The sequence below is a fragment of the Saccoglossus kowalevskii genome, chromosome 11, assembly GCF_978046115.1.
Source record: "Saccoglossus kowalevskii chromosome 11, keSacKowa6.1, whole genome shotgun sequence".
In the NCBI taxonomy this organism is placed as follows: Eukaryota; Metazoa; Hemichordata; class Enteropneusta; family Harrimaniidae; genus Saccoglossus; species Saccoglossus kowalevskii.
Genome location: NC_140651.1, coordinates 11,783,740 through 11,853,056, shown reverse-complemented (window position 1 = coordinate 11,853,056; position 69,317 = coordinate 11,783,740). Strand labels below are relative to the sequence as shown.

Genomic DNA, 69,317 nt, shown 5'->3' with positions numbered 1-69,317 from the left:
TGTACCCATGTGTCATTAATACGGATGTTCTTTATTATAAAAGAATATTTTAACTTACAAAAGTGATTAAAAAGTAGATTATTTCACCACAAGCAAATTCATCACTTACCTGATATACACGTTAGTGTTGTGGCATTATAGCTCCATGCAGTATTGTTACAGTTACATATTCCAGAAATGCATTGACCATTCACACACGAAGAATCAGTTGTGCATTCTATGGGAATGATAATGTTTTTATGTAATTGAAACAGATTTTACAGTGTTAGTAAACGTAAAAGGAAAGTCGAAATATCTTATTTCTTGTTGACACACGTTTATTGCGTCAATTGCACCATAGAACATATACACACCTGTACATTTGTTGGCTGCGTCTTTACTCCAACCAGAGTGGCATATACATTGTAGCTCTAAAGCATCACATATTCCATAAGCACATTCAGCATCTCTATCGCATTCTGAATTCAAATAAGAAAATCCATAGCCAGTGATAAAATGCATGCATGCTCAACATTAACTCCTAGCGATATGATGCAAGCCAAAATGACGTCATGACAAAATCGCCAATTGAAGGCTCAATACGAGGCGAAACGAGCACGTGACCATTAATGTCGATCATCAACTAAAACAGATTGAATATGACAGCCTCATTAATTTGATTTCAAACTCAACTAGTATGCATCGCTGTAATTTCTATGCGGACATTATTCTAACTGATGCCAAACATTCTTTCTATATTTGTTTAGATTCACCCTTAATTTACTTTGCAAACAATGTAGCAATAAGATACACACATGTAACTTTGAACTGGCAAAGTTAGTCGTTGCTGAATTGTCGAGCAAAACGAAAACTGGGTCAAAATTATTCTCATAAATTGTCACATTTATAATGTTATTCTTGATGTTCCATCTCCAATATTTGTGGCTATACTTAAAGCGGGGGGGGGTCTACTGCGCACGCACGGGAATTGAGTCCCAAGCGACGATAACAACACACGATACAAACGCAAAGGCTCATAGGTAGACGCTTGTTTGTAAACAATGACACGCTATGGCCATATGACGCATGCGCAGGGCAGGTGACGACTCCTTAGCTTTAATGATCCAATCAATTGTTTTAGCCTAAGTTGAAATTCCCTAACATGTTTTTAGAAGTGACATTTAAATGACAGTTGTCATTCTTACCGCAATATGGTTTTGCGGCTATAGCAATTTGGTACTGGACAACCAAGTTGCTCGACGTCCATGAGAAAACATCGCCATCACCATTAACACCACATATCGCCACTTGCTCAATGTCTTCCATTGTCAAAACACTGTCCCATATGTTGAATGATGAAATGTATCCTTGAAATGGATTTGCACTGAAAGTGCCACCAAAAGATAATTGCATTTGTCCGATGACGAGTCTTCCCCCTCCTGGTATGCTATCGGCGGAAATGATGCCAGAATCTTGGAAAACGCCATCTTTATAAACATGCCAGACACCAGTTGCGGATTCCCAGGACATACATACATGATACCATTTGCCTATTATGATTGACGTTGAAATTGACGTTGAAATCGTGGATTTTAGCATAATATATATATTTTGATATGGATACACGTGAAAAAGAATAACGTTCATTTCGTCTGGTAATGCATACGAGAAGAGACTGTATTCATGCCAACTGTAGTACGTCGCCCATACACAAATGGTAAACGCAGACAAGGACGGCATAGACACACTGGCTGTTACGTCACCGTACGTGATTCCATTGAAACCAATATGTTTGTCTACAACGCTATACGCCGTGTCTGAAAGAAATAATACGGTAATGCTCTCAGCTAAGTTAATAAGGTTCACTTGAAATGTGATAACATGTAAATAAAAATGACGGGTATATTATAATAATAACTGTATATCCCGACAGCTGAACAAATAAATGAAGCAATATCTATCTATAAAGCAATGAACTATCGATTTTTATCTCCGATTTTTATTTTTAATAAAATATTTCCCGCCGAAATATAGACACTGAAAGCGTAATAAATACGTCATAGCTGGTAGCGTTGTGCAATAAATCGCTTGAAAATGGAAAAACAATGGCAGCAAGGTTCGACCGGTCTATGGGGGCGCCATCTATTGAAATCCAGTTTTGTATGTTTGTATAGACATTTATAATTGAATATAAATGTAACAAGATATTTCGGAAATGATATATAATTTTATATGTAATTTGTTGCAGAAAGAATGGTTACATGCACACGGTGCACAATTCTTCTCAATTACCCAATACTCACCACACTCGTCCATCATCTCCAAACCAATCTCGTTATAGACATCCGCCACGTCGTCAATCCAAGAGAAAATGTTACCAGTACCAAAACGAGAACACATTGCCATCTTCTCAACAATAGATGCACCGATAACGTGATCATATATATATACACCAGTCAGAGTACCCGCAAATGCTTGATTTACATCAAAACCTCCACCTAAAGTATCTTGTTCCTGACCGGCAATCAGAACCCCGCCTCCACTTATTGTAGCTCCACTTTTAAGACTGTTACCTGAATTTCGGAGCACACCATCCTCGTATACTTGCCATTCGCCGTCATTTGACTTCCATGTGACACATACATGATGCCAGTTCGCGTCTAGGCTTAAATCTACGTTATGAGACATAGACTCTGCCATTCGAATTCGTCCTTGTTTATTCACCGGCGTTATCCAGACGAAGAACTCGTTGGTATTAACTGGTGATGCATAGGAGATTATTGCGTGTTCATTGATACATGTTGTGATGGTCCAGTAGCACATAGACACCTCGTTGATGTCAGGAAATGTGGCGGGGCCTGTAATGTCGACGTACGTATTATAATTGGCGGAAACCTTCTTGTCTTTTAAGCTTGTTTGATACCCACCCACTGCAATCAAATCAATGAAATCAAACAGTTGAAAAGAAAGCCAATAATGGAAGTTCAATTACGGAAAGCAAAAGTGAAAAAAAGAACTTACTCACCCGACTGTAGGAAATAGAAAAACAATACTAATCCACAAAAGCAGCCGTTCATGATGAAATACTAGCAATGCTTGGTACAGTGGTTATCGCTTCTCTTTGTACTGCTCTGTACAAGGACCAAAATATATCAATCGGAATCAAGCTCAGATTTATGGCAATCAGTTACGACGCGTTCTCCTTATCAACACGTACACTCTGTTCTGATCAAACAAACATTGAATTGATATTAGCATTTTTAGTCTTATATTACGTAAGTGGTAATATCAAAAATTGATATATTATATAACTACTCTATGTTCGAGTGTTTTATATTGTCTGCAATCGTGTATGGCCACAGCTTTTTTTTATTTTGTATGGACGTGTGGGATTACATGTAACACACAACATAAGAGATCCGTACATATGTAGCGATTTGTTCCATGATTATTCATTAATGATGGGGGATTATGAGAAAATTTAGTTCAGCCATATCATTGTGTTGGGTTAACTATAGTTTTTCATCCCTAATCGTAATTTGATTGAGTAGTGTCGCATATCGTTCCCGATGAAAATAGACAATGACACATAATAATACTAATCATATGCTAATTATTTGCAGTTTTTAAAAACGGTACTATAGCAAGATAAATGTTACAGTTACCGTAATGGGTTGACAGAGATAGTGGACACTAATTAGTACAAGTGTGAATGATATGCACCATGTTCGTGTAATTAAAAAAACGTATATGTATATGTCATGGGTAATCCCTGTGATTCACTTCATTTGTCACATGACCCTGTGAAAATTGTTGCCATAATGATAGGTGAGTTTTTCAGGGAGTCTAATGTAATAAATGTTACATTAGCTCTAGGGAAAGTTGCTTGAGGAAGCTCCGAACGAGAACGAATTTTTACCGGTGCATAAAGAAGAAGGGAGTCATACTTTCTTGCACTCAATATATCATGTAGTCATATTATTTAATATGTGTGACAATTGAAAACAGAAACGTGATATTGTATTAATTATATGCATTCTTGTCGAAGAATTTCAACCTGTGTAAGCTGATACAGTGTTGATGTTTTCAACAGATGCGGCCTGATGCAGTTTAAAAATAATGATATTTTTTTTAACAACTATGCATTTACGTCGAAACAGAACAATTTTAGACATCATTATGATAAAAAAGCATATCTAATCTAACGAAATAAAATCAACAGGATTTAAAACCAAGAGAGAATCATCCAATTTAATTTTCTTGTACGGTTAAGGTCACACGAACTTGTAAAAGTCGAGAAACGAAAATATATAAGACGTTAAATATGAAAAAAAAATCATTTACAGGTAGCGATGTAAAAAAGGTTAAAGTATCGCTCAACTGTAATGTAGTGGTAAAATCCTACTTGATGTTGAAAACCAAAAAATTGCAATCGACCCCTACCATCAGTTAGTATGCCTCCACACAATGGCGAGTCCATCTTCACGTATAAATTTAGTAACAAATGCACATTTAGAGCACCATTTGTAATGTCTGAAGATGTTTGTGTTCGATCACAATGCTATTTTCATATGACGATGACGATCATTATATAAATATTTGGCAATATTATATGTGACTGAAATTATTGTTTTCATTTACTTCATCTCATTTGATTTCTCTAGACATTTCAGAAAATTCAGTTAGATTTTAGAAAAAAAGATTACTTACTTGATATCTGCTAAAACGACATAAGCATGACTCAACTCACTCATACACTATCCACAGGCTTTACTGTTACGTGTAGTGTATTGGACGTCTACTAGCTGTAAATAAATATAGCTATTATTGTTATATTTAGATTAACAACCCCATTTGCGATTGAATGGTGATGTGTGGACCAAATTTTCATGCTTGATTGAGGTCACTCTCCCTGGAATGGAGGAAGGAAGCAATTTGAATTGCTTGAGGCAAGTCAGCACATTTGCATATGAATAGTTATAATAAAGTATTTTGCGTAATCAACAGACTGGAATCACTAAAATAATTTCTTTTCCCATTTCTAATTCCTCTTTTATTTGCAATTTGGTATTTCAAAAAGATATTTTCTGTCTACAGAAATGTGAACAGTCAATGAGCAGTGTGAGTGTGTTGTTTGGTGATGTGTGAGTGTGTCAGTGAGTGAGGTGAAACCATTGCATTGAAAACACCGTACGACTTAGTCTCTACCTTGCAACTGAAGTCGATTTAATGACTCTGCTCATGTTAATTTACGTGTTTATGTATGATGTTTAGGGTTTATGTTGATAAAAAGAATACTGAGTCAGACCCGAAATGCAAATAAGATATAAATGGAAATTTAAGACACCAATAACGTTCAGGTCATTTAATCAAATGATATAGTTTTGGAAATTACATAAGTTCACATTAAGATAACCATCATGCCATATTTGTAGCAGGTTTGAGCAGCGATGACAAGAAATATGAATAGACCTAATACGAGGGTTTACAAATATAAGAGACTGGAACACTAGGATCAATTCATGTATCACCTCTGTCACTTTACATTACATCCATACACTCAAATCAGATTCGCAACGATCTTAGAATGGCGTCATATTTCAATTTATACGTGTTGAAAGAAAGTGTTACTGTGATATTAAATTTAATATGATTTGACTAACAGTCTCTTTCAATCAACTCGTTGAGTACTAAGCAACACAAAACACTTTTTTAAAACTGTAGGCCTTTATATTCAAAACAAATGCTTGTCGTTTGCGTTTCGTTTTCAATAGGAAACGGTGTCTGCGTTTGCTTTTGCATGGTTAAACATCACGTATACAATCTATGACATTGGAATGTTTGGAAGTCGTACTTACAGTGGTATTCATGGGTGTGTATCTGTTACCATTATCCAATGTCGTCCTGCAACTTAACTATTCGATTCTGGCAACTAAAATAATTATGCGTGGACGGCGACTGAAACGCGTGCACGGTAAGGTTTTCTGTGGTTTACATTCTTTATTACCAACTGTTCGCTGGTAACTTTAAGTAATACACTAATAATTACTATCGATGTTTCCCATCATATGTAGTAAAGTGCAAATACGGTGATTTTCTTTAACAGCACTGACGAGTTGGTCCGCCTGCATTTTATTTAACATGTCTATCTCATTATTTGTGGGAATTTATTACACTGCTACTTCAGTTTCTGTTTTCCATGGCAACAAGATCTACATCTAATCATTGTATCGATCTCTTCTGAAGAATAAAAATAATAATAATAATAATAAACCCAAATTTGTTGTTCCCATGGTGCAAACTATCGTAAAAATGCACCGAATACCACGTTATATTCATTTATAGGAACAGGCGACAAAAAAACACTGCCGTCTGAAATAGATCGATCGTAAACCCAGAAATTTTGTCGACCTTCAAAATGCTAATTGGTATTTGTATTTCTTAGTAATTCTGTAAGTTGAGACGATTTTACATATATCAACCTTGCCGCTAACAACAAACTATTCAAACAAACCTCACAGGGCTAAAATGCGTTTGTGAATTTGCTCTATCGCTGATGTATCCATCTATAATCATGTATCACATTTGTGTTCCAACGGTATTTCCATGTCTCAGAATTACACTTAAATGAAGTTGCACACTCCACTCTATATACAGTACACATATGTCGTGAATTGTACAATGTCTCGTGCTAAATGAAATAGATCGATCGTAAACCCAGAAATGTTGTCGACCTTCAAAATGCTAATTGGTATTTGTATTTCTTAGTTATTCTGTAAGTTGAGACGATTTTACATATATCAACGTTGCCGCCAACAACAAACTATTCAAACAAACCTCACAGGGCTAAAATGCGTTTGTGAATTTGCTCTATCGCTGATGTATCCATCTATAATCATGTATCACATTTGTGTTCCAACGGTATTTCCATGTCTCGGAATTACACTTAAATGAAGTTGCACACTCCACTCTATATACAGTACACATATGTCGTGAATTGTACAATGTCTCGTGCTAAATCCGCTTGCAGTACTTCAATATTTAAGCTGATGATCGCATGATGTGTGGCAACATGGTTAGCGTGTCCACCCATCATGATTGAAATCGACAGGAGAACCAGTATTAAACCTGATGGTTTTTCAACATGTTGAAAATTGTGTGTAAGGCATCATATCTGTTTAAACTTATCGTTCACTTGTATGAGTTACAACCTGGAACCAATTTAATTATACTATGAAATAAATAATACTTAAAAGATGTAACTCACATTTAATCATGAAATATGCACATGCTACACAGTTTCGTTATCGAATATTAATAGATTGCTAATAATTAAACCGTGTGTAATTGTAGGCACACACAGGGATGCTGTCAAAACAAAAATATAACTTGAAAATATTTATTTTGCTTCATAATTTCGATTATTTCACATTTTTGAGCGTTCATGAATACATAATTCATACAGGAAGAGGGAATGGAAATTGCTTTAGCTAAGTCTAGACATATGTATTCAATATGATTTGTCATGAGAGCGAAGTTAGCAATTTGCATATTTAACATTAATATGGGTCTAGTGTTCTGAAAACATTTATTTTTAGTTAGGTATTCCTCAAAGGTCTTGAAATTACGGTTTGCTCTGTGGGAAAACGATACGCAGTTAGTGTGAAAACACTTATTGCCTTATAATCGAATTGACACAGCAGGGGAAACTTTATACGAGTAAATACGTGATCTTCCATTATGGAAATATATTTCGGACTCGTATTACGTGTAGGTGTAAATATTTCATTGGTGAAGAAAAGTGAAATTGAGTGAAAAGTGAAAGTGAAATAATTGAAGTACAACAAATAATTGCCGTTGCAACTTAACTATTTGTATTCCGAAGTTTCGAATTGTTTGAACATATGGTGTCTCATTGTGCATAAACTACAAGTTGCGATAAACAAACAATACCACGGAGAAAAGACAGTAAAACGAAATTCAAGTGTCAGATCATTTGGTTGGGAAGTTTGTGAAATTAAAGTAGATTGGAAGTATGAGCTGAATGTATGCGATTGATTGTTATATGCAGTAGATCCCGTATTTCCAGCGCATGTGGGAAATTAAGCATTTTAAACAAAATGCTTGAACGGTTGCCTATTCGTGTACACAATCTAAAATGATGGATGAATCGTGTTCAAAACAATTCAAAATGTCAGTCAAACCAGGTTATTACTCAAAATCATTTTTGAATATATCAGTTGGGCCCTTAACGTTACACATATGAACATGTTTTTGGCCATTTTGTTTGAAAATTCAAAAGTTCAGTCTAACCACATAAGTATTCAACTTCATTGTTTTCATAAGGACCACATTGACAAATTCTACAAGCCAAACATCTGGATAAACAACTCAAGATGGTTGCAAAATTGCGTGACTGATCGAAAATGTGTTTTTAATTAATTATTTATTTGGAATATCTAACATTGCGGGGAAGCTCGTGAAATAGAAAGTCCATATACGAATAAAGGATTTTAATGACCCCTTCCGGTTTAACTAAAAAAGAACCATATGACCAATCAATAATTTGAAAGATATTTTGCATTAGCATAATTCCTTGTAAAGTTTGAGAAAATTTTAATCAGCAAATTTCTCACACAAATTCACTAACAAATCAAACAAAGGCTTGGCCTCCCTAATAGTTTTTGTTTTCAAACTAAATCTGTCTTTACTAATTTTTCTTATTTTTATTTCTTTAAATGTATTTTCATAATCAACGCTCCTGAAACTAATTTTAAAAGTGGAAAAGACAGAAATGTCCTAGTGCGGTAGTACCTCCGTCACAGCACATGACTTCGGGTTTCGATGTTTTGTTTAATTCGTCGACAGTTTGAAGTGGGAACTCATATTGTGGAGGTGATGCTGATTTAATGAACTGTTGCTGGCGAAATGGTTCCGGGTCTAGCCGCAGTTAAATAGAATCCATTATGGCGAGTAACCTGCAGTGATGACGCCATTAATTTAATAGTATTGACAATGCTTTAATATTATAATATAATACCATGCGTGCTAGTGTCTGCTGGTTATGGCTGGTCATCACAATTGCAGATTCCATAAATACGTTGTTCATGTAGGCAAAATAAATAATTTATACATTCCATAAGACAAAACATTGTACGCATATATTATTGACATAGTTAGATGTTCACCTTGTATTGTAGAGGCCCTCGATACCAGTGACGTCATAGGATATTCATGACTCTAAATTGACTTACGAATATCAACCAACTCTGCCAATAAGTGATATCAGGTATAGAATTTTTTTTTCGGTATATTTTTTTTTTCAAATTTATGATGATTGTGCATGACTCTCAAAATAATACTTCAGTTAGCGTTATTATGATTTATTATCAATGAACCATGTGAGTAAATATTATTATCGAGTCTGAAATCCTTATTTTGCCAGATACATGCAGTATTTTTCGAACACTCACGAAATGTTGACGTTTAACGTTAATATCGTGACGTATAAAGAAATTAAGACACTTAATGTCCGGAACTGTCGCCTGGCACAAAAAAAATATTAAAAAAAAAAAAAAAAAAAAAAAAAAAAAAGTGAAAAACTGTAAATAATTGCAGATACAATCATTCAGTCAATATATATTGCCCAAGGTGTAAATCACCAAAATGTGTCCCTGAACTTTTCCAGTATGTGTCACCGCTATCGTTACACTAATTAGTTTTCTATATAATTGTCATTCCGTCCACAAACAAATCTAAATGTGTACGACTTCTGTTCAGAGATCCACAGCAAATCACACACTCCCAGCAAACGCGAGTTAAAACAACTAGTTAACCGAATTTGGATCTTGGCTGGTTTACGTTACTTGTTCTTGTGGTACACATGTTCAGGTGTTTCTGTTTCGTATGAAGAGAATGCTCTTATTTGACTTTTCACGAACATGAGAATATTCCGAATACTGATACAATGCTCTAGTTTTGACACGTGTCATGATTTCATTGGTTAAAAAGACATGACGTCAATGACATCTCAGCTTCGAAAACAATGCGCTGACCTCTTTACTCCATTCAGGATCGCATATAAATTTTCCTGTACGTCACACGTTCCATGAAAACAGTCAGCACCTATTTTGCATTCCTTATTAAAATATTAAAAATTGAAAATGAAGTTTGATTTTCCGGGAATGGCAAACATTAGAACGATACAATGGATAGGCTCTTCCAGGAACTGGAATTTAGAAATATAGTATTACTGTAATGGTCTAATTATATAGTCATTTTAAATCTGTAATTGTGTATGTTGATGTTTTGCATTGTATATTTGTACAGCTGTGTAATGTAGGGGATTTACATTTCTTAGAGACGCCCGGTCCCCAAGTTACGCAATTTAGTGCATTCGTTAATTGTAAAATCAATATTCAGTGTGCAACGGATGTATAGTTGTTATAAATTATGGTTGTTGACATTGTATGTACTCTGTACTAAGTTTTCTCATCATTCCGTACGTGAAAATCATATTGCTTGTATTAGCTAGATACAATGAATTGTTAAGTAATGATAAAATCAACCATCAATCAGCCTGGTGTTGTGCTGTTTTACCGCTATGGGATATCTTTGCTAATGTCATCGCATCCATGAGATTATATCGCCATCGCCATTGAAGCCGCCAACAACTACCTGTGAACGGTTATCAGACAATCCTCCATTTTTAAAAGACAATATCTCCGTATCTGTGCGTTTAAACGGTATTCAAATCAAATATTGGCTTTTTCTGATTTTCGCTACGAACTGAAGGCGCAATGCTTATCATGATACAGCAGGGGCTTATATGTCATGATTCTAACAACAAAAATGAAAACAATTCGACTTTCTAGCATCTTATACTTGAAACAATCGTACATTTAACTCAATTCAACGTCCGGCCTCATAAAATGGAATGCGAATTACCATTCATTTCTCACCTGGAACAAAGTACACAAGCCTTGCTAAATTTCATGGGTGGAAACTACGACGAACGTTGCTGTGTTTTTTGCAACACAATAGAGCTTTATATAATACATACATACATATATGGAAAGATAATATTCACAGGCAAAAGAAAACTCGCACAACAACACGCAAAACAAGATTCGAAATCGCTCATACGGCGTTGTTCCTCGCCATTGCAGGCAAATTCGTTAACCACTTAAACTTGCCAACAAATAGCTCGAAACGGCCTCGGACAATCGTGAATTGCTAGTGGTAACGAAGTATCCAGTTGTTACCATGTTACTTTCAAAGAAATGGTGATCTATTTCATTCCTGAAATGTTATACAATATCAGAGATACAATATATTAGCAAATATATATAAGAAAAATGTGCGACAATTTCAGACAACTAACTGCAATGCTGACTTACATCACTTATAATTTTCTTAAATATTGGCGGTAGAAAATGCTAATTTACATAACCAAACTGTTTATGCCACTCCTCACATCATTGTGTGACAATTCAAAATAATAGAAAATAAAATAAAAGAATAATATAATAATATATTTTACAGATTAATGTTTTTTAAAAGAGTAAATGCACAAATGCAACCAAACCCGAGTCCAAATCATGGGTGGCATTGACAGGTGGTTTATTAGAGCAGGTAGAAACAAAACTGAGAAAACATGAAGTCGTATTCTAAAAATAAAATTACGTACCGATAACCTAATCAAGTACACAAGTACAGAACACAAGTACTTAACTATGAGATCTACCTAACTAACCGCACGGCGTCTTTGCATCCAGTTTCTTGGTCATATGCACGATTTGGTGTTGGAATCTTACTGACAAGCTAGATGTCTAAATTATTAGACACTTGCAGCCTTATTAAAATCGATACGAATAAATCGAAACAAAATCGTGAAATGAAAAGACCTATTAAATCGCTATCGAACGACGTAGACGGAAATACGTTCTATTATTGCTCGTTAGAGACCGCACTCATTACGTGAAACCACATAGTATTGTATACAACACGAGTGAATGAGTGGCTGCATTTAAAAAGAATGAAAACAAAATCAGTCTGTACAAATATATGATTTGTATGCATACTGTAAGCGTAGCTGGGGTTCTTTTCCGCTCGAATTCTATTCTGTGCTAACACTTGTTTTGTGGTCAGTTATTTTTAAAAGGGAAATTGAGAATATAATTCATGATTTGGAGAAAGTTTCTGCAAAAACACTGCAATTTGCTTTATATGGTAGTTTACATCATGGGCATAAAAACGTGTAAAAGAACTGTGGCTAAGATTCTTGACTGCGAGGAATTATTCATTCAATATTAAAGACGTCAGTAACAAATTCAAAGCACTCTGTCGAATTTTCGCCATTATGCAGTCCAAACTAGATAAGACGTCACGGTGGCGTAGCACATTGGCAAGTCACGCGTGGATGACGTCATATGTTCATTTCACCTAATTGTAGAGGTTATCTCGCAATATTTTAAATCTAGTTAGAAAGGCACATATGTAATTATCAAAGAATAAACGGCAAGGTAAAGACTATGTCTAATTATAGTAAATACGTACTGCGTGCGTGACTCGAACCGGCGCTCGCGTACGGCACCTAATCGCCTAGCTTCACGCCACTACACGTCTTCCCCTCGGCCACCGGGCATCCCCAAAAAAGGATGCTTAATAACCGAGCTTATTACGTGCAGAGAACATGAAACCCGTCCACGCGATACGCGCCACACAGCATGGCCAGAATGCGGCAAAGGCCTTCAGATCTGGCTGTAGTAGGATGGTGAAAGTAATGGTACAGTATTGTAACAGTGAATAAGTACTGAGAAATAATTTTAAACTCATAGTTGCTGTCGACATAGGAAGTAAAGTAAGCAAATAACACCGAATAAACGGCAAGGTAAAGACTATGTCTAATTATAGTAAATACGTACTGCGTGCGTGACTCGAACCGGCGCTCGCGTACGGCACCTAATCGCCTAGCTTCACGCCACTACACGTCTTCCCCTCGGCCACCGGGCATCCCCAAAAAAGGATGCTTAATAACCGAGCTTATTACGTGTAGTGGCGTGAAGCTAGGCGATTAGGTGCCGTACGCGAGCGCCGGTTCGAGTCACGCACGCAGTACGTATTTACTATAATTAGACATAGTCTTTACCTTGCCGTTTATTCGGTGTTATTTGCTTACTTTACTTCCTATGTCAACAGCAACTATGTGTATGTAATTATCAGATTGATTCCCAAATATTCTTTGTCTATCCGTACCTGTAAAAAATATCATTTAAGATTCAACACCCCAACAAATATATATATATATCTACTCCTTTTTAAATGCATCTTTCGGGTTGTTTGATATATATGTATTTATTTAAGCGTCTATCATGAATGGCGATGTTTCAAATTACTGTAGTTCCGTTGTGTTTTGATATGATCAGGCATAACAAATTGTGGGCGAGGCAAGAGGAATGTGGCCTCTAAACACCCTCTTCCAACTCGGCCGAATGAGGGCGTTTGTGTCGTATCAAAGTCTGAAAAAATGGTTGTGAATGAGGTTCAAACAATTCACAAACTAGGAATTGGGCAATGTGAACGCTCACAAATAAAAACTGACTGATAGTAATTGTATTATTAAATGCAGACATGTATAGTATCCGAGCACTAAATGAAAAAAACACGGGTTTATCAGGTACTCAGAATGTGACAGCCAACATGTTCAAATGTAAAGTTTTATGCATATGCATATTTTGAACCATTTCTAGCGTTGCCCTACATAGGGTAACAAAACAGGGCCGTGTGATGGTTTCAAAACGAATTGGCATACGTGCGACTAAAACACGAGCAAGACCACTGTAGCGCGAATGGTCAAGTGCATTGGCGTTATCGACCTTATTCTAGACTGCTAACATCAATGACCGACAACTTGTCCGCAGCCGAGGATTCAATAAAGCATCGCAAATTAACAAGAACGAGGTCAAAGCCTAAATCAACCGACCAGAAAACCGCATCGTGTTGTCATCGCATGTGGTTCTCTCAATATTCATTGACATGCACATTATAAAATCACTTAACATTATACTAGCTGCAAGCCGACCATTGCTGCTTGCTGCTCTGTTTATTTATTATTTTCTGTCCAGTTACATAATTACATACACAACATATGATGTGATAAAATTCTATATCAATGTTAAAAATTGGTTTCATGGTAAAACATGTTCACTCTTCTTTATTTTTTTCAAACTTCTATGACATCATAGATGACATAATGCAAAACCCGCATTTTCTAAATATACTGATCCTAATTAGTAATACACTTGATGTCACCCTTTGAACCTGAAAAGAAAAAAAAACACACATTAAGATCACGGTAAATGTATGGTTGAGCCGTCGATAACACTGGAGTACCAATAGCGTGTCATAGCATGTATCATGCAAACAAATCAACACAGTCCTTGTATTTTGATATTTACCCACGTCCCATAATTAGAGGTAGCGTTTTCTGACCCCCCACGTACGTCGTTTATTTGTGATATCGTGCCACTGTTGATACAGACACAAATCAATTTCATTTGGCGCGCGTACACGGTAAGCGTACCAACAGTAAGCATCTTCGATTGTTTCCGATAATAGCATAACCTTTTTTCAGAGATTCTATTTCAAACGGATAGTAATTAGACTTGTCCAAGATATCTCGTGCGATGAACATTATATATAGGCATAATATCATAAATGTAAATATAGAATTTTGTGAATTATTCTCACCGTAGGCACTCCTAGCTTTGTTGCATAGGCCATAATACTTCCCACTTGCAATAACACGATCAAGACTGTCATTCCACCATTCCAATACATCGCTATCCTTACGTGTCATCATGTGAACGGTGCCTTCGTTGCAAACGACCGCATCGCCTACAGCTTCGTATAAACTAGTGTCAGCTAAATAGGCATATAGAAAGAAAGCATCTACCTGTATAAACAAAAATAACATTTCGTGTCATTGAATTGAGTGTCATTGAATGAATATTGGGATAGATATTATATCAACAGTTCAAACGCCAATACTACAGCTTATCGTAGTCATTACAGAGCCCAAGACAATACATTACTCGGGACATAAATATGCGTATTATACGGTTCTAAACGGACCTGGAATAAGTAACGTTTTGTTCATTGCAAGGCTTGTGTCATCAACATATTCGCAGAGAATGAGATAATATAACAATGCATGTATCATTTCAGTATAAACACAGAAACTAATATTGAGTGACTGACTGACTGACTGAATGAATAAATGGATGAATGGATGAATAAATGAATGAATAAATGAATAAATGGATGAATAAATGAATGAATGAATGAACGAAAGAACGGATGATTATAGTTACTTACCTCGCCATCTTCCAATCCCTTAACTAGATCTGAAACATCGTTATAGTATTTGGTGGCACTTGGGGCAGCTAGGTCTGAGCCAGAAAGTATGCAATGCTCGTCGCACATCCAACCGTCTACGAAACCTGAGGTTTAGGAAAATGTATAACTCGATTATCTGAAAACATACCTCCATGCAAGAAAGGTAGTGATGCAATATCTTAAGCTCCGAGTTAGATTACAGCATAATTCGAACGTACCGACAGTGGATGCACTCATGTCTTTGGGATCAAACCCTCCTGGGTTTCCAGACTTGACGAAGAATTTTGAAGTGAGATCGTCCTTCCAATGAGGTTTAGTAAAAGCAAGAGCCCTCTCTCTTTCATTTGACTTTACCCAGTTGACACATACATCGAACTGTCTTCCAAGTATTCCTTCAAAAGAAGTATGAATTTAAATTGGCGATAACAACGATTTGACGCAAATGCATGTATGTGATAAAGATTCTACACTAAGATACACTGTGCGCTGTAGTCCAAGCCTTTTCAACGTTCACACACACCCGTTAAGACTAGTGCCTGGAAGTGTGTGTGTGTTTGTGTGTGACACATTCGTCAAACTCTCCATAACTTGAGCTCTCATAGCAACTCACCTTCGCCAGCTCGTGGTTGCTCTCCCTGGGAAGTATAACATGTTTTACTCACGTCGTACTGAGACACACAGGTCCTATTGGCTTCTTCGCAAACTGTGAATAAAAACAGATTTACAAAATCGTAAATCAAGTAGGCTACCTGATTCACTGATAGGCGAAGTTTGTTTCGGCTGAAAACGGAGAACCCGTTATACCACAGTTCGGATTGGGTACGACGAAAAGAGTGAACATATGTTCTCAATATGTAACAGGAAAAGTGTTGTGTAGTCAAATAATTGTTGTTATATGATTTTATCAAGTTGATGATGTCGTGAACTGAAAACGATGTTGTGACCCCCACAAATAGTTTATGTTTGACGGACTAAATACACTAGAGCGGTTATGTATTAAAGTCAGGTGCTTATCTACCGTTACTCGGGCACTTAAACTCCACATATTTCAGTCAAAAAATAAAAAAAAAATTTGTTATTAAAAAGTTATGGTAAGTAAATAGAGAGTGGATCATGTCGAACGGATCCGGTATTTTACGTTATGATGTTTTTTATGAACCTGTGAATATGAAAAGAAAAACAATGATGTATAGCTATGTAAGAATAATTGAGCTATATTTGAGTTTACATCCAAATGTTAAAGGGGTACAAAATGTTGACAGTCATGCGCAGTCGATACTTGACCTTTAAAGCATTTCTGGTTATACGTTGCTGTTAACTTAGTGTGTCTGTAACAGATTCAAGAGCTAACACCAGCAAATGGAAATAAATCGCCGCTTTGTAAGAGCCATTACAATAACTGAATGATGCAAATTTATTACAAAATGTTGACATTAATTTATATCTAATAACCAAAACAAATAAATAATTTTATTTTTATTAAATACTCAAGTTTTTAAAATGTATGGTTATGGCGTGTTGTTGTTTACAAACAAACGTCAACCCATGAACTTTGCGTTTTTAAGGTACGGTGTCATCGTCGCTTGGGACTCAATTCTTGTGTCTGCGCAGGTGACGACCCTTTCACTTTAAGTGAATGATAAGTACTCACCTGCGTCGATGAGACCGAGTGTAAAACCACTAAGTTCACCATTTTCATCGCTGAAAATGACAACAATTGTAACAGATAATTGATATGAATTGAATGTTTGTTTTCTCAATTCGCCAGTGAAAAGAAGGAGAAATAATACAATCATATGGCGTGAAATATTAAATGAATGTTTTTCACAAATTTGTCTCTATAAACGTCAGATTGTTTACTGGATCAATAGTTTAAATAGTTTGGATATAAAAAAAAAAACGCCAAGTGTGTTAGAAACAGTGACTCAACTATAGTGTACAGCTTTTAAACACTGACCACGTGATTAACAGCTCGAGTAGCCAATCAGGAACAGCGTTGCAATTGGTTATTTCTTGAAGCGATGAGAGACAAGTCATGGTGTTGCAAACTGTAAGTCAGCTGGCCTGAAAATTGTATTTTTTTTCGTTTTTTTAGAAGGGTATTTTATTCAGTGAAGTGGTACGACAGGTGTAATCAACAGGTGGTGGTAATTAGAGAATGATTTGTTGATGGGAAATAATGTTAACCTTATCTAGTACTTTAAGTTAAATAAAAACAGCCAGTGTTTAAGTAGCTGACACCAAAATACATCGAGAAGTTGTTTCGGGCCATGCTCTCACAATACCTCACCCCTCTGCCCCGTGGTGTTTCATACACTGAGCACACCCCGACGTTCGTCAGTACAGAGCGCACGCCCTCATATTCACATTGCCAAGAGCTGCACAATTTACGTGCTCGGAGTAATATATGTGACATGATCTATAGTGTGACTCGTGATGATAATGCTACGTGACTTACATGTACTCCAGTGCTGTGTTCCAGGAGAACGTATGGTGGAATGTGTACACTCTTCTCGACTGTACTTGATTTTTGAACTCTTCTATGATTTTCTTTCCAATTTGTTCAGACACCAACCGGAAGAGTACTATGCTGCGCAGTAGTTGATTTTCGTCTGGCTGTTCTTGTTGTAGCTATAAAGAATACATGCCAATAAATCCGATATGTTTAAATAATTATAGACTAGGCCGTATGTATGGTGTGTCACGGTGTATATTAAAGTTGCACACTGCGATCATTCGTAATGTCGCCTTGGGCCTAGGAAGTACCTGGTGAAATATCGGACGGTATTACTATCCGTGCTAGTAATTTCTTCTAAATTTCATCGATTTTCAGTGAGTCCACCCATTGTAATTGTTTCAGCTTCCCACGTGATCTTGCGTTTGAGCATTAGGAATCATGTTAGATGTTAACATTTGGAGCAATAATTCAGTATTCTACACTACAGTTTATCTTATTTGGCTGGGAAAAGCCGGTGGAAATGAAATGAACTGAAAATAACTATTGCGCAAGTACAGTTGTTTTCTGTCCAATCAAAATCTAAATACACAGGACTTTCATTGGCTGGGTTTATATGATGAAATCTTCCGATTGGTAGTTTTCACTGCGCAAAAATATCAATGTTACAAAGTCTTGCACGTTCACTAACCTTGGAAGCAAAACGATTGAGCAATACACGTAATACTGGGGGTGCAACATTTTCGGCCATTAATCCTCGGCTTAAGGGAGCTGGAATATCTTTAGTGCCGCCTAACTCTTTCACCAATCTTGAGAGCATGATAGCACGGAGCAAAGGTCGTTCTTGTCCCAACTCCCCACCAAACAATGGACTATCCAATCCCTGGACTGTCAGTGAACCTAAAAAATGTACATACATTGATTGTAACGGAAACAGTATAGATAAGGGTAAACTGATTTGGTCCGAGGCCAGGCCACCGTGTAGGTACGTGTCTGATAACAGAATAGTTCGAGGAGATTCCTTCAACGAAGTATACATATATCCGAACTGAAATATTTCCCCATGGCGCTCTACAGATGCCTCCATAAGCGATGATATTAATAATAATGCATTAGTGCAACTTTGAAGCGAATGACATTGTTGCGACCGTTGTATATTTTGCAATGAGAAGCGGTATACTGAGTTTCGTAGTCACAGATGAATGATCTAAATGGACATAAACGTCAGATGAAGAACGTCGCGGGGAGAATTACCAATATGGGAATATTTTGTTTCCAAATTCCATTAGATTCTATATATGCAACGTGTCGCGTCTTGCACCATCAGCATTTTTTATTTCTGAAATATATATACTATAGAAATATACACTTATAGCAGTATTAAATAATAATAATTTGGTTTGTAGTACAGATGACTAATACTCACCGCAGCATAATGCAACGAAGCAGATTAAAAAGGCAATTGATAGACGCGCCATGTTTAATGGATGCTCCCGGTAACCGCTTAGACGATGGAGTGATCGAATGACACGGTAACAATGGGATTTAAAGGGTCACAGGTCACATGATGATATTGCATCCTCGTTCCAAATTTTATGATGTGTTCAAAGTTATTTAGAATTCTGAAATCAAATTGTATTAATAACCCGCGATTGAAATAACAGAGAAGTACCAAATCAATACACATCTATTTCACAGCACAAAATTTATATACAGTCATTGTCGATATAATATGTTTGATGGTCTGCCAGTTTATTTCTTGTTCGTTAATAACATTCTCATGTTATCATACAATAAAATGTAACTACATGACATGACACAAAGCTATAACTGTCGTAGTAGTGTTCTTATTGTAACATTGCCAGTAATTCGGTCGACGTGTACACGATAAACTGGCTTCAATGATGATAAGCATCACACTCACGTACTAATTAGTTTCCGTTCGGACAAGGTCCGAATACGGGAACTAACATACTGACCTCCGTGCGTGTGTGCGTACATGTCTATGCATGTATTCGGTCCGTATGTAACGTCCGTCCCTGTCTGTATCTCATTCATGCATAATCACATTCAAACTTCACACATGCATCGCACGATTTGGGAAACGTGTGGACGTCAATTTGTTTTTCGATTCGATTGGTGATAGTCGAATACTAGGGACAATATTTATGCTTATTTATAAAATTCATCCAAAATCAAGCACTTCTGCCTTTCCGGAACCAAGTCTCAGTCGTGTGCAGAGGATTTTTTCAAAACTTGGTACAAACTATTAATTGAATGATAGATGTTGCGTGTGGCTAATCTGTGAGACATATATGTGTGTGGCGTAATGATCAGCACAGAAAAGTGATTACAATATCTTAAATAGGTTCGTCATTCGCTGTTGCACATCATGGCATAGCGTTATGTATAACACTGTAAAGAGAACATTCGTCAACTCATGGGTTCATTACAGCGTTTTGAGAAAACATGCCGTATATTGTATTGTTATACAATAGTCAAAGTATAGTCCCTCAACTCAGAAGAACGTATATGTTTCGAAATGTCGATTATACACTGATTTCTGTGCCATTATTAACACCTCATTACAAGTTTACCATTATGTATTATTTATTTGGGTTCCATTTGGGCACCTATGCATCCCATGGATTCTCCTGACACTAAAATTAACTCAAAAAAGGAAGTAAAATAAACAAAAAAATTCACGTCAACACGGCATATTGAACCGTTTTGTTCTTGAGGAATATATGTCAGACAAACTTGACAGAGTTAAAAAAATCAAATCACATTCACAATCCGCTTACGCAGCGCTTTGCAAATATTATTGCTTTTCTGTGTGTCAATAGCCACCGAATACGTCGACTTGGCATTGATTGGCCGAAGTAGTGGGCGTTGTAAGCCCCCTTAACTTACTGTCGTGTGTGAAAACCGTACGACTACACCGCGTAACATATTCCAGTGATTAATTAATACCATTATTATTGTCACGTGTAAATTATTATTTTTGCATTTTAATGGAAGTTGAATCCAACCATCGAATCAACGTGCGCATTTACGTCATGTCTTCGGCGGATGGATATTTTACGTGGGAACCAATGACAGATTTTAAAATGTTCCATTTGTATTCAGTCGTTCAATAAAAATATCTTATTTCAGTTTGAATTATTAATAAAACATGGGAACAGGTTTGTAGTCGTTGCAATAATACAGCTAAATGCTATTAGTATTGTTTAATATATTCATAATACAGCTTGAGGATGCTCTACAGTTCGATTGTGTGCGGTAATACAAAACTCGGTAGTGTGTAGAAACACACACATAACTACCGAATTCTGGTCAGATTTTGTTTTATCGCACACGATCGACTGGAAGCTATTCAGCGGGCGTTTTTATTTTATCTTCACCCAACTTCTAACTGTACATATAGATACAGAGACGTGATGATCGGCATACGAGCCAGCGGAGCCACCCGCGTGAGTTACAATTTACTTAACACCAACAACACTTTTACCAGTTTGTATCTCGCAGCATTCAGCAACAGATATTTGGGTTCGGCTGCTAAAATCTCGATAGATGTTTCAGGACGCACAATTTTGGGTTAATGTATTTTACACGGTGTAACAATTCTGACATTGTATGAGGTAGTTTTAATTTATGCACGTCGGTCTACAATACCTGATATACCCAAACGAACGTAAACAAACAGTAAGGTTAAATCCTTCTGTTAAATGAAATTGACAAAAAATATTGTTTTGTAGTAAGGACATGGAACGTAATAAAGAACATTGCGGGCATCGGGTGTATTTTTGGGGTGTACGAATAAACCTCGCAACGCCGGAATATAGGTGCGAATTTGCGTCACCGCTCGATATATCTATACCCTCATGTATGCTGCTTCCGCGGCTCATTTCATTCAAGCACGGTTGCAAATAGAATGTTTCAGATGCTGTATTGTATTTGAACATGATTTGGGGGAGGGGACTCTAAACCTTAAGGTTTACGACCTTCGTTGATGAAATTATATTGTACTTTCCTTGCAAAATAAATAAATAAAAAAATAAAATTGCTGATTACGTTTTAAGCGTTGTCCATGCAACTAAAATTGCGTCATTTATTTAATGAAAATAACAGAATTACGATTATCGAACAAGTAGAAACAATGCTGAGTGAATATATACGATGTCAACAACTAACCTATGCTAACCACTCGCTATATAATTAATTAAAGAGCCATTTCCCACGGTGTTGTGACACGACATGTGCTGACACAATGCGTGTAAAGTGCATTGTTTGTATGTAGTAAATTTAAACGCGCGTTGTAAGAAGACCACCAAACTTTAAACCATAATAACCATTTTTAGGCTCATTTACAGGACTGAAATGTATTATTTATAAAATGCTGGAACATTATGGAACAGACCCCCTCGTAATAAAAGATATCTTAAAACTTAAAAATATAAGGTTTTAATTTACTTGAAATATGGTTTAATGTTATTGGCTGACTATGACTGAATACGGGTTAAAATGTTGATGCGTCGAGTTAATTGATTGTTAATGTTATAGTTGTTAATGTTTGATTATCTGGATTGAAATGCGTGTGAAATCAGTCACTGTTCATGAATTAAAAAAAAATGTTTATTGTATAGTTTATTGTACGTATTCTCCTCCATATTGGAAAGTGTTGCTACATTCACCCAAATGGCGGTTGCAGTCTAACGAATAACAAACTTACATATTTAGAAGCGTTCTCTCCTGCATTCACGCAAGCGAGTGTAAAATTGTGAAAAGAATTACTGTAACATAAAGCATAATAAATAAACATAAATTTTCCTACATTAAAGTAAAGTTAATATTGCACTAGACATGTTCCATGCTTACGTCACTATTTAGGAATTTATTTCCTTACATGAAATCGGATTGTGTGCGTTTAACTTTGAAGTAATTCGCGCCTATCATGTATTAAATCTTTGACAATTTGTTTTCTGATTTCAGCTCCTACAATACGCAATAGTACCACCCGTTGTGACAATTATATCTGTCTTGCTTTGGGTTATGTCGTGTTTGAACAAATTAAACTTTTAAATGTGTATATGATAAAAAACAAACACACGAAATATTTGACATAGGCATTGTAACAATGAGATCCAGGTTTGTTGTTAATTTTGGGTCATTGTGTGTCATGCGAACAACTTAACTATTATTAGTTTATGATGAATCTGGTATTTGGAGCATCGAATAACATAAAAAATATGCGTTTTTGTCAACATTGCATCTTTTACCTTTTTTGAGTACAATCTCTCTACGTTTTAGCCCGGGCGCTCTGCTCTTTATTATGATACGTAACTTACACTGAATCAAGTTTTTGAATATGCGGTTATAGTAGTACAGCGTCCTCATCACCAATTAGAACGACGTCGCATATGAATAAATCCCTGGAATAAATATGCGATTGCCAACAGCATCGTACAGACTGGGTACATACTTGCCAGTCATAACGATTCACCATAGCACGCAGTAGAAATCGCGATATTGAGAACATGGAATTTCGCTGATCAGAAGACCCGTAACTGCCAGACTAAAGCGTATGGGAGCAAAGGGTTCTACTGTGTTAATATTGGGGCGGATATCACGTCGCCATTATTTGAATGACGCCTTTGAGGGACTATAATTGTCAATACATCAACAAACAATCAGATAAATTGATATAACCTGAAATAATGTCAGCACAATCAAGATACAAAAAATTGTCTGGACAGATGATTCATATATTTACTAATAAAATGTGAAATTGGTTCATTAGTACGCCAATATTCATAAAAAATCAATTATCTTATTAAAAACATGTTTATGTGTAGTTTGTACATAACATGGATAGTGTTTTTATATTTAACGCAAATATACCATAGTCAGTGGACTATGGTAATATTTTGCCATGAATCTGCGCTAAAAATCAATATTTTCAGCCGACCCCAATCAGACGCATAACTGGTTTCCGACTTACACAGTCATCTGTTTAGCAAACAGAACTATAAAGACGCGTTTTGGAGTTGTTTTGAATCCCATTGTAATACAATTTTCTCTCAAAAACAGTAAACATTTTTTTTTTATATATTTAATGATGTTGAATACAGACATGCATATCAATGCGATAATCATAGATGAGCCATGTTGATTTTATGTGAGCTGATACTTTGTCCTGGCATTCGTCACAATAGTCCATTGACTTAGTTAGCATCCTCGTTCCTGTATATAAAATACACCTTTTATATGTAGTGTTATAAGATTGGGAATACGTTACAGAATTGAATATAATCAATTGACGATGTATCCGCTGACATGGCATCTCGAATACGTCTAGCACAATGACAACGGTTGAAGTATTCGTTTTTGCTTAGCTGTTTTTATGCCACGTTTAATGGATTGGGAAATCAATCACTACATTAACACCGGTCGTATATTATTTTCGGTCCAAGGGCACATACATATATAAATAAATTTATGCATTTGATGAACGACAAATCATCCCATCTTCTTAGCTAGTAGGACTATTTTTCGCTGTTTTTTTACCTTTTGAATATATCAACTTGCATCTACATGTGCAATGTTGCAAATTGAATGTAAAAAGCAGTCCCAATTTTACCATTGTGGTTTTTTTAAACAGATTTGTATTCCCTAAACTAATCAAAAATAATAACTGAGACCGTATTCACTAAATCTAAAACACTTGACCATTGCATAATGAAATTCTTAACTTGGTCTTGGCGGTATGGCTGACCTATCAACATACCAATTTGCATATCGGACAAAATAATTTCAAGTGTCAAAAGTGATCTAATAAGATAAGTGATACATTTGTATTGCCGAATAAATTCATCGGTTTTTATTATAACTATAACTAATAGTTTAAAGATACCTCAACGAAAAATGGCTTTATCGTATAGTAACCGTAACAAACACAACTTGAAAATGTTGAAACATACAGATGAAGTCAATCCGGAATGCACAGGGAATCGTGAGACGCCATGTAATGGAAAAATAATGCTTATCTTGTGTCGTTTCAAAGAGATAACTCTATTGGCGAGATAGGGATTTTAGAATAAATTAAATACGGGATTTTGTACCGCTACCTTTAATATAAACTAAACGGAAACAAAATATACTATGCGACTTTCGCAACCACATGTACGTTTAATACATTGCAGATAATGTCTGACATTTTTGTTTGTTTTATATTTTATTTTTAATTGTTGCAACAGACAAAAAGGACAATTTAAGGATCAAAATTACTTCACAAAATAGGTTATAAAAATATGGTAAATGAAAAATCTATTTTTAAAGAGGGTATTATTGAAATCAATAACAATGTAGTGCTTTTAAGGCCCCGCCAAATTCACACACACCACGTCTTACCTATGTTGTGGCGACACACATTGGATTAATTTTTAATATATTGCCTTATCTTCGGATTAAAACATGACTGTATATAGGATTGCGATTTAATTGGACATAGAATTGCGTTTTCAAGTTTAATTGAATAGAAATGCAACAAAGTAGAAATAACATCATACCTCCTGTAACCTGTAACTGAGGGTTAGTAAAGGGGTAGGCATGGTACAAGGTAGCGCATTTAGATAACATTTTCACAGGTATTTTATAAAGAAGAATTCGTAAACTTCATTATATCACACAACAATATTATTAATAAAGTTATCAGTAAATCTTCCACTTCAAATACGAACCTTCAGTACACTGTTACAAAAGATAGGAGTCATGGAATAATTATACTGCATCATTAGTGTTAGAACACGAGTTAAAAATGTCCTATGCATTTAAAGTTATAATGATGTTTTTGTTGCGTTTAGGTCATGAGTTGAATTGTAAAAGATAGTTTTCAGCCAAAAGGTTAATGAATTTGTTATTGTCATACCATAGTGAGGGCTCGGCTACACACTCCCGAATTCCACTGTCTCTGACGAAGTTATGAAGCCAAGTTTCGGTCAATACAATAATGGACTACAAATAACGAACGAATTGAACAATTAAGTCATATATATGGACAAAAGTACCGCGTGTATTTTCTTAGTAGAACCGCAGCGAATTCCTGTTCGTTCCATCGTAGAGAAGGTGAATCAAAAGCAGTTGAAAACTGCTGATCGATGGTATGGGAGTAACAGACAAAACAAATCCGACAGTTGGGTTAAAGAGCATCTTGAGCAAAACCAATCATCATTTCGGTAATAAAGAGAAAAAACAAAATTCGCATATTCTTATTATCTATCATTGTATAACTTGGTAGTATCTAGTATGTATGTTTTTCTTAGGTTTGCAATATTGAACACGGTAACTAAAGTGTACAAATTATAATGGGCATTTAGTAAATTATGCTCATTAAATTAAATGGTCGTATAACTAACTGCTGGCCGTAGAACGTATTGTGGAAACTATTGTTACTGCTGTTCAAACATTATACATGACAGACCGCCGCCGTGTATTGCACGAAGCTCGTGTACCTGTAATAACCAATATGAAATCAGATAAATCGCGACTAGCAGGTTGACAACTAGCAGGGTTGGTGGTATTAGTATAATTACTAAGGATTGACTGAAGATGGGATGCCGTGTATCCGACTCTTTCGTCAAGGATATGTAATCGTTATAGCTGTTTTTTATATGATTAAAATGAACAAATTTGTCAGGATGCAAGCATAATCTTTGCCTATGTGTATACTGCGTCTTTAAATGTTATCAAAAACAAAATTAAATTTGGTAAGGAAATAACTTTAGTGCAAGTGTTAGTAATTCAAGGACAATTTCAGATAATCATGCGGCGCTGTTGGTATATATTTCTGCCATCTGTTTCTTTTTCTAGACATCTGTTTTTGATGGTGCAATATATAGAGTGGCCCACTTGTGTGTATTATGAGGAGCCAACGATAGGACACATTTTATACGTTTCGAATGCAAAACGTCTCAGCGTATTAAATTCAACATCAATACAAATTGATAATTTATATCAATTTAATTTAACTCAAATGTACAAATTGAAGTTGTTCATTTGGATGGATACTAGTAATTGTATAAGAAGCTACATTAACACGACTAGGTTCCAGTAAAGTACAATTGATTTTGCTGGATCAGCGTCGCCATTACGTTAGGCCTCGCAGCTGAAACAAACAGGAACAATCATTTTTGATGTGCACTTAGTGTAGTTATGTGTGTTTTTACAGCATGGTCTATGAAAAGCAAAATACTAAAGACAGTTATAAAATACGTAATACGTAATTTACTGCCGCTAAATTATTGAATTAAATGTAATTTACTCATTTGTAGAAAATGTGACTTCTGCATAAACATATTTGTATAAGTAATTTATTAATTAACATTCATTCTTACGGTAGGTAATAATAGCAAAATTGGCGTCAATAGGTGAATATCATTGTCTGTTTTTTTGCCATACTTACTTGGACGATTTCTTCAGAGGCCCTTGAATTATGATAGAGCTACCTGAAGTAAATTTGGAGTCATACACAGATCTTTTCTTACGGCCAAGACATCCCTGAAATAAAATAATAAACACATTGTGCTCAACCGGACAATTGACAAACATTTTGTGACTTTAATTTCTTCTTTTTTCCGTTTAATGCAATGCCAACGTACAGAGAATATTTGTAATAATTGTATGCAAAACAGTAAGCTTCTTAATCCACAATTGTCATGCGCCTCAGACATCGTACCTCAGAGCATCGAGTGCCTACTTCGCCAGCCTTGCATATAACCACGTTACAATGGATATAAATATCAATGTTCTCTTCTCCGTCCGGTCGATCATTCACCATATTATATGCATCCCACCCATAGCGTTTGGTCCATTGTGGGTTTGGCGAAGTGTATTCTACCATTGTGTCTTCATTTAGGCAACTTAAAATATACAGCAGAACTTTCAGTGTATATACATGTCAACTCAAGTTTTCAAGTCTGCGTTTTTGTAAGTACCGTAGACATTGAGTGTTTATGTTTATATATATTGTTTGATTATTGTATCTTGGTATACATGGTGTATTATTATTATTAAATACGATTGCAACCAGGTTAGCTAATTTACAGCTAAAAACTGGAACTACATTATGCAATGTACTTAGAAGAATACTAATGCTTATTTCAAATTTACAATCAATCAAAAATGAATGTTATGGAGAATGAGTACCAGAATATATTATTGTCATACAAATTAATAACATGTGAATGGTTATTATAATGTTAGATTTAAAGACACATTCACGCTGTATCATTTATATTAACAATTGTGTAAATATTGATTATCCGAAAATAGTTGAATATAAGCACAACGTACCCATCTTCTATCAAGTCAGCGTGAACAGAATTTGAATCAGTAGGATCAAAATTGTCAGTTGCAAAACATGTTTCAACAAAGAGCTCCAGACCAGGGTCTATAGTAATGCACCCGATTTCAAAGTAAATCAAGACACCATCACATATCGCAATTGGGAAAGCTGTTGGGTCAAATAACGCTGCGAAGGTATCGTTCGTACACAAGGCATTCTCGACTGTGAAAGTTCCAGATCCTACCAACGTGACATCGACGTGACTGTAATATATATATATATATATATATATATATGTATATATTTACATATATAAAGGTTACGATTTCCATATCGACGCAATCACTTTGATCAAAGTCGAACTTGTGTTCCCTCAATACATTAGCTTTGATCATATATGGATTCCCTAATTCGTTCTATTTATTATAATCCTGCTTGACCATTCATGCAAACGATTACTTACCAAGGATTTGCAACAATATGCATTGGCGCAATGGTGTATTCAGTGTCAAAGCAACATTCCATCTTCGCAATCATTGTACCTCGTTTACTATGCACATAGTTCGTGTACAGAATGCGATGAACGCCTTCGATTTCCATTTCCTGATAAGATGTAAGTATCAAAGTAGAATCAGTATGTTGTGTACTTGACATTCTAGAATATGTTTAGACGTTCGATAGTGTATATGTTTCTTTAGCACTAGCGAATTATTCGTTAATTTCCTTGACATTGGTAGACGTAATGTAACCGTACAGTCTTCTTAGAGTTTTCGGCTTTTGTTTTCACCGTGATGGTTGTCAGGCGGTGAAAATGCCCGAATGTCCGCCCCAAGAATACTTATAATCTAAGGCACCGTACGTTCGTGAACGATTTAGGGTTAAAATCATAGTTTGTGAGTCATCCATGATAGGACCATCTCTGGTAGCAACGTGGTGCATTCAACTCTGGACTTTTACTACAAAAACACCCGCCCGTATAAAACGTCTAGTTCGCCTGTCAAGATAATGAATTTCTATAATGAACGCTTACTATACTCCAGTACTTCACCAACTTAAGGCGAGGCGCCTTTGTTTTTGATGTCAGTTACGACGACTCATTTGGCAAAATGCTGCGTGAGAAAGTCAATGCCTGCGTGGCGTCAGTATTAACAACTGGACAATGTAGTGTCAAACTAGTCTATGAATAAGCACTTTGATGTTTATATATTTATTTCACAATAAATATGTTTTTTTTTCAAAAATACACTAACATTTCCATATTTTCATAAATTTCATCAATGATATCATATAAACGATATACATCACGCTTTTACTCGTTATAACCGTTCACAAATTTGGGGAAAACATAATGACATAATGACATAATTTCGTTCTGTGTTTACGATATAAATGCAACACTTCAACACCCCTCACTACATACCGTCACCTCTGTCCCGCAATCATTCAATCCTGTTTCGAAGACATAGATAACATTTCCATCCACAGTAACTCGTTTACCGGTGCAGCTGACGTCGGTTAGATGGAAGTTTTGGACGTTAGCCGTTTGCAAGCTGAGTGCCTTCAAAATCCAATTCTCCTCCAAGCTAATACTTAATTTATCGTTGTCGCAAGTGACAGAAAATTCGTCTGTGTGCAGTAAATATATGTATATATGATTCACGCAGACATGTGTAGGTATGATCAAATCTATTCAAAAATGTGTACATGTTTATGAAGGAATTGGGTTTGAACAACACCACCAACTCCAAAACATAACCTCACCAACAACGCTATTAAACACAGCGTGGTAAATATGAACTCTGTTAACAAGCAACAAAATAAGTGCACTATATTTCTTCAAATATACGATATTTTGACTCACAATCCGGACAGCAGACCGATGATACAAAGTCAACTTGAGTGTTATTAACAACGTGGCAACTGTATCCAGTAGGGCATTCAATAATATCGACAAGCGGAAACGCATACTTATCCTGAATACTACAGAACACAGTCTCGCCAAGTTTATTTTCAAGTGGTGATCCGACTGGACATGTCCTATCTGCGGAAGTAACATAATGGTGTTAATTCTTTTCGAAACATATGTGTTTGTAAATGGTGTTTATTCATTTCTATTTAATGGACGCCGTTCTTCGCGTTGCGCATATGAGTACACAAATATGTCGCAGATCAACTCCTGCAAAAGAAACTCCAACTGAGTTTAACTAGGTAACGTCTGGAATAATCAATGAAGAATCTCTCATGAATCAAAGTCGGTGCACATCGCGCTGCAATCAAGTCTCGCACTTGTACTTGCTGCTTAGATTGTTAGAAAATCAAAACAAAACTCGCATATGCATGACGAATCGACAAACGGCCTTTATTTAATTGAGCATATTTACTTGCATAAACACAACTAGATTTTTAAGCTCTTTATGTAAGCTACTACAATACTATACAGACAGATTACGAACATATAATATGCATACATGAGTCGAACTCACGACCACAGCAATGGGCCTTGCCAGTGTAAGTAGAAGCGTATCTAAGTAAACCACAGTCCACGACCCTTATACAAGACAATATACTAAGGTAATGATGAAATAGAAATAAATACGTGTGTACAGGTATATCATGTTTGAAATAAACTTTTGTGAGAGCATTCATTAGTGTCGTATACGGTGTGTCGTAGAAAGTAGTCCAAGATCAATCGATTCGATCTGTATATATTTTACATACTTACCGCATTCATTCACATCGCAGGATCCCATTATATCACAATATACGTGAGGGCAGTTCATGTTTCCCTGATAACAAGCACTGTGAAGGAAATAATCAAAGTTATATGGATATCACAATGTTGTCACTAAACGCTGAAAAGCTTTAAGGCCGTATTGTAATATTTAAATTACATATTTCAATGTTACTGTATCAGGTATTTAAAACGTACCATAGGTGGCAGTCGTCGTCGTATCGGAATGTGAGATGACGTAACTGGTATCCATCCCGTTTACATACATCTTTGAAAAGACAAACATAAAAGAATGTAACATTATCTTGATATTATTAAAATAAACCCGTCAGTCAAATTATATCGTCTTTGATAGACATTCTTACCACTGCATTCGACTGTACAATCTTCTTGTCCATAAATGTCCCCATTACAAGGCGGTACAATGCATGTACGCATTCTGTATTTAATACCATCCATCGTACCATTATTGCAGATTCCGTCTATCAAATTACAGTCGGTCCACTCAGACCAATTACTCCATGTTGCGTTATCTGTCCAAGGTAAACAAGGTGTTGATTGATAGATGTGACAAATAGTACAAGGTATGAAAAGTATTCTCGATAACATTAGCTCATCAGTGAAGAGATATAAGATGAATTCATTCTTTGAATAATATATTATAAAATATATATGATACAAAATTCGACATCTAGTTAATTCAAATTAGTCTGATATCCTCGGTTAATTATTTAAAACATTGATACCATATTGGTGCTATGAACTGAATATTTCCAAAATTTTAAATTGTGTAGAAGAATGCCAAGTCTGGGTTATAGGGGATTACGTTCGAATGTGCGAAAATAGTCATCGTTATTAGCAACTTACCCATTGAATCACATGTGATTACCCCGAAGAACCATATCATAGATAAGCACCGAATAATTTCCATATCTGCAAATTGAAATAAATTAATTAGGCGTGTACACGAGTATTTTTACAATAGTAATCAAAATGAAAAACACACCATGCAGTTAAGGAACATTTATAAATTATGTTAGCTCAGTACGCGTCGGGATTGCTAATTAAATATAATGATTTTCCTAGTGGCAAGCTTTAGAAAAAGCATTCACAATATTAACAATTACACTATTATTTTTTATTATTGAAATTATTTGTTTTGAATTAGCAGTTCAAAATGCCAATATGGCATATTGTGCCATTTCATTGAATGGCTGCAGCTGTTGTTTTCCAATTTATAACATAAATTCAATAAAAGTATTATTATTACTGTTTCAATCCACCCACTTCCGGGGTATGGACACGATTCTTTTGAACAACGCGCTGTTCTCGGTGACCAACAATAACTTAATTAAAACCTATTAACCAGTTTATCGGTCGAAAAGGTCATTGTGCAATTTAACGTCCTGTGGACAAATGTGACTTAGTTGGAACACTACATGACTGGAATCATAATTAATAACGTACTTCATGCATGACAAAATGTGTCACCGAATATTGTGACTATTTCTTAATACTCGTCAATCTATATGATATAAATTTATAATTATGTAAACAATATAGCAATAGTGGTTCATCTGCTTCTATTACCGGCATTGCTACATGGCGTTGGTTTTCGGCGGTTAAAAGTAATAACAAAAAAATCGACAAAATTGAATTATTACACATATATAACATTATTACATGCTTAACTGCGGTTCATACCTAAGCTACTACTTATTTGAATTATATCCAGGAAGTCGGACGTTGTCATATACACACAGTCAGTGTAGGCTCTCATCCATGTGGTTCACAAAATAGCACAAATGATGAATTGGCTGAAGTGCTCAACGGTGGCTCAAACACATCATTGACAAGATATATCAAGTGTATCGAGTTTAAATGAGTGACATCTTGCCCGATCAGGCAGTAAAGGGCCAACACCTTTGGGCATCCGTGTCAAGTAATGTGTGGTCATGTTTTTCACGAGATACCTAGCCAGCAGCCAGCATGGAATGTAACAAAGCAAGCACATATCATGGTGAGTGTAATTTGTTAGTTTGTCATGCTTCGGGAGACATTCAACAGTAGCTGTTGTCTTCCCAGGCAGCGTACGAGTTTCTAGGAGTACCTCAAGGACCTAAACGTGGATTGTAGAGAAACACCGTTTAGTTACAAAGGTGTGTGTGTGTGTGTGTGCAGTCACTAAGTATTGGGAGAGTAGGGGAAATTTGAAGAGTGGGGGAATAATGGCGTAGTGTGGTTGGAATTCGGGAGTTCGTGTAATGCGATTTGACAGCGGGGAGAAACATGACATTTTTCCAATACTTAATATAATAAGGATATCGTTGAATGACGAAGCTTTAAATATAACATAATTAACAAAAACGTGTCGATCATCCACATCATGCTAATACCTAATGAATATTCACATGAAATATTATACAAGTCGGAAAGTGATAATCAATCGCGTCACTTCAATCAAGGCAGGCACGAAGTAGGATGAAATATAGAAAATGAGACACTGGCCGAGGCCACTGGCTCGAGAGGGCCTCGAAATCTGAAAAGTAATGAATGTGTTCGGCATGGGCCGTATATTTTCTACTCATTATTCCCAGCAACACGATGTTGTCCCATTACTTGATATAATAGGAATAGTATTGAGCGGGGTGATTAGGCTTCAGATATAACTTTCACACATGTATTGTGTGTATAGTATCATCGAATTAGGGTACTCCAAGGTTAACAATTCTATATCTTGGGTAGCCGAGGCTCGTTTTTCATTTAAGCCTCGATCTATGTCTACTCAAATATTGTATTATTAAACTATTTACCTTACATATGTTATCTGTTTATGGCCATAATGACTTTATCATCATTCACGCCATCAAATTCTGTAGTTTACGTACCTGCTGGTTATTCCATGGTACATTTGTATACATTTGTATACATTTGAATACATTTGTATTCGTTGGTGTACTCAGTTATCTTAAATGCCATTATGTTAACTAGCTGACACAATTCGACGCTGTCGGTTATGTTTTATTAAAGCCGATGTGTCCATCTAAAAACTTAAGTAAGTACATATATACAAGTATATTATACCTGGTACATGTAATATCTCTGAATCCGACCATAAACACAATGTGTTTAATACAAACACAACCACGTAAGTTACATGTATGGTATTTTGGGATTATACCAGTTTATGTATATGTAACACATTTAATAGAAATTCGCATTGTTTTGAATGTCTGCAAGTCTGTCTTGCGTTTGGCATTGGCCAGAACATCTTGGCTAAGTGTAATAGGGCGAGGGCAAGAATTAATGATTGAAACTGTCTGTAGCAGCGCTTAGTACTTGCAGGTTCGATGATTTTACCCAAAAAACAGGCCAAAGTCAGGGATGTTATTATTTGCTTGTATTTTCACTCATCGATGAGACATCGATAGATTTGCCTTTCTAACCGACCTGCTTCTGAAAAGTAAAATGCAACTATATCATAAGCTCATGTAACCTTAGAAAACGGCGAGCAGCTGTTGATTATCTGGGCTGTTTCTTAGTTTAAAGAGAAATATTCAACTTCTATCCAGATAATAATATTTTGCTGCTCGCATCCGATGACGTGAATGAGTTGCCGCAACCAAAGTATTTATTTAACTTTATAAAATATTATCTCGCCCAATCACAACGACTTATTGATCACATGATGTATGAACTTTGCCTACAGCTAACTACTCACTGTTTTGTCTGACTTCAAGCGACAACGGTTAACATGGCTCGACTACGTGGTATTGTGTTGATTTGCATGATTTCCCTCAGCTACAGTGAGTATACCAGTGAAATAGTACTACCGAACCAGAAGTGGTATTTGTATTCAAATACTTTGACAGCCTTAGTGTCGACATTTTACCTTTACAGTGAATAATGTTCTCATGTAGTTGTATCACATGCTGGATCTGGTATGAATCTTTTAGTGTATTGTATGTTCACAATTCCACGCTATCGGTAAACAGGGTTTGTTTTACTTGAAGCCACCCAAAAACTGAAATAATTACACACGTATCTTATACATGTTACATGTACTGGCCGTGATTCCGGTCCTATTCGCGGCCGTATATTAATACAAACGTGGTTCGACAGGTCACGGCAAAGTCCGTTAACATGTCGGTTAATGTATATATATAAATCAGTGCAGATAATCTAATCGCATTTAATGCACTCGTACATGTTTGTTGAATTTGAGGCGTTGTTCGGAAATGAAAAGATGAACACGATAACGGTTCATAATATGGGCAGACAGGTTAGTTGAACTGATTTTATCAGCGATACAGGCAGGTTTGTACTTTTCTCAACGTATAATTAATCCAACAACACTTTAGTTGGTGCATAATTATACTCACATAAAAAGCTAATAAATACATCAGTGTGAAATGAACATACGTACGACAATGTACCTTATACATGTCATATATATAGCAGTATTTAATTATTACATTTACAGGTCTGACAGGAGTACGCTCTATGATTGGCTCATTGTTCGATGGACAGAGTAGACGAGAAAACCCAATACTTCAGCAAACATTAATCAAACTATTTTCTGGCGAAGGCGGAATTCCCACATCTCTTGCCCGTGGGCTTATGGCAGAAAACACATCCCCTCTCATGTTACGGGCTATGTTGAACCGTTTTGTGTCACAGGTACGTGTATTCTTTTGATTGATTCTCCCATATAAAACTATTCATAGCATATGTATAACAATAAGCCATGTTTTGCAAGCTGTGAGATCACGCGTGACCACGGTTTACGCACCTTAGCAACCAACTGAGTCACGTGATACAGGTCAAGCTTTCAGTTCAATAAGGTAGCAACCACATTGTCCTACGTGTTGTAAACGTCATAACAAAACAATCACTGTCCCAATAGGAGTCAAACGGTGCGCTTACGGCAAATGTAAGAGTGATTCTCGCTTTCGATACAAAAATTGTATGAATGTTTTTTTTTGCGATTCTCTTAACCAAAAACGCAGTCTGAAAAGTGTGATCGATGGATCAGTGCCTGTTCTCTGGCAGACAATGTTGGTCGACACAGAATCAACCAGGATACGTACGCTTGTTCCCTGCACTTTGTGGGAGGAAAGGGTGTTACGGAGCGCATCCACACCCAATACCAGCCACTACGAGAGGTGTTGAACACCGTATATTCGAGTCGAGGACATCGCCGAGCGGCAATCAAAAGAAGCGCCGGAAAACATTAAAACCTTTTGATACGGTTTAACTTTCTCTTGCAAGTTGTACTGATCAGAACTTTGCCGTGCTTGTTTTCATGACATCTATATTGTTTTAATTTTAGGCTCGTGTATTTTATTGCGACCACGAATAAAATTGTATTATTTAAAACTCACATGTGTACATCTTAAATTGTCTTATCATTAGTATTCCGATGAAAAACAGATTCCTGACATTACTGTTCGGAATATGAAAAGGATTTAAATGCGAAAAGCTATGCCACAGAGTTAGGAAATATCCCTCCTGACAAAGAACTAAGCCTGAATGTTGGCAAGTGAACTAATTATATTACTAAGTGCAGAATTAAATTGTAATATTTAATACTTGTGCAATTTAATACTCATACTACCGGGTTTTAAAAATAGATTTTTTATTTAACTTCCCTTCTATGTCGAAAAGTTATGAATTTCAAGCTATGTATTTTTAAATCATACTTGTTGTGTATAATAAACAATATTGACAGTTTCCTGTTATTTGTATGGATGCGTGTGCGTATCATGCAGTGTCGACATATTCCTGTCATTTTTATGGATGCGTGTGCGTATCATGCAGTGTCGACAGATTCCTGTTATTTGTATAGATGCGTGTGCGTATCATGCAGTGTCGACAGATTCCTGTTATTTGTATAGATGCGTGTGCGTATCATGCAGTGTCGACAGATTCCTGTTATTTGTATGGATGCGTGTGCGTATCATGCAGTGTCGACAGATTCCTGTTATTTGTATGGATGCGTGTGCGTATCATGCAGTGTCGACAGATTCCTGTTATTTGTATAGATGCGTGTGCGTATCATGCAGTGTCGACAGATTCCTGTTATTTGTATAGATGCGTGTGCGTATCATGCAGTGTCGACAGATTCCTGTTATTTGTATGGATGCGTGTGCGTATCATGCAGTGTCGACAGATTCCTGTCATTTTTATGGATGCGTGTGCGTATCACGCAGTGTCGACAGATTCCTGTTATTTGTATAGATGCGTGTGCGTATCATGCAGTGTCGACATATTCCTGTCATTTGTATGGATGCGTGTGCGTATCATGCAGTGTCGACAGATTCCTGTCATTTGTATGGATGCGTGTGCGTATCATGCAGTGTCGACAGATTCCTGTTATTTGTATAGATGCGTGTGCGTATCATGCAGTGTCGACAGATTCCTGTTATTTGTATAGATGCGTGTGCGTATCATGCAGTGTCGACAGATTCCTGTTATTTGTATAGATGCGTGTGCGTATCATGCAGTGTCGACAGATTCCTGTCATTTGTATGGATGCGTGTGCGTATCATGCAGTGTCGACAGATTCCTGTTATTTGTATGGATGCGTGTGTGTATCATGCAGTGTCGACAGATTCCTGTCATTTGTATGGATGCGTGTGCGTATCATGCAGTGTCGACAGATTCCTGTTATCTGTATGGATGCGTGTGCGTATCATGCAGTGTCGCCAGATTCCTGTTGTCTGTATGGATGCGTGTGCGTATCATGCAGTGTCGATTGATTCCTGTTATTTGTATGGATGCGTGTGCGTATCATGCAGTGTCGACAGATTTCTGTTATTTGTATGGATGCGTGTGCGTATCATGCAGTGTCGACAGATTCCTGTCATTTGTATGGATGCGTGTGCGTAGCATGCAGTGTCGACAGATTCCTGTTATTTGTATGATCAACATGTAATGTGAGAATCATGCAATATTGGCCGTTTCCCGTTATTTGTTAGAAACCTCATTGTTAGGATCATGGCTAAACAAATCAGGGTCTTCCTCGAGCGCCAAATCGTGCACAGCTTTAGCGATTGTAAGAAGGATATTCTTTTTACAGTTGGACGATGAAACGCCGAATTTACGCAGGAAGTCTGTGAGCTGTGGCACGGTCATTCTGTCGAAGTCATCCATGTTCGAAAACGTGAAACAGATGCAGCAAGAAATCACTCGGAAATTTAACGCACGACACTAGTTACACGCACGATATAACGCTATTTTGATTCAAAGCTTGACCTGTTTCACATGATTTAACGGTCTCGCGAAACCTCGACCGAAGCGAAAAATAGCCTATTGCTCAACTATACAATGATATGCATAAGGTTGGATGTCTATGTTTGAGCCAAAAGCCTCTTACAGAATAATTAATCGAACATACAAAGACTGTATTAATCGTGAGAACTCGTGTTAGCATGAAATATGTGTTTTAAAGGGCGGCAGTCGTCGTGCCACGTTCTGTTCGATGTGGGACTCATAGCGACGTATACAACGCGTGAAAAATACATTGTTTATTTACATGAAATTCGAACACGCGCTGCGCGACGACCACCGCGCTTTAAGATCACCATAACCAATTTTTCTATTGCGTATAACACGTTCACGTTAGCTGCCCCCAAAACGCCAACATTGTAGAATAATTAGTGACATCTAATAAATTGGCTTTGACTGACCTCTTTCCCTTTAGCAACAAAACACAGCTCAAACAGAAAACGTAAATACGCTTCTGCGTCAGATGGCGATATTTCGCATTGTAGGAACTGAAGTGGGAAAACAGATCGTAGAAGGTTTTCGAGAAAGATACAAATCAGACAAAGTGTACATTTTCATGGCGGAGTTTGGATGGGACACGGCACTACAGTACTTGTAAGTCCGCTATATATTATACGTAGTGATCACGGACAATACTTCTAGCTAGTTATTTTTGTTAGCGTGTAGAGTGTGTTCCTGTAACGAAGTAAAATTTAGTACGATTCGTGGGTGTTACACAATCAATGATTAACGCGTCTTAAATATTGTATAGTGTATCATGGAAATAGAAACCCCAAAGACAGATACTGGCTATGCACATTATATTAGTTGGAATGGTTACCTTTGAAACAATACGCTTATTTTTCTTTTTCCTCATTCACTATTTTAGGAACGATGATGGTGAAATGAGAGGGTTTTCATTTAACCTTGTAGATGCTGGTAAGAATTGACAAAGTAGTATTAAGCAAACTATGTTTGTACTATGTTTTAAGCAAGTTTTATAAGTATATTTATTTTCTAGTTGAGTAAATTACTAGATGATACTATAATACATAAATTAGTATTCCCTAGTTTGCGAAGAAGCAAAGAAAAACTGTGAATTCATATACGATGTCGGTACCAAATGTTATGTGTCTAGCGAAGGGGAGCTCCCAAGAGCGGGTGCAGGTAATATGCAAACCTATTTTCCGTTAGATTAGTGTTTCAATATGATGGTAAAATGGTTGCTAAATGATAATATTTTGTTGTATTTTTTTGTACTTACATACCCAATATGATATTTTTTTGTACTTACATACCCACTATATTATATTGATAACTCAAATTGTATTGTTGCCATTGTTATTATTTGCATGACATGAAGGTATACTTGGGAGGCAAGTCGATGTATGTGCAGACTGGACGAAGTCAACTGAAAGAACAAGGTCACTTGCATTTACCAAAGCTCACTGGAAGGAAGACTTATCGTCAAAATTCTTTGTGAAATCCGGAAACCCGAAGATGTTTGATCCAGCTGATATCAGCAATTCAATTATTGGTATGTCTGATACTAATTCATTCATGTTAATTGATCTATCTTTTTGTCTCAATTCACATGAATATTTATTCTATTGTTGTCGTACATTTTGGTTTAGGTTTTGTGGATGGCTGGATTTGCGACGAGAAATGCATTGTTTCTGTCACAGACTTGGCTGCACCGAGTTCAGTAGTATACTTAAGAGACGTAGCAGCTTTATTCAACGCTTTAGAAAATGGGGAGGTATGGAACATTGTATGGTATATACCACCATGGTAGTCACAATCGTACGCTACACGATGAGTTTTTTTAAATAGACTAACTTACATTACATCTGTATGCAGTATACTATTATAATAACAATTCATACTTAATGCCATGCACACTGTTCTTGCTCAAAGATTGATGCAGCATTCATCTATGCTTACTTTGAAACCCATACTACTGCCAAACTGGCCGAGCCCATCGGTGACTTGGTGGTATGCAGTGAAGGTACCGTCCACATGATGACACGTAAAGACAGTGATGTGTTAGAATGGTGGGATGAAAGCTTAACCCGTTTGATAGAAAGTGGGAAGTATTATGGTATATGCAATGCAGCTAGAAAGGAGCATGGTGAGATAATATATTATTGTCTGTCTATCTGGCGAATGCATAAACGTCACACATACCTCTATAATATATATATATATACATAAAGAATGAAAATACAATTTTAAACGAAATTCAAGATATTCCTTTACTCATATAATAAGCAAATATAATTACCAATGCAAGCGATTTATTATACATCTGTATTTAACACACAGAGTATTCACGCAAATGTATTCCATGCAGAAATAGGATTTGAAAAGCAATACTGTTTCAATTTGTTTTCAGGTTCTAAAGGAGAAATCAAATGTGTAACTGATGAACAATAAACATTGTGGGACTTTACAAACAATTGACAGAACAACAAATAAGAAGAGTTGCAATCGCCCTTATTGTCTTTTTTTAATCAAATACTTTGGCAAAATGTTAACTTCAATAATGAAACAAAAACTGTGAAACTGAAATATTTGTTGTTCGTTTTATTGTCTGGCGCAATAAAAATAACACACGATAATTAGCATCAACATTGTGTACTTAGACTTTGAATATGTCGCGATTAAATCGTAAACTTTGCAAACATAAAGTTAAAGTTTTCTTCTTGTATTTTATTGGGTAAGATTGACAAATATTGAAGAAAATGGTCATATAATCACACTATTTACTAACCCCTTATAAATATAAAATGAATACTGGTATTGTAAATAGGACTAAGAATAAGGACTGGGTAGAGCGGCAAAATAGAAGGATTGTAGAAGAATCATTACAAAAAAAGGAAACCCAAAATAGCGTCCCTATCTATCAACTGATTTTAACATATATCTCTCTATATATAGCACTTGGGACAATAAATATCGCATTACCCACCAAAAAATGACAATATTATGAGAGCATTAGAAATTATGTTGGATAGGTGTCACACTACCAACGATTTACCTTTCAGTAATATAACACAATCTGAGTATTGAAGATCGAAAAAACTCAAACCAACATGTAAGATAATGTAAAAATACGAACACTGTTAATTTATTTAGAATTTGTAACGATAATAGGCATCAGGTTAATTTATAATTGATAGAAAGACATATTAAAAACCAATGCGAAACAACATAGAGGTTAGCTAGTTACATATATTTGTCATCATTTTCACATCAGTGCCTATTTAATGAAAAGAACACTGAGTTCGTATCCAGTTTTGAATCCAAGGACAGGTAGAGATGGTGATGACATGAAGACAAAGCTCTTAGTGACTGGAGAAAGTACAACCCAAGTCTGCCAGGTGGATTTCGTGCCATAGTTGACAATGTATGGCAAACCATTTGCCATCTCGGAATCCAGTGCATGCGACCTATATTGAATAGGGAGGTACTTGATATTCTTGCAAATTCAAACGACAATCCATAATTCATCATAAGTTAATGAATCATAGCCACAGCTAGAATTCCAGAGAGTCCTGGTCATCAAACTTTTCAAACCACAATTAATTTAATCTAATACATGAACAAATGCCCGCCTCCTCATGTGAGCATGGTTTCTATATTCCTCTGTGTTTTGACCCAACATTATTGTCTACTGTGGACATGAAGATCATATGCTAGGAAATGGAAGAGTTTGTGAAGTTTTCCCAGCTTCCCAGAAGGCGGACGTAAATATAGATAGCGTTTTCCAATAATCAGCATGTGATTTAATATTTGAGGAAAGTCTGGTGAGCCTAAAATGTCATGTTGAAGAATTGGAAAGTTAGTCAATTCTGCCAGACCTGCCAAGGACTGTTTGAAAGAATTCCAAAATGCCCCTGAGTGAATACAAACATAAAATACGTGATTTTTATTTTCTGCTTTAACTGACAAAGAAAACATAAGAGGTCATCAACCATTATATAAAATTCGTCATTAGTATATATAATAAGGTGCAATAGTTTAAATTTAAATAACATATTAGTCAGGTTGCCAGCCCCAGTTTTTTGGGAAAAGCGTAAAAGTGCGTATGACTTCGGTTTTTTGGCTGAAATGTGTTCTCCAGTATGTCTACTTCAAGATTCTGATGGGTGCCCAGTTTGCACCCTTGAGCATTTTTTCTAATTTGCATAAATCCAAAATGGCTGCCAATGACGATCAAGCAAGCTATTATGATGATATCTCCGCATCAAGATGGAAATTTCAACTGCTGTATAATATGCAAATTGTGTATTGAGTCCCCCAAAATAAATGTTAATCCCCATGTTTGCTAAATTCATCATTTGCATAAATTCCTCATTTGCATTAATCCAAAATGGACGCCAATGACGATCACGCATGCTATTATGATGATATCTCTGCATCAAGATGGAAATTCCAACTGCTGTATAATATTTAAATTGAGTATTGAGACCCTCAAGATAAATATTAACACGTATGTTTGTTAAATTTATCATTTGCATAAATACCTCATTTGCAGAAATCCAAAATGAATGCCAGAGACGATGAAACATGCTAATAATGGCACATTTGGGTCCTGAGAATACAATTTGACCTCATCCATTTTTCTTCAATTTAAATTCTTTATTTGCATATATATATATATATATATATATATATATATATATATATATATATATATATATATATATATTTCATTTAAATAAAATCCCGATGATCTAAATCACGTATTTTATATTGTGATAATGAACAATATGTCAATACCATCTGAGCATAAATTTGGTAACCTCAATCGTGTTAATAGTGGTAGTCATTCCCACAAAACATATTAAAGTAGACTTAATATCCACAATTTTATAGACATGAATAGTAATTTAAATTTGTATCGAGACACTACAGTTGTATTCCAAAGATCCACTTGAAAATATGTTTAGTATCGACGTAAATGCACAATTTTTCAAAGCACAGATTAACCACCGCATCAAATAATTATAAAAGCTGAGAAACTGGTGAAGAGTTATGCTACCTATACAAAATATGATATCGTATAACAAAATCAACTCAACATGATGTAAAGTATTCCTGATGTACAATAATATCAAATAGGGAAAGTGTTAATTCTTGTCCATATCTGAATCTTCAACAATAGTTGTTGGAATAGTGTTCTCATTGCAGCAGTTATTTTCGCCTTCACATTTGCAATACGATGTACAGGAAAGCCTAGCCAGTTGGCAACTGCATCGATGCAGCTGTTCTGTAATTTGCAGTTGCATGCAACTACCTTCAACAAAGCAGTTGGAGCAAGTTTGGTAGGTCCGTAGATTGGGTGAGGGGTACAGCTCCCTTCAAGTTTCCAGTCATAGCGTGATACATCAACTGATGGTGGATATCTCTGTGCTGCTGCACACCAAATGAGTGTCTGCAGATGAGCTCGTTTTATGTGTTGTACTGCAGCTACACGGGTTGAAGGTAGGAACTTGATTTTTGGAGGATCCTTCATCTTGCTGAAGTTTTGGTATCTGAGATTGTTGAAATCTGAAGTTGATGTTCCATCATAAAGAAGAGTGAGGAAATTGATGCCAACATTCAGGATTTCAACATCAGTGGAATTTGGATCGCACATAACTCCAAGACCCAGGTTGTTCTTGAGCAGTAGGTTAACACCCAGACACAGCATGTAAAGGCACAATATCACCGCATTTGTCTCCTAAATTTAATACAGTTGCGTTAATGTCAATTACCCTTCCATCCTGTTTTTTCATGGAAACTTGAGTTGAAATGCTGTTCTTCCATACATAGTACACCAATAGCACGAATATGTCTGTATCATCAGCAATTATTTTTTTATATGATTTTTCTGGTCATGGAACATGAGTAGATAACTGATGATATTCACATCTGCTTCTTCATGTTCAAACAAGCACTGCTCCTCACCAATGAGGTGAAGAGTTGGTGACTCGAAGTCTGTATTGCAAATCAATTTGATTAATTGAGTTGTGTTGTGATCACTTTTCATGATAACATCTCGTGCAGGTAGTGTCATATTTCTTGTGAGGTTATGCTCCTTATGTTCCTCCCACACGTCGCATTCTTTCATGTGACTTTGTGAAGCTTGGTATGTATTTATCAAAATTAAATAAATGTCATATGGTCTATTAAAACGCCGGAAAAAGCTTTATGAGAACTGTTCTACAGTTCACAATTTTTTCCAAGGTGTATGATAGAGAGCTTCATTTCCATCCACTATTTCCATGTCTACAGGTGAAATATGTGTAGAAGTAAACACGGCCAATTTTGTCACGAGAACTGATTTCACTCCTTTCCGCATGTCTCCATGAAGAAGGTACTGATGAGAGCTCGTACTAAAAAAGATCAGGCAAGTGGACCTCTCTTTTCTGGGAGATAACAAACAGGCGTGCATACAACTTTTCCATGTCATAGACATTAGTATCTCCTATTTTTAGAGCTTTCTTCATAGTCTCCATGTTATTACTTTCTTTCTCAGTGGAGTATGAAATCCTTCCAGCAATTTTGCTGAGAATTCGGCAACCATTTGCTGACCAATGACAAGTGCGTTATCTACATTCACAGTATCTTAAGCAACACGGACACTAACAATATTGATGAGTGCATTGCCTGGTTGTGTGGTAAGAGGATTACCGTACTTCTTTAGTTCTGCAATAATTCCTGTCGGAGGCATCTATTTCTTTCCTTCTTTTTCCCTCTTCTTTGTGAGAATTTAGTTCCATACCATGATCTTCATCAAGCGCTTCATCATACATTTTGTCACAAGCAAGAGATAGACTATTGCATAGGGGTGAGAAAGTATCCAAGCAGCTACTTGTTCTTCAGAAAGGGTCTTTTCTACTAACCCTCCCTTGGCCTTTCCATATCGTATGTAGATTTGTTCACCAAATTGGTGAAGGAAAAGTGAATTCCACACTCCACGACGGTGTCGACAAACATGTTCACCTCTCAGGAAAGCAGCTTGTACCACTTCTGGTAATGAAGTAGACATGTCACAAATGTGCCACAAAATATATCGTGCATAATTCCAGTGGCCTGCTGCAAAGAAATATGGCAACATACACTTCAGACAATAAACATGGAGCAACCAATCTCTCTCCCTTTCCGCACGGAGGAACAAGTGCGGGATTATGACAGGTGTAGTCAGACAGTCTATCCAAAGGCGACCTGTACGTGAAGAACTGCGAACACTGTCAAACTCATCTTCCAGGTCTTCCGAAGTAAACTTTCCTGTGAGAATCAATGGTTATAGTAGTGCTGCTGTGACCATCCTCAATCCTCGGAGTTCCTTGGGCCATGCTTTTCCATTGAGCATGTGAACAACACCCTTGAATGCCACACCAAGAATTGCCTCCAGGCCACTATTATTCTTCAGAGTACCAATGCAACCAATAAAAGACATCAATGTGTGCATACCACCAGGACGCACTACTAGATTATTCCATTTGTCAGGGAAAGACCATTGAATCTGCATAACTACCTTGTACAGCTGCATATCGGCAGATACATGAGTATACGGTACATCATTCTGTTTCATGAAATCTTCAATAAACAAGATTGTTATCACAGTATCAGGACGGGAAGGTGGTGAATCTATCAATGGGCCGAATGCAAATCTTGTTGAATGTCCTGGCTCAGGAACCATCGTGCTAGTAATACCAGTCATGTAACCAGACCATTCAGGTACTGGAGTGTTACCACGAGTGTTAGCAATAACTGTAGGAAACCATGTTATATCAGATTCTAGATAAGTTTTTATAGTCTATGAAGCTGTGTTTATTGATGAATACAAATAAGAAAGTTTTTTTTTCTTCTCAGAATTGCTATTTTACTTTACTGTATTTTACTGTACATGTGAATTGCCATCTTGGAATTCTGCTAAAGTCCCTTCCTGGCACATGCTCAATACATAATTACTATTTACACACTTTGTATAATAAATACTTTATTGACTGTTTGGTGATATTTATTAAGGAATAATACAAATGACGAGGTCAATGTACTTAAAATGGTTAACCCATTAAAGGTGAATGAGGGTCAACCGATCGTCGTCTGTGCCGAGAAACTGGAACTTTGGGGGGGGGGGGGTCATAGGAACCCTATCATAGTTGTGTTTATCGCCAGTTTATCATACAGAAACAGAGCAAAATCTGCCACTTTAAACAAATGTAAAGGTTTATTACCTCAATATTGGAAAACTTTACTTCAGCAAAAACTCATTGAATCTTGGCCTTAAATTGAAAAATAAAAAATATATTTGGCATCTCACAGACTGCATACGCGATCATACAGGAATGCATTGTTGTGCGCGCACTCTGCGAAATGCGTGAGTCTGATTGGCTGTCACAGAATGAGAGTAGACTGAAAAACAACAGCTACTGATGATTTATTAATAACCTCCAGATCACCCAAAAATTAAATATAGTCATAAATATATCGCCTTAGTAGCCTGCTTGATCTCATTTGCGGCCATTTTGGATTATGCAAATGAAGTATTTATGGAAATTGTGAATTTAACAAACATGCGGCTTAATATTTATTCTGGGGGCCTCAATACTCACTTTGCATAATATACAGCAGTTGATATTCTTGATGCGGAGATATCATCATAATAGCATGCTCGATCCTCATTGGCAGCCATTTTGGATTTATGCAAATTAGAAAAAATGCTCAAGGGTGCCAACTGGGCACCCATCAGAATCTTGAAGTAGACATACTGTAGAACACATTTCAGCAAAAAAAACTAAGTCATACGCACTTTTACGCTTTTCTGGGTCGGCAACCTGACTATGCTGTATAAAATGCAGTTGGGCATGTTGTGTGTGGCTGACTACAACAATAGTTGAAAATAGATAACAGTAATTGACTTTAGTCTCATTAACACACCATTGATTATATACGCACTTTATGGATTTATTATGTTATCACTTTATCTTTCCTAACTCAAATCGTACTTCTACTCACGCTGGGCATGACCTCCAGGTCAACAGGTTAAACGCCTTCTAGTACATGATACACTATTCTCTTCTAGAATAGTTCTACTCTCCTCTAGAATATTTCAGTAAAGCGAATGGATTTCAATATAACATCAAAAGCGAATGCACTAAAATATGATACAATATTATGGTAAGGTGAAAGCGAACGCAACAAATACATTATAGATATATGTAAGTGGCTTACATATTCTATGAGAACATCTCAATGCTGGATTTATGAGTTAATTGTCCAAATGTTTATTGCAATCTTTCAACCTAGCTTCTAATTCATCATAACTCTCAACGTTAATACTAGTGTGCAGTATATTTCACAGTTCTTCTATCATTCTATGTGCCACTGCATTGTACTACTCATCAAAGATGGTTGAGGTGTGTAGGCCGATCACAAATATGTTTCTATAGTCTTCGCTGGTTCACCACCTGTGACTTCCCTGGTCGTTTCCCCTAATCTCTGCCTAATGGTCATCGCTTCGTGCCATCTCTTTTTAAAAAGTGTTCATGATAATCCTATATGTCGCATTCTTCTACCCAAACTTATCATCCTCTCTGAATTGTGTGAATCTAAATCTGGATTCACATTGTTGCTGGAGAAGAACAATTTTACTACTCACTTGTTCATGTACTTAGTGCAGATGCTTAAGACGAAGAATCATATCATTTAGTCCACTCTCATTCTCCGTCTATGGAACTACCTGCTAAAAAATCCCCCTTTAAACCAAACACTATCGTATAACGAGTTGCTAGTTCCCGGGCAATAATACTGTTGACACGCAGCGAATAGTAAGATTTTGAAATATATACAGTTCAGGTGGTTTGTTATAAATAGAAGTCCTGCTATTAGTTTTCTGTATTAAATGATAACAACTCGTTTTTCGTTTACTGAGCTTAGTAAATAGCATGTGCTCCCATTGACTGTTCAATTTAATTTAATTGAAAAAGATGTTTGTGTACTGATTCTTTTTAGTACGAAAACAGATCACTTAATATATTTCTACTCGCCAGAATGAAACTGCAGCTGACCAGGGATATGCGAAAAATGTCACTTGAACTGAACCATGATATCTAGAGAAATAACAAAATTACTTTTGAGCAAAATACAAAAAATAATACATTTAATATATAAATACAGCAGAGGTAGTGATTATGCAATTGGTGTTTGAACTGGATTGAAGACTTTTAAATGACGGGGATCGATTTACACATTACATATTAAGTTCTTACAATAATAGAAAGGCAGTTTTTCTAGAATCAACGCAGAACGTGTTGTCCCATGGGCTTGATTATTCCAGTTTCCAAGGGACGTCGAATGGGGTACACAACCTATTGGCTGACTAATATTGAGTAGCACATTCAGTAGGTATTTCTTGTTTTATTTCATCCGTGAAACTTATTTCACAATGAACTGAGAACAGATCAGCATATGAATGAATACGTTTATACACACAATTTTTTTTACATGTAATGTCAGATTCATTGGCCAATACATTACATCTTACTAACTTGAGCAGCTCTAGTTACTGGGATATAACTGGGCCATCTTTCCCACCAGTAGTAAATTAGCCAGTTCTGTAGAAAATATGCACAATATACAACATTACAATTGTTGTTCAAGAACAGACTTGGACATTTATATATTTTCAACTAATATACTTCTCAGTGTTTAACACAGCTAGAACATTATTTGTTATTTAGCATGTATATCCTTGTGTTGTACACACAAAATGTTTCTATGTTTAAAATTTCCCAAACGTTATTGATTTCTGAATTATACTACTATTTGTCGCCCACAAATGACTATGGTTTTTAAAAACACGTATAATGTGATAATTCTGAAAACATGTCACTCCGATCTTCACTATATTGCGTTATATAATGATTTCCATGTGGATTCTCGGTTTTACTTGTCTAAACTAGCATTAAAATTGATGTTGAAGGGTTTGAATTTACCCGCCTTCACAGAGCATATGTATAGATCGACGAGACACATAACATAATCGGCAATAATTTTAGCATATTCAAATGAGCTAGCGGTAGTAACAAAAATACACTTTTTTCGAAAATAAACGAAGCAGAATAGTAATCAATTCATTAAATGTCATATTTAAATATAAGGATATTCCACTTTCTCTAATATTGTTACTGGTCTTCTCGTTACCACTTAGTTCTGGTCTTCCTTTTTTATTTTTCCTAACTGCATACGAAGATATACCCAAAATGCAACGCTAGTTGACCAGTATGTTTCACGTGTCTCTTCTCTTGCTTGTGTGAAAGTTCACGGTTCTGTGACTGACGCTTATTTTTTTCAAATATTAGAATTTGTAATATTTGGGAAGGTTATTCTGCATAAATAGAACGGATGTATATATATATATATTATCTTTGTTCTGAAAGCACGGGAATTTAAAAAGAATACAGTTTTCATAACGATATCCTTCTGCTCGAGAGGAATTATGATTTGTAAGCTGTAATTTGATGAGGTCATTAGTCAGGCAACGTAGATCGCAAGAATCATTATGTCATTCTGGGTTTTAACAAACATACAATTATTCAAGGAATTAGTAATTTTTCCAGAATAAGATGTTGTCGATAGTTACAACACACATGAACTGTGTAATACAAAACGTGTCTGTTAAGACATCTCTTGGTATCTGAGCTTAAAAGTAATATTAAAACAAACGGCTCATTGCCTTGTCAATTGAATATGTATTTGTATAGTTCCACGTGTTTTATTTTATAAATTACGGCATACTGGCAAATATTCATTTGTATTATATTGGATTATATATTAAGTTAAAGATAATTTACAAAACATTCATAAGCCAATTGAAGTAGATTTTATTTCCATTAAACTATGCTCTATTGTTTATATACAGTATACATTAATGTTTAATGGGTTTGTTGTTTTTACATATAAATGTACCGCTGTTTCAAAATACCCATTTTGGCTTGTTGAAATATACTGATTAGCTAACCACAAATACCGTACCAGTCCTTTGAGAAATCTTTGAAACCAGTTATTATAAGTTAGGATTTCTGTTTTAGAATAAAATCCTTTAGATCGAGAATGAAAATTCAGACCAGAAGACAAAAAATAACGAGGTTTTATACAGACATATAACATTCACAGTTGCCCAATAAGTGTCTGTATGACAAAATACAGTTTCTCAGTGTAGTTGATGTCACTTGATTTTTGGGACACCATTGAATGGGGAAGACCCATTTACAATTAAATGAGAAGAGCATATACTATATATATGAATTCAGGTGACATGTTGGCATTTGATTACAAACAAATAATGAGAATATTTAAATACATATTATAAATGTGTATTGGGGAGAATAAATTGTATGCAGCAATAAATGAACCAAGATCACTTAGCAGTCACTAATGCTGAGATTATTTAATATTTTAATTTCATATAAAAGTCAATTAAACAGTTCAATGCAATCATCTTGTCTTTAATTGTTTCTTTATTCAATACAGAAGTTTTCACGAAAATTCATACTTCAAATAGTATGAATAATCGGTCATATTATTTAAATTAATTAAATAAATACCTTGTATATGAAAGAGATTCAAATTTAATATAACATAAATAAACTGTAATATACATATACATATATAACTGAGAACACACCGCCTACTAAATATCACAAGCCTTGGTACACTGGCACAAGGTATTATCAATTCAGTGTCAGTATTGCTCAGTGGTACATAAAGTACCACATCATAAATCAGAATACGCTATTATGTTCATGTGTATTACAACAAGATGATGACATTGATATTTCGTAATTAACTATTTGTATCAATTGAAACCTATATGTGTAATACCATGAATTTGCAAAACCTCTCTCGTCACGTGAGGCTCCATTCATGGAAGCCAAATTTACATTGTGGTCAATATATTAACTACAATGCCACAAGTGCAGCATTGTTTTGCGTTGATAACATTAACCATGTTGATAAAAAGCATGTTTTGCTTCATGGTATACAGTGGTTTATAGTGGTCCTCTCCACTGCATGTATTGAATAACGCGATAAATTTATGAGAAAAAACTTAAATACAAATATACAACTCTATATATTGTTTCATATGACTTTTGGGTGAATAGCATCGGGCACAAAAATGTTTTCCATGTGATTCAATGTCGTTTCTCATTCGAGTAATTAGGAATTATCGTAATATACGAGTTTTCTATGTTTTCAATTAAAATTATTATTAATTAACACATTTAGCTTTCTATGGGACACTATATCACGCTCGTGATAGCAAAGGCAAAGGTCTTAAATTACTTGCATCCATGAAATGAAATCTACGTTATACAGTTTATAGCCAGGAACTTATTTTTTTCGACTCGAATTCTTTAGTGCCCTCGGTGGTCTGGTTCGACTTCCTGAAGCAGATTTCTTCATACTCGATTGTGTTTTTTTTTCGGCTTCTATTTTCTTTTTCTGTTGCCTTTTCCTGTGAATCGTAATGCCAATATAGCCTCCAATCAGAATAGCAGCTACAATCAACGGTATTATAATCTTTGTTGCCATGTCTTGGGAAAAGATAAAAAGAAAATTAATTATCAATTAAAAAAACACAAATATCTAATATTTTTTTCAAGATTTGATTACCTGAACCGCTGCCTCCGTCAATAACTGAATCATTTTCGCCACTGTAATCTGTGAAGAAAATGAAAATCAACAAAATGTATCATTTATCTAGTTTTAATTGAATGTGTTTGATAGTTTTCAGAAGAAAGGTAATTTACCTGTGGGAACCGTCTGACTAGACTGTAATCGACTCATGACTATTGAAGTAGATTCTATAACAAAGAAGCACAATGTAAATGAACAATTTAAACATTCCTTAATGCGTTAAACTCTCACATATCTTGTCATCATTATTGAATTTCAGCAGAAAAAAATAATAAAGTAAAAATATTAGTGAATAAACACAATTAGAATACAATAATCACAGGTACTACTGAATACCATAATTCAAAGTGTTAGTTGATCAATGTAACACGTATAATGTAAATCCGCTCAGTTACTTGGGGTGATCTCAATGACAAGATCATACCTTTTTGAGGAAGATCTACATAAGTCATACTAATTATGTGAATTTGATTCCCGTCTGGTCCTTCTGACATTCCCGGATTCAAGATGCCATAGTCCCCATCCTCATCAACAGCCAGGTCAGTGATAGGTAAATCCGATATATCGTTGTTGAGAGTCTTCCACATATCATTAGGTGTAAAAATAGTGAGTGCACTATTTTCACCAATCCCAATCATACCAAGGTTGTTGGGTAATATAGTGAGTTTTGCAAGGCGCATGCCAGTAGGAATTGTGTAATCCCATTCAGCATTTAAACTTGATCTCATGAGCAACACCTCTTCAACTCCGACTCCTACTATTTCACCACCTGGCATTACATCCACACTTACAATACAACAACTATATGTATTGCTTTTAATCCAGCCGTCGTCCACTAAACTTGGTTTTACATATAAACTACCGTCCTCTTGAACACCAACAAGTGTGGTATCATGTAGGTTAGCCACATCTTTTACACAACATGATCCCTGTATTGGTTCACTGTATTGATACACATGATCACCTATTGGGATTCCAGTATAAAGATAGCCATCAGCCCCCACAGCAATAACACTGCGCTGATTCATCTCTCCTGTCATATAGTGACTTGCTGAATATGATGCACCAGGCATATCTACAGTAGTATGGGGGACTTCTATAAATTGATATAAGAAATGTGTGATTTTAAAATTTAAGAAAGTTATATTATTCACACACAGTCAGGTTGTAATTTCATATTTTATTTCAATAAAATTGAATTCAAAACGTATTTACCTGTATATTGACCAGCTGCACTTAATCTGCCAGAGTTTAATGTGCGTGAGTCATCAGAACCACTAGAGGAGTCAACAGTTTCACCAGAGTTACCAGAGGCTACTGATTCCCCCGTGCTTCCAGATGAGGTACCGGATGATCCAGATACAACTGAGCTTTCACCAGAACCACTCGGCAATTCACCTCGACATATTGCTTGAAATGCAAGGTCGTCTTTACCAAGCAATACTAAAGTATCATCTAGATTTACAGTAACATCTTTTACAATGTCATCTACTCCTGCATGTTGCCAAAAAGGTTCACTACCAGTAGATATTACTATTGCACCATTTGTATCTATTCCGAGTAGAGTTTGTCCATCAGTATATGTAATCACCTTTGTCACAAAACCACTCCCCGGAATTGGGCCATTCCATTCGACATTTAAAGTTTCTTTTATATACAACTGGTTATCGGTTCCAACACCAATAATGGAATTGTCAATGCAATCAATACTAATCATACAGCAAGAGTTTGGTATTTTTTCAGGCCATCCCTGAGTGTCCATTGTATACTTCCGCACCATTTCGTTGTTTGTATCTATAGCAAGCAGAGAACCATCTGCCATCACCACAATATCTATAATCCCACCGGAATCTGGGACAAGGCTTACATGATTTTTGTCGCGTGTGTACAAATTGTTGTCAATTCCAACGAGAAGTGTATTTGAACCTGGAAAAACAAAATGAAGATGCGGTCAATAAAAGCTAAAGAGTTGTATACGATATTCAACTCTTTAGTATCTGTTGGGTGTACTCAAATCTCTAATAAAAAATAAATTGAATCTCAATTCACAATCGGTTAATACATTTCTTTCTGAATAAACCAATTATTTTAAACACATTTACTCGTCTGCTGTAGAAGTGTGTGCAGAATATATGGTTATAACCAAACAATACCTATCATAAGCAGACGATAATTGTACCACGGATGACAAATCAATTCAAAATTGTGTCATGTTGTAATATCTGTTTGTTTTGAGAAAAAGATGTCACATACATAATAAGCACGGTTGAATAAATGTGGGTATTGAAAACAATTGGAAATAGAGCATCGTAGTCCAGGATATGTTCACTGGTTGGATTTGCATTGGATTACTTTTTTTCCTAGTTTACAACTTTTTTAGATAACAATGATAGAAGAAACATATGATTATAGTAAACATTTTAACATTAATTTAGTTTAATTAAATTAAATTACCGAACGCAAATACCTGAGCACTTTAGCCGTACTACATTTCCGCAAAAGCTCGTAGGTTAGTGAAAACATCACAATATAGTCTTTGTTTGTGTAACCCCGTGATGACAATGTAAATAATGTGTGCATGTGATATTTAGTCCGTAATGTGTGAATGTGGTAAGCAAATAACACCAAATAAACGGCAAGGTAAATACTACGTCTAATTATAGTAAACACATACTGCGTGCGTGACTCGAACCGGCGCTCGCGTACGGCACCTAATCGCCTAGCTTCATGCCACTACTGACAATAACAAATTTGTATCGGATATTTTATTGTTTTCACAAATACATATACATCTACAAATAGACAGCAACGTTACGATATTGCGAAATACTCTTCGCCTATTTGGACCTTGCAATACGTTCTTGTACTATCTTTCGAAAAATAAATTACGTTTGCCAAATTACAAAAACAACAACAATGCAATAATAATACTACACCTTCGCTTCCACCGCTATCTCCACCTTCTTCAGTATTTCCTTCAATGGCTTGTGATTCACTTACTCCAGTATAACAAATTGCTACAATGCCACTATTCGCTGGCAATGGAAAGATTATATCTGTGTCTAAAAAAGTTATGTCGTCAATTACATAGCCAGCAAAATCAACCCCAGTATCCATCCATACCCCTGACTGGTCAAGGATGAAAAGAATGTTTGATGTTAGTCCCAATATAGCGTCCCTAAACGCTATTTTTCTAACCTGTTCCTCATACCCATTCACCACAGTTGTCCATGATGATTGGATATCTTCTCTCACTTTCAATTCGTTATTTGCAGTTATTCCAAATATTTCGCCATTCGGTGAACCTACACATACACTAATAACACTAGCACTTCCTAGAACAGGACTTGACCATACTCCACTTGCTAACGATTCCATATTTACCAATTCATAAGTATCTGTTACACCAATTAGCCACCCATTCGGAGACATATCAACATCTATCAAGGGTACATCAGGGGTTAATGGACCAACCATTGTTTGTAATTGAAAATCTGCTTGATATAATTGATTGTCATCTTTTATCACCAATAATTCCAAGCCATCTGTCGTTGCCGAACCACCAGTGGAACCAAATATGCAATGAATATTTAAAAAAAATCTATATGAATGACTCCATAAAACAAAAATGAAACACATGGGTAAATAATTTGTTTTTCAGTTAAAACGCGAGACAAAGAATATAACGTCTTGACTACTGTATTACCAATTATACCAGGTAATTATGTACATTGACATATACTGCTGATGAAGCGACATATATTACGTCCGTGAGGGAAAATTGGTCATTGTACACCTAAAAAACAGTTATCAACTATCTTGTATCGGATATTTAAACAGTAATAACATAATTTTAATTAATTTGGTCTAGCAATTTCCTTTGGTTGTTGACATTTTTATGTGTTTTAATCAGTTTACGGCTATGTGAATATGTTTAATAACATAGACTGAAATCGTGAATTGGACATATTTTCCATGAATCACCAATTGTTAATTCAGTGAGTATTTTAGATTTCCAGCAAATGTAACGTTTTCACTTACGTTGTTGGTTTTGGCTATTTTTATTTCAAATCCTGGCTGTTAAATAAATTAAATTTGATTTATTTGTGTGTTAGCTACTCCATGGTCTTAAATTACATATAAATTAATGGCCTTGTGTTGTAATGACATTGAAGTGCGTCAATGGATATTTGATTATCCCATTGCAACATTGGACTTTAATGACTGTTTTTGTGTCTAACTAAAAGCATTTCCTAAGAATTCATTAACCAAATGTTGTTGTATGATAATCTCTATGTATTATCAGTGTCCATGCCTGAGTTCAATTCGATAAATATGCTTCTTTGTTTCTTCGCTGTTATGTGTCTTTTTCGAACAGGTTAGTTTGGTTAAATCAACTTCTCCAGACAGTGCTTTGAAAATGTAGCTGTCTCACATATTACCAATATAAGATTATTTGTTTACACGAGCCAGCTGTCAATTATGGAGACATGTGTTACATGATACAGACAAATTATCTAATAAAAATCATATCTTGAATCTCCATTCACAATCGGTTAATAAATTTATTTCCGAATAAACCAATTAAAGATTATTTTAAACACATTTACTCATCTGCTGTAGAAGTGTGTGCAGAATATACGGTTATAACCAAACAAAGGAATACCTATCATAAGCAGACGATAATTGTACCACGGATGACAAATCAGTTCAAAATTGTGTCATATTGTAATATCTGTTTGTTTTGAGAAAAAGATGTCACATACATAAGCACGATTGAATAAATTTCGGTAATGAAAAAATGTGAAAATAGAGCATTGTAGACCAGGATGTGTTCACTGGTTGGTTTAGCATTAGATTATTTTTTTCTTGTTTACAACATTTTAGATAACAATGATCGAAGAAGCCTATGCTAATAGTAATGATAATTAACGACAATGTATTATATTTACCGAACGCAAATACGTTAGCACCTTAGCCATAATACATTCCCGCACTGGCTCGTATGTTAGTAAATACATATCATTATAGTTATTGTTTGTGTAACCCTATGATGACAATGTAAATAATATGTGCATGTGATATTTATTCCGTAATGTGTGAATGTTGTGTTGCTGTATTGAAGTATTATATACATAAATCGCTTTAAAAGCTAAAAGCTGAAAGCTACGTAATCTGACAATAACAAATTTGTATCGAATATTTTATTGTTTTCACAAATACATATCAATCTACAAATACTCAGCAAAATTACGCTATTGCAAAATATCCTTCGCCTAGTTAGACACTTTTTCCTGTATATAGTGAATTCGGTATTATATCGTCCGATTGTCTATTCTCCTTAGATATATTCAACATGCACTCAATATTGGTGTTCATCGACATACTTTATATCGTTGGTGATTACATCCTTGCAATACGTTCTTGGACTATCTTTCGAAAAATGAATTGCAGCTGCCAAATTACAAACACAACAACAATGCAATAATAATAATAATACTACACCTTCTCTTCCACCGCTATCTCCGCCTTCTTCAATATTTCCTTCAATGGCTTGTGATTCAATTATTCCAGTATAACAAATGGCTATAAAACCATTATTCGCTAGCACTGAAAAGACACTTCCTGTGTCCACGAAAGTCATGTCTTCAATTACATTGCCAGCAAAATCAACACCAGTATCCATCCATACCCCAGAATGGTCAAGGTAGAAAAGAGTGTCTGGTGTAAGTCCAAATATACTGTCCCTAAATGCTATTTTTCTAACCTGTTCCTCATACCCATTCACCATAATTGTCCATGATGATTGGATATCTTCTCTCACTTTCAATTCGTTAATTGCAGTTATTCCCAGTATTTCGCCACTGGGTGAACCTACACATACACTGATTACACTAGCACTTCCTGAAACAGGACTTGACCATACTCCACTTGTTAACGATTCCATATGTACCAATTCATAAGTATCTGTTACACCAATTAGCCACCCATTCGGAGACATATCAACATCTATCAAGGGTACATCAGGGGTTAATGGACCAACCATTGATTGAAACTGAAAACCTGTTTGATATAATTGATTGTCATCGCTTATGACCAAAAATTCCAAGCCATCTGTCGTTGTTGAACCACCAGTGGAACCTAATATTGTAATGGATATTCAAAAACAATCTATATTAATGACTCCATAAAACCAGAATGAAACATATAAGTAAATAATTTGTTTTTCAGTTAAAACGCTTGACGAATAATATGACTTCTTGAAAATACATGTTTTGTGCAAATTATATTGCCAATTATACCAAATAATAATGATGAAGCGATACATATTACGTACATGAGCGAAAATTGGTAATTGCACACCTAAAACAGTTATAAACTATCTTGTATCGGATATTAAAACACGAATAACATATTATTAAATAATTTGGTTTAGCCATTTCCCTTGGTTGTTGAAATGTTAATACGTTTTAATCAGAATACGGCTTTGTGAATATGTTTAATAACATAGACTGAATATTTTACATGAATCACCAATTGCCAATTCAGTGATTGTTCTAGGATTCAGGCAAATGTGCCTTTTTCCCTCATGACTTGGATGAAATGTGGATCAGGTTGCCATGTTAAAACTAATTTTGTGAATTATTGTTACATGAACTATGAAATATAAAAAGGAATTCTCGTAAAACTCACACAAGTGGTTTCCATTGACACTAATCAATTGAATATATCTTGGCAAATATACATATATTGTTTCCATGGGAACAACAACAACAACAACAAGAAATTATAAATTAACTCATCATCAGAAGAGGTTACCCTATTCGTTAAATGTTGGTAAACATGCTGATCTGGTTGCCATGGAATAGGGAGACATTTTTTTATTTACAAGAATTATAGAAAAAACGCTTTCATATGAAGCACCAGTTTATTGGAAGTTGGTTGAGGACTGGATCTTATAGCCATTGAAACAAAAAACAAAAATGTTTCAATGAGTATTCTTTTCCAAATGACATTAGTTAGGATAAAACCTAAACCAAGTGATTTGATTTTAGCGGAAATCTTTTTCCGGTTGGAATGGAGATACATGTTATTACAATCTCAGATCATGCCATCAGTTTTTATACATGTTTTGTGTGAGTATAAGATGATTTTTGTCTTAAGCAAAGTTTGTTGAATTACTCTGTTTTTTGTACGTTTTATGGTAAATTTTGTCTAGGTTTGTTCATGATTACCTGACGTTGAATATCAATTATTGATGATGCAATACTTGACAAAGTGCCCCAATTCATTGCCGATTGGAAATTGTAGTGGTTGTTGCTGATGTCATAATGTTTCATTTTAATTACTTCCTAATCATTCAGTGAGTGCATTATGGGAAAAGTATGTGTGCTCATTGCAAGCTTGGATTAAATGTGACTTCGAACTAAAATTAATGTTGTTGGAGGTACTAGTTATGGGTATTTTTTTATTTCAAATCGGTTCATTTCAATTCTGGTAGTGACCCGGATGTTAAATTTGATTTAATTGTGTGGTAGCTACTCCATGGTCTTAAATTACACATAAATTAATGGCCTTGTCTTATAATGACACTGAATTGCATCAATGGAGTTTTGATTATCCCATTGCAACATGGGACTTTTATGACTGTTTTTGTGTCCAACTAAAAGCATTTCCTGAGAATTTATTAACCAAATTTTGCTGTATGCTGCCCCTTATGCATTATCAGTGTCCATGACTGAGTTCAATTAGATAAATATGCTTCTTTATTTCTGTGCTGTTCTGTGCTGTCTATTTCGATCAGGTTAATTTGGTTAAATCAACTTCACCATACAGTGCTTTAAAAATGTAGCTGTCTCACATATTACCAATATATACCATTATTTGTTTCCGTGAGTCAGCTGTCAATTATGGAGACATGTGTTACATGATACAGGCAAATTATTGATATTATTTATCGTTGAAGTCATGCTGCTACAAATTAGCATATTTCATATCAATGTGGCTAAAATATTCCGTTAAAGGGGAACCGCTCAATCCCATGGATTGCACCAAAGAATCATGGGACACTATTGTTTATGTTGTTTACAATGTTAATCTATCTTTTGTTATCCATTGTTATTTTAATCCAGAAAGTAAATTTGTTGTGAAATTAATCTTAACTGGAAGGTGCCCCTTTAAGAGGTATGCTAATCTGTTTCACCGAAATTTTACAAACTTATACTTTCTTCATTATAAGATTAATTTTACTGCCAACTTATATTTTTTGCAGTATTAACAAAATATGTATAGTGTGAATAATTAACAACACTATTTGAAATCCAGACAGTATAGTGATGTACGAATTACTTGTTTTTTTGCGGACAAAATAAATATAAATTGCGTAAACGAGGGGTGAACGCGAAAGTCATGTGACGTGAAATCCTAACATACGTGCCATCAGTGTAACTGCCCTCTCATTACCGGCCAGATTCCATCGGAATCGCAACAGGCTGCAAGCAAGTCTAGATGTTGAACTAGGTTCCAATTAAATTACCAATATGTTTAATTCAAAATTCAGCAAATTTCTATGAAAAATGTATTTTATAAAAATTATTAAGTTACGACTATGCCATATGTTTTTGATAATTGCAATTGACATTGGCAAACATGTCAAGTTGGTGTACTGAAGACATTTTACACAATATTGTTATCGCTCAGTATAGTTCAGGCAAACAAAATCAAAGTTGCCTTCTTTTATTTCATGAAGTCTCCGTATTCAGTATTCCCATGCTTCCATGCTCGTCACTTTCACCCTTCTTATTATATTTAGCATAGTCAGTTTTATTTATTTTTGATTTTCGAAAGATGAGGAAGCAGAATTTGTTTATTATGTTGTAAAAACGCATAATGCACCAACATTTTCAGCTTGGAATGATTTGCCATGAATTCTTAAGTCCTTCAAAGATTTGCAGCATTACGGTGATGTCATCATTTATACTAATATACCACATGATTAATTGAAATTACGCATTTGAAACATTTACCATCAAGCAATATTCAATAGTTGTGGTTCTGGTTCCTATAAATACTTATTGATTGGATACAATTATTCTTATATTAAGATGACATCATCAGTAAACTATTATTTTCATATGAATCATATTTTCCACAGAAGTTGGTTGAAAACAAACAGTACAGAAATGCTAAATCATTTAATTTCACACTCAGATATAAGGATTATATACTTTCCATCAATAATTCTAAAATGAAATATCATATTTAACTTCAGACTAGGAGACTACATAATCTTCTGCTTCATATTTGGATTTGTCCCAAGAATTTAATTAATTTTATTCGTGCTTGTGCATGTCTCAGGATATAATGCCTATCCAATTCGGCATGTGGGACTGATAGATGCAACCAACATTATTCAAAGACCTGTGTTTCACCAGAAAGCGTGGTTTGGTGATCTCGGTCCTTTTTCTGCTCGGACGGTATGAAAGTCGCGTAACATTACGGTCAGTGTCGTGTAGTTGGTATTCTTTGAAACCTTGTCTTTCGGAGCTGAGAACTGATATCGTCGTCGACGTTGCTGTGAATGACTATACTATCGCTGAGACTACGCAGTACGAGCTCTGCACCTAGGTAGGGTAGGCAATTCCGAGCTGGGTTATTTTCACTATATTGTTATTATTATTGTGGTGTATATTGCTGACCGGTTTATGACTTGTATCACTTCTGTTAATGGTTAATGCTTATTGTATTATTAAATTAGTATCATTTGACATATTCTGTTAGTGTGCCGTTGATTGATCTTTAGCGTTGCGTCCTGGAGTGCGCGATATTGGCGGCCAGGTTCGCGGAAGACTATATCGTATTCTCGTTTGTAACACAGACAACCGATAACACCTTGTGGTTAAATAAAATAGTTCCCTCCCCGGACTCGCTCTCCGCGTGTACTACCAACTCTTTATATCATGTCCTCACTTGACGACGATTGTCAAGCTACAAGCGACCTACAGTACTTATTTTGCCCAATCACTCGCTTTTATCACGTTTTAATCGACCACTTATTGCTTCATTTTCGACCGTACGGACTTGTCCGACCGGGAAACGACCACATTTGTATCCCTTTCTTTTCTCGCTCGCTTATTAAACACACCGACCGCTCGCCCAAACACTGATCCCTGGTACATGAGTGGTCTAAATTGTGGTATAATGGTAAATTCTGATTCATTCCCTTACGCAACTTGAACTGTGACCTCTAACGTGAATGGACTATATTCCATAACACGCTGATCGAGCGGAACTGTGTTACATTTAAATCCAGAGCTGTTGCTCTCTTCAACAATGATTATCAATGTGTAAATGGCAATGCTACATTTTTGGATAGAGACAGAGCAACGAGAGAAGTATTGATGTGTTTTCAAAAAAATACGATGCCAAAGCCACGTTGGTGTGGTAAATTTTGAAATTAAAAATACGTAACAATCATGTTATTCTCACAAATAAATATTTTTTAGTAAAAACGGGCGACATGCTCTGAAAAAAACGAACAGAGCTTGTATATCATGTTTAAATAGTTTATTGGGCTTCTGAAATAAACATATTTAGTTGTAGCCGTAAAATATTTGGTGGTCGGTCGATGAACAGTTTAAAATTCTGTACTGGAAATCATCGAACATTATTTTCTCAATTTGTAAAGAAAACTGATTGGACGTGTATCTTAATGTAGTGTAGCCTACTTTTTTTCTTTTTGGCCTTATGGTCAAATCCAACCCATTTGTCAAAATATATCGATTATTCTGGAGCGAATAATTTTGAAGCCTGTCACTACGTGAATTGACACCGGTGATTGATTGCCTGAATGTCACCTGATGGGAAAACGACCTGGGTCACGGAACCATATCTGTCTGTACTACAGAATTTTCCGAAAGAACAACACCCACGTATTCAACCAGTTTAGCACTGTAGTTGCCAACAAATGTCGGAAGACGGGTTCGATTAAAATAATGCTAGCAAGGTAAAAAATGGATATATGTAATTGACAATGTATTGATTTCAAGGCGACTGTTTCAAGGGGACAACTCAGTTCTTTCATGATTTAGCGATGAAAAATCTAAATGTACACATAATAAATAGTACTTGTTTAATTATCTGGATTTTTAGCCCTCAACTCACAAAACATGTTCCCTATGAGTTACGGTAAATATTTGTCCTGCCTCGGCTGATTGAGTTAAAAGACAGAAGTCGATACCGACGCTCTCCTGAAATTCAAACAATCGAAATTATAATCGAGATTTTTCGAGATATTTACAAACATACTGTCATACCAAACTTACCCAAAATTACACCAATGTACTTTGCAAATCAGACAATTATAGTGCACGAGTGTTGAAATACATTTTTGAGGCAGTATTACACATCTAAATATTGATTGTGTGCATATAATTATATTTAAAAACAACAAAGTATTTAACATTAATGTCTGTGAAAACCAGAAAAACAATGTGAACCTCAGAACATGTTCAGCGACCGGGCGGGCGTTATTTCCGGGTTTGTTCGATCGAAATTACAAAGCGGAAATTATCTGGTCGAATTCAACAAGCGGTTGTTTTCTAGTGCTCATCATAACTCCCGGAAAGTCCTTTGCACGCAACGCTGGTGTAAAACTATATTGTACTTAACAACGATTTGGATTGTGTTTTAAACCAAATCTTCATTGCACAAGTTGTCAGCATAATGTTGTCATATGTTGCCAATCAACAGTTTTCAGTCATTTATTTTGTGTTCCTAGATTTGAATATTTCACTATTCAGTTGGTTCAAATTTAAATATCTCTCATAATTTATGCTCATTAGATTTTCAATTATCACACTGCATGTTTCTCAACAAAGAACCTCTATGCAATATCGTGTTTTGTTTCTACACAATGATACAATAGGTATTATATCAATGAGTGCGTTCAAATACATGGCTAACAACATGGTTAACATTGTTACAACAACACAAATCAGAATATCAACGGTCCCAGACATTCCTTTGTAAACATATAAGACACCGCCAACCTAGTGTACAAGTTTTATTTGGAAACAAGGCAGTATTTTAGAAGTTATTTAAGTTTGAATTTCAGTCATCACCTATAAAACTTTGGGGAGTAGCTAATTTAAATAATCATTCACTAAGTGTTTATAACTCTAACACAAACTATAGTACATTGCATACAAGGTGGAGAGAGCATTTCGCAATTTGCAGCTAGATCAGGTAGTTATTTTGACCGATTGGTAGAGCAGTCTAAAGTTGATATTTGTTTTAAGGGACAAAGGACTTAGTGATGGGAGATCAATTGATGAGTAGTCTATTTTCATAGGTGAAAGGTCACCCAAGTCAGTTAAAGAAATGGCTGAATTAGCTGATAAGCTTATAGATGCACGTAGACAGACTCGTGGTAACAATCTGAAATCTAGTCAGTTTCAAAGTGGTAGTCAGAATCAGAAAGATCAGTTCTGGAGAATATGTCGGAAAGAAAAGGACAGGGACGATTTGGTCAGTCTACGACAAAGTCAGGCTGTTATATTTGTGGTGATCCAAATCACTCTGCTGTCAGTTGTCCTAAACGTTATAAAAGTTCCAAGCCTCTCGTCAAGTCAGCTGAGATATTGACATGTGATCAGAAAAGTAATGATTCACAGGAGCAAGTAGGCATTACAGGGACGAGACAGGGTTGAGTTGAAATATTAACATGAGCTGCCAATTATTAGTATTACCAGTGTTGCACTATAAGATGGTGAGTGGTATGCCATGTGTCCAAGGCTTTATTGGCAGTACCGAGGCAGAGGTCCTTCGTGATAGTGGGTGTAGTTCGGTTGTAGTACGTAGAGAGTTGGTGGAGGATAGTCAATTGACTGGGGAGAGGAGAGAAAGGTCATACTTGATTTCAACTCTGGAAATACAGTTGGAATCTACATATGTTTGGGTGTGGTCGTTGTTAGGTGTGGTCGTTGTTGTCCGCTTTAGGATGACATTCAATATCGTTTTGACATAGTACTGAAAACACAATTGTGCCTCTAGTCTATCCAAGCATCTGTGATTATAATTAATTTTAATAACAATTTTGACCAGGATGACGAGAGTTGATGTGTGTGTACGCAATGAATACATATAAATACAACTATGCAGATGACTTGTTATGAATACAATTGATGAGAGATGTACACTAGTGTATTTACACGCATGTTATGCAATCTAGTCACGGTAACGTTTTACGACATTCTTGAAATATATAAAATATGTTTCAACGTCAATTATTTGTAAAAGTGAACTAATCCGATGCCAATTATTCATCTTCTCTATGAAATTTTATTTTAATCACAAAAACCCTTCATCACGGAAAAACCATATATCACAAAAACTCACAGGCAAAAATGCGATGTCAATACTATTTCCGTTTGTATATCGCATCCTTGTGTAGTCCACAGCGGCCACACCCAAATACATATCAAGGTTCGATTAACGAATAAATTCATAACTTGCTAACTAGTTAATCGTCGAAAATATTGACTCACAAAATCTGTGAATGTGAGTGACCGTGTCAGAGAATCCTCCTGGTAATGAAGTATAACAATACTAAATGCCGACATGGCTAATTAATACAAAAATACTGAAAATAATATGAGCTTATTATAAGACTACTGCAAGACAGTACAGCGGAGTATCAACCGACGCACAGCGGCGGTGGGTGCATAAACCCTACTTGTAGACAATAAAATGATACGACATAGAAGAACTGAATAAACTACCTGTGATAGGATTGCCATCTGATGTTGTCGTTACCAGCAGATAGGTGATCACAGCTAACAGTTTCATGACTATTAGTCTGTACACTCATCCGTCACCCTATTTATAATATAGAAAATATTGAGTTATGAACATCATACAAGTGTGTTCGGAGAGTACATTCACTTGCAATTTACATACTACTGCTCTGCATATGGAAAACAGAAAGGTGGCATAGTTCTTCAATACTTATAGCTACATTATTATACGTGGACTTTACTTGACTAATTATACTCGTGGCTCTAACAAGTACTAAGTGTAATCGTAGCCATAACTTTCACTGATAAATCGACACCCTTACTAACACTTACCTACTACAAGTACAGTCATGGGCCTTACTAACACGAATTCGCAAATGTTAAATAAAGGGAACAGATTGCTTGAGTTAAAGTGACAACAGATATGCAAATTACGTATATTCGAACAAGGCGTATCCTGAACATATCAGTTTCATATAATACTTCAATCTGTTGTGCTACTATAACTGCAAAAAACAACATTATTCGTGGTTCAAACGTGTTATTTGACATTTTATTTTGTGTGACAAGAGCTAGATGTTTCTAAATTACACATACATTTACTGCCCAGTCTGCATTTACAAAAAGCCACTTCAGTTGAATAAGTTAATTCAAGTAATATAAGCTTCAAGCCCAGAATAAATTAGTTCTTGAAATTTATACATTGAAATAGTGTTCAAGAAAAACAATTATGGCAAGAATTGTATAAAAATGTAATATATTGTGTTTACACACTGGTGTTACAATTTGCCATCGGTGAAAAGATACAATAGTATTGCATTATTCATTTTTGCTGGGAAAGGATTGACCAGCTTTGTTATTAGTCCTAGAAAATTGTTCAGCTTGGAATGTGTCTGAACTCCTCATTAGTATGCAAGAATGTAGGAATGTACTAAGAAAATTGTTTTTTCTGGAATAAATTGTAGTGTATTTTACTTACGAAACGTGAAAACGTGCATGGAGATTTTATGAAAATGTGTGGATGTTAATAGAATGATGTCGTTTGGTCACAGTTGCGCAATAAAGGATGGATTATTTTGGGCGTAGCTATAAAATGTGTTACCGAAGAACTTACACGTGTGCATGGATTCCAATAGGTTGTGCTGTGAAGAAACTCCAATAGAAAATAAGTATTGTGTAATTTGTAGTGAGAATATATTCAAATAGATTTATGTTTATGAATCTTTTTTCTTTTCAAAGTGTATTTATATAATAAAAATTGTTTATGAAAATGTTTTTTATACTTTTCGATGGATTGAATTTACAAATGAGTTTTTTTGTTATACCATCACTCGAATTATGTGTTACGAATTTCTGATAGTTTAGGCTTTTTAGTTCTTACGAATGGGAAGACATTTACTGGTGTACAGTGGACATCGTGGAAATCGAAGTTGTGAAATGATGGTACGTTTTGGCATTACCCAACTTGCAGTTTCTTTTTGATGGATTTTGTGTGACTGGTCGTGTTATCGAACTGTAATATTATGTAAATCTGCCCTGGGAAAATCTGCAAGCAAAGTTTAAATTGCCATTTTTACGCTGCGTTATAACGTGGAGTCGTCGACTAAGTATGCACACTTGTTCGTCTCGTGTTCCCCAACGCATTAAAAAAAATCTTTTGAATTTGGGGGGCTTTGTGTGACTGACCGTGGTGTTTGTAAACTTTAGTCAAACTGTAGTAGTGTGTTAAAATTGCCACACTGTACAGTTGCCACCGTCTCTTGTTTACCAACTCATTTAAATACGTTTGTGCCTCAACGAGGACTGAAAAGCAATTTCCATTTACTTCACTGTTATAAATCAACTGTATTGGCTTCCTTCGAACTTCCTATTGCCATCGGCATTATGTTTACTACACTCGGCGGTGTAGTGCGTATCGGTCTTCTTGTACGAAACGCACCCGAACCCGGGAATCGACGGTAAATCGGGATGGTAATACTGTATTGATCAAGGTGAAACAAACATGGCTGCCTTAATGCATGTCATGCAACTACATCGCTCGTGTTCCTCTTCCTGCCTTAGAGTTCTCGGTTTTATTTGATTTCTGTTATTTCAATCAAACAGCGATTTGGCTGCGGCCGTGCATTTAGGCATTGTCAACTGTTTTTCTCGAATTGGTTGATTGTCATAGTCCCGAGTTGAACAGTAGTCATTTCTAAGGTTCAAAATAAACAAACATGATTATTTAATAATAATAATAATAATGTTTATTTGCCATAGATTACATAAAACAATAGAAATACAACAATAAATAATAACTAATAAATATTGATAAATAATAATAATATTAATCTATGGCTGGGAAACAGAAATTAGCTCATGCAGAGCTAGTCTAGTCTGTTTCCCATCAAAATATATATTTAAATAGCTATTAATTAAAAAGGGAAATCAAGTAGACAGAAAAAAACTTATTTACAATGGTTTGCTTACACACAGATACATATTTGTATACCTTTATATATAGGTATTGGAATATAACTAAGGATGATTACAGTGGATTAAATAGTATTTCACTTCATTTTTAAAATTTGCTCGACTACGAATCAACTGGATATCCGGGGATAAGCTGTTCCAAATTTTAGTTCCCTGGTAATCGACTGAAAACTGACCCAAATTTGTCTTTTTCATTGGTAGAAGAAAGTTTGAATTATCCTTTGACCTAGTGTGATAATGGTGAGTATGGAAAGTGAAATAGTAATTAAGGTCACGTGGCAATCTGTGAAATTGTAGGTCATGTATAAATGTACATAGCTGATACTTAAATTGATCATAGATATTGAAAATACGTAGTGACTGAAACAGAGGTTTACTATGTGCACAGTAATCTTTAAATAGTATGATACGAAAAGCTTTTTTTGTTGTTTATATATAGGGTCCAGAAATGTGCGATACGTACTACCCCACACTTCTATACCATAGGAGATATGAGGAAGAATTAGAGAATTATACAGAAGGATAAGAACGTATTTGGGAAGTGTATGTCTGAGATTAGCAATTAAACCAATTAAAGGAGTTATCTTTGCTAAAACTCTATTAATATGCGGTTCCATGTGAGATGTTTATCTATCACCACACCAAGATAAGTAGTAGTATCGACTTCCTGGAGAACTGCACTGTTTATATGTATGTTTTCTTTGTTTACCAGCTGTTTCTTAGAGGTAGAAAACAGCGTGTAATTAGTTTTGTTGGTATTAATTGTAAGTTTATTAGTGTTGCACCATGTGTTCACCATATCTAAATGTAAATCAACTTCAGCGCTGGGTATACTGTTACTGGAAAATGAATGAAGAAGATTTGAGTCATCAGCAAACAATTTAATTTGGAAGTAAGTTGATGATGCAGGAATATCGTTTATATAAATTAGAAAAAGTAACGGTCCAAGGATGGAACATTGTGGCACACCATAATTAATTTGGAGGGCAGAGGAGGTATGACCATCAGCTTGAACAAACTGTTTTCGATTCAATAGATAGTTTTCAATCCACTTTAAAGGTTTTCCACGAATACCATAGGAACTTAATTTGGAAAGAAGAATGTTGTGATTTATCGTGTCGAATGCCTAATTTAGTTTAATTCCTTCAGTTCAAAATTGAGTTTCCAAAATAACTAATA

The 69,317-nt window shown here is 35.6% G+C and overlaps 4 protein-coding genes across 4 annotated transcripts in view; all 4 read right to left on the bottom strand.

Moving 5' to 3' along the window:
- LOC146736197 (uncharacterized) overlaps window positions 1–1,305 on the bottom strand; it is a 5,514-nt gene extending 4,209 nt beyond the window's left edge. The window contains exons 1-3 of the mRNA XM_085505200.1: window positions 1,185–1,305; window positions 354–458; window positions 110–217 (exon numbers count right to left, since the gene is read on the bottom strand). Coding sequence (XP_085361326.1) covers window positions 110–217; window positions 354–458; window positions 1,185–1,305 — 334 coding nt within the window. The remainder of the gene's footprint in view (window positions 1–109; window positions 218–353; window positions 459–1,184) is intronic.
- Window positions 1,306–14,035: 12,730 nt separating this feature from the next.
- LOC100368170 (uncharacterized) lies at window positions 14,036–19,364 on the bottom strand. The gene is made up of 9 exons (XM_002732376.4): window positions 19,260–19,364; window positions 18,525–18,733; window positions 17,837–18,009; window positions 17,030–17,079; window positions 15,989–16,081; window positions 15,597–15,770; window positions 15,358–15,482; window positions 14,731–14,935; window positions 14,036–14,301 (listed from the first exon to the last, which is right to left on the bottom strand). The coding sequence occupies exons 1-9, from the start codon at window positions 19,309–19,311 to the stop codon at window positions 14,267–14,269; spliced, it is 1,116 nt and encodes a 371-aa protein (XP_002732422.1). The 5' UTR covers window positions 19,312–19,364; the 3' UTR covers window positions 14,036–14,266.
- A 7,475-nt stretch (window positions 19,365–26,839) lies between these two features.
- LOC146736196 (scavenger receptor cysteine-rich domain-containing protein DMBT1-like) lies at window positions 26,840–31,168 on the bottom strand. Its single transcript, XM_085505403.1, has 9 exons — window positions 31,105–31,168; window positions 30,898–30,974; window positions 30,037–30,216; window positions 29,596–29,801; window positions 28,639–28,778; window positions 28,184–28,438; window positions 27,567–27,750; window positions 27,294–27,388; window positions 26,840–26,996 (listed from the first exon to the last, which is right to left on the bottom strand). The coding sequence occupies exons 2-9, from the start codon at window positions 30,953–30,955 to the stop codon at window positions 26,984–26,986; spliced, it is 1,131 nt and encodes a 376-aa protein (XP_085361529.1). The 5' UTR covers window positions 30,956–30,974; window positions 31,105–31,168; the 3' UTR covers window positions 26,840–26,983.
- A 19,584-nt stretch (window positions 31,169–50,752) lies between these two features.
- LOC146736195 (uncharacterized) lies at window positions 50,753–55,347 on the bottom strand. Its single transcript, XM_085505199.1, has 6 exons — window positions 54,807–55,347; window positions 53,086–53,796; window positions 52,295–52,966; window positions 51,984–52,037; window positions 51,847–51,894; window positions 50,753–51,767 (listed from the first exon to the last, which is right to left on the bottom strand). The coding sequence occupies exons 1-6, from the start codon at window positions 55,345–55,347 to the stop codon at window positions 51,565–51,567; spliced, it is 2,229 nt and encodes a 742-aa protein (XP_085361325.1). The 3' UTR covers window positions 50,753–51,564.
- Between the last annotated feature and the right edge of the window lie 13,970 nt (window positions 55,348–69,317).

Coding starts and splice junctions, on each gene's coding strand:
- LOC100368170 (XM_002732376.4), bottom strand. CDS start 19,311: ATGGCGCGTCTATCAATTGCCTTTTTAATCTGCTTCGTTGCATTATGC. Junction 18,010..18,524: donor TCAATCGTTTTGCTTCCAAG/GTTAGTGAACGT, acceptor TATTCTTTATAG/CTACAACAAGAACAGCCAGA. Junction 15,771..15,988: donor GCAACCACGAGCTGGCGAAG/GTGAGTTGCTAT, acceptor CTTCTTTTGAAG/GAATACTTGGAAGACAGTTC.
- LOC146736196 (XM_085505403.1), bottom strand. CDS start 30,955: ATGAACTGCCCTCACGTATATTGTGATATAATGGGATCCTGCGATGTG. Junction 28,779..29,595: donor ATTGCGGGACAGAGGTGACG/GTATGTAGTGAG, acceptor ACATCTTATCAG/GAAATGGAAATCGAAGGCGT. Junction 27,751..28,183: donor GCTGACTTGATAGAAGATGG/GTACGTTGTGCT, acceptor GTATATTTTAAG/TTGCCTAAATGAAGACACAA.
- LOC146736195 (XM_085505199.1), bottom strand. CDS start 55,347: ATGGTTGGTCCATTAACCCCTGATGTACCCTTGATAGATGTTGATATG. Junction 52,038..52,294: donor TGTAGATCTTCCTCAAAAAG/GTATGATCTTGT, acceptor TCTTTGTTATAG/AATCTACTTCAATAGTCATG. Junction 51,895..51,983: donor TAGTCAGACGGTTCCCACAG/GTAAATTACCTT, acceptor TTTTCTTCACAG/ATTACAGTGGCGAAAATGAT.